Below are 72,089 nucleotides of genomic sequence, written 5' to 3'. Positions count from 1 at the left end.
ATGTGTTACTGTTATTTACTTTACAATTTTCAACTACAACACACCAGTAATAATGTGAATGCTATCGACAAATGACAATTGCAGTTTAATGTTTATGGTTAACAGTCTAAATATGTAGAAGATTTATTAGTTGATTCCCTCCCTGTCTCAATACCTAACCTTTCCAATCAATAGTATAGGAAATTATAGGGATTAATTGGTTTAGTATGGAAGTGATGTGGATGAGAAATATTAATTTCTACAGGAGACCTCTTTTGTTAGTTTCATACAATGTCTAGGAAGTATTTTGAATATAATTGTAAATGAAATGGGATTAGGAAAATTATCAAATGGATTCATATTGGTTTTGTAAATGGACATAGGGATACTTTATAGCTAGGAAAATCACATAGAACAATTTGTTTGAAAGGGGACACATTAGGTACTGAATTACTAAATTTCTTAGGGAAAACCAATTGACTACAATAAATATTTATCTTAGAGGTGTATAAATTGGCACATATGCTTATTTATGATATATAAATATTTCTACCAAGCCACACCTTATAATGATTGCCCAATTTTGGAAGAGATTCCTCTGAAATTGGTCTCCAATTATAGTTAATGTGTGCTTTATAGCTACTTTTTCCTCTTCAATGGTACTTCAGATCTCGTAAAATATTGAAGTCAACTTGGAGGTGATATTTCCATATTAAAAGAGAACATAATCGCTTAACCAAAAATATGTATGTAAGCAATTAAAGAAAATAAATAAACACCTTACAATAATGCACTTTAGATGCTCATTTTAATACATAAAGTCAATGCATTTCACAATTAATTAGTTTTTGAATGAATGTATTTAAATAGAAGCATACACCATCAAATTGTGTAAATGTGGGGTTTGTTAGCTCACAAAACCTAGTGAAATAAGGTAAAGGTCAACCAAATTTAATTTATTTTTTCAAAAAGATCAAGTTTATGGGGATGGCTCTAGGGTTGATTTGGTGTTTACATAAATATCTCAAGTTACATCATCTTATTTTATTCAAGTAATTATTATTCAAATAAAATATCTTAAGAAAAGTAAATAATATGAAATGTATTTATGTAAGTGTATAATTAAACATAATAAATATATAACTTAAAGTAAATGTATTGAGATGTGTGTAATTAAAATAAGATGTAAAAAAATTCCTGACAGTTCTTGTAAATTAAAATAATGAAAACTTAGATTGACAAGTCAAACTTCACATAAATCTAGACATATGAAAAAATATTCTCCTATGACAACCATCAACAAAATAATTTAAAAATCTTATAAATATACTATTCTCACTATTGCCCAAGAGAATGAAATAATCACAATCTTTTAAAAGCATTATAGAGCTTTGAAGTAATCTCCCATGTTGTAGGAGGGTCCTCACCCAAGAAAACTTGGAGGTAACAAATAGTCTAAGAATAGGAAAATGATTTATGGAAAGATTGAGATTAAGGAACCTTAAGATCAAAGGTCAAGATTAAAAGCATCAATAAGGATCAAGGATAAATGGGGTAGTAACAAATGAACAGAGAGAGTGATTGAACTACAAGGACTAATCAAGTAGATAAGAGGACTAAGAAACAAAGAAGGATTGAAGATATAGATCAAGAGCATAAAGGATCTTATAAGCTTTGGAAGGAAGCACATACAAGTCAATTACTATCTTGTAAAGAATCCTAACATTTTCTATAAGGTATTGTGAAATCCCTTAACAAAGTAGTCTCTAACTAGATTGTTAAGTACATTATATGATCATTAATGTAAATCCTTTAACAGGGTGAATTCCATAAATGCATGATTAAGTCTCTTAGCATAACAGTGCTAACAAGACTATAGATACATCTCGCCATATATAGCTCACTCATAACCGAATGAGTCACTCAAGCGTTGACATATTGTAAGCCTTAATCAACAATCTCTTTTTATTGCAAAATAGAGTTGTGGGTACCATCCTTGCCATAGTTTTCCCTCTAACCAAGGGTTTTCTATGAGACCAAAAATCTCTGTGTTATGGGTGTTTGAATCTTGTTATATGTTACTATTATTTACTTTACAATTTTCAACTACAACACACTAGTAATAATGTGAACCCTATCAACAAATGACAATTGAAGTTTAATGTTTATGGTTAACAGTTTAAATATGCAAAAAATATATTAGTTGATTCCCTCCCTTGTCTCCATACCTAACCTTTCCAATCAATAGTATAGGAAATTATAGGGACTAATTGGTTTAGTATGGAAGTGATGTGGATGGGAAATATTAATTTCTATATGAGGACTCTTTTGTTGGTTTTGTATAATGTGTAGGAAGTATTTTGAATATAATTGTAAATGAAATGGGATTAGGAAAAATATCAAATGGATTCATATGAGTTTCGCAGATGGACATAGGGGTACTTTATAGCTAGGACAATCACATTGAACAATTAGTTTGAAAGGGGATGCATTAGGTATTGAATTACTAATCTTCAATGGGAGCCACTTACAAACATTAGTCAGTGTGCAAGATTTCTTAGGGAAAAACATTTGACTACATTAAATATTTATCATAGAGGTCTAGAAATTGGCACATATGCTTATTTATGATATATAAATGTTTCTACCAAGCCACACCTTATGAAAATTTACCAATTTTGGAAGAGAGTCCTTTGAAATTGGTCTCCAATTATAGTTGATGTGTGCTGCAAAGCTACTTTTCTTCTTCAATGGTACTTAAAATCTCACAAAAGATTGAAGTCAACTTGGAGGTGATATCTCCATATTAAAAGATGACATAATCACTTAGCAAAAAATATGTATGTAAGAAATTAAAGGAAATAAATAAACACCTTACAATAATGCACTTTAGATACTCTTTTTAATACATAAAGTCAATGCATTTCACAATTAGTTTTTGACTGAATGTCTTTAAATACAAGCATACAATATCAAATTGTGTAAATGTAGATTTAGTTAGCTCACAAAAACTAGTGAAATAATGTAAAGGTCAACCAAATTTAATTTATTTTTTCAAAAAGATCAAGTTTAAGGTGATGGCTCTAGGGTTGATTTGGTCCTTACATAAATATCTCAAGATACACCATCTTATTTTATTCAAGTAATTATTATTCAAATAAAATATCTTAAGAAAAGAAAATAATATGAAATGTATTTAAGTAAGTGTATAATTGAATATAATAAATATATAACTTAAAGTAAATGTATTGAGATGTGTGTAATTAAAATAAGATGTAAAAAAGGGTAAAAGTACAAAGTTTTTTATTAAGAAAAATAGGTTTACAAGGATCCTAAAACCCAAGAGTTTTTACATAATATCTAACATAATAATTTTAACTAAAGTCCAGACCCTATGCATCTGCCTATAAAAAGCCATAACAAAAGAAAAGCTCGTGGCTAGGAAACAAAAGCCAACTACCCTAAACTAAGAAAAGGACGAAGCAAAAAATAAGACCTCTTACTATTAGTTCTCCCTATCTAGATCTTGCAAATTTTTTGCTACTTCGTTGGCACTCTAGATTTCCATGCCCTCACATTCCTGGTTCATGTCATTAGATCATTCCACCGGGCCCCTGGTCTCTTTCATTTCTCCCTCGGTCTGCCTAAAGTCCATGCTAGCCTTTTCTTCATTTTTCTTGTGTCACCTTTTAGAATGACTTACTAGAACAATTGAATTTGAGTATTTCTATATAAAAATCAATTTTGTTCAAATATATGATCTAGATAGATTCATTCTAGCTAAGTTATATATGGTATCACATTTTTCCAATTCGAAATGTCTATTAAATGCATGTTTTATACTAGTTTGCATCCAATTACTAAAGAAATACAATTATTTTAGAAAATTGATGTTTCAATAACTCTCACTAGTTTTTATGATATATTTTTAATAAATTATAAACACCATTTTATAGAGCTCAAAGTCAAGAATATTCTCATATAGAGTTTATAGTGTTTTAATTAGATATAGTATATTATAATTAAAAAATTCTACAAGCACCTATTTTAACACTAAAAAAGATGTCAATTTTGAGAAAGAACAAAATATTAAATCATATAAAAAAATTAAAACTTATATGGTGTTCTAGAGGAGAGAGTCCTCTTCTAGAATGTATACTTTTTTTTTTGGTTAGAATAGATTTATTTTCAAAAATGTGGTGGGAGATGAAAATTGTCGATTTTAGGTGAGTTGAACTTTGAATGATTATAAAAGTGAAATATAAGTCTAAAGCCAAATTTTAATTTTGAAAGTTCTAGATATATATGTTATATATAAAATAGTCTGAGATCAGAGGGAAATAAGTTTATTTCCATATAGTTTTGTGGTGGGAACTAGACACTTAATTTTTAACATTTTTCAGCAACTAAAAATTTATCTATAAAATTTATGAAAATATATCAAATTCTTATTCCAAATAATTGTTAAAAATTATAATCTTAAACTTGATCAATTTCTACACATTTCATTAGTTTACTTCATTTTCAAATTCTAAATAACAATACCAGTTTTATATCATTGAAGGTAAACAATTATACTTTTTTTAGCCTTTTCGTTTGCAAAAGGGTGACATAGGTTTGTGCTTTAACCCAAAAAATCTTGACAATTCTTGTATATTAAAATAATGAAAACTTAGATTGATAAGTCAAACTTTACATAAATCTAGACATATGAAAAAATATTCTCCTACAACAACCATCAACAAAATAATTTAAAAATCCTATAAATATACTATTCTCACTATCACCTAAGAGAATGAAATAACCACAATATTTTAAAAGCATTATAGAGCTTTTAAGTAACCTCCCATGTTGTAGGAGGGCCCTCACCCAAGAAAACTTGGAGTTAAAAAATAGTCTAAGAATAGGAAAATGATTTATGGAAAGATTGAGATTAAGGAACCCTAAGATCAAAGGCTCAAGATTAGAAGCATCAATAAGGATCAAGGATAAAGGGGGTAGTAACAAATGAATAGAGAGAGTGATTGAACTACACGGACTAATCAAGCAGACAAGAGGACTAAGATATAGAGAAGGATTGAAGATATAGATCAAGAGCATAAGGGATCTCATAAGCTTTGGAAGGAAGCACATACAAGTCAATTACTATCTTGTAAAGAATCCTAACATTTTCTGTAAGGTATTGTGAAATACCTTAACAAAGTAGTCTCTAACTAGATTGTTAAGTTCATTATAAGATCATTAATGTAAATCCTCTAACAGGGTGAATGCCATACATGCATGATTAAGTCTCTTAGCAAAATAGTGCTAACAATACTATAGATACATCTCACAATATATAGCTCATTCGTAACCGAATGAGTCACTCAAGAGTTGACATATTGTAAGCCTTAATCGACAATCTCTTTTTATTGCAAAAAAGAGTTGTGGGTTGTTGGAAATATTCAAGACTAGGCTAAGTTACTAAGAGGGGAGGGGTGAATCAGTAACTTCTAGAACTTCAACAATTTCAACTCTTAATTCAACAATCCAATTAGCATTTAATTCATCATATATAATATGATCTAATTTGCATGCATAAGAAACTGAAAACATGAAAGCATTCATAACACTATGACATAAAGATTTGGTGACCCAGTAACCTTCCAAGTAGAAAGTAAAACTAGGGTGGGAATGATACCCATTACTTTAGTACTGCAGCATAAAGATAGCCTGTTAAAGCTTACATTGATCACTTCTGATGATCTGCCTTATTAGGAGCAATGAATACTGCTAGGTTCACCTTGTGAAAGAATTTACAAACATACAATTAAGTATGCACTTGGTAAAGAGATTTACAAAAGATTATTAGGTCTACCTTGTCAAAGGATTTGATTGATCCACCTATTAGGATGAAATAGTAGATGATCTCTAATCTGCAACTTGGTTTGTTGAATGAGATTCCTTTAAGTACTGATCACCTTGCTGTGACAAATATGACTTTTTTGCTCCTTATACTGCTATAGCCATTTCAATTCGCTCCTTCTGTTCTTCTCTGATGATTACATTGATTTCATGCTCATACATTTCACACTACTTATGCACTTTGGATATGATACAATACATTACGTATATATCAATACAATTATACAAATTACAAAGTCAACCACAATACAAGTTACCACAAATATTACAAAGTTGGTCCACATGAAGACATTTGGGTTCTAGAGATTGACTTAGTGAGGTTCTGATACTCGACATCCACAGTCAATGCTCCGCATTGTCATGCACTTGGTAGACGTAGAAGCTTGATCCATATTGATCACTTCCAAGTAGTCTTGAACTCCAGATTTGCATTGGTGACTCGGTAGATACTATGAAAACTCGTCATATAAATCGAGTCTCTTGATTTACATTGTATGACTCGATAAACATTATCACTTTGAGCTCGGTATAAACTGAGTAACATTAGATTCGCATCACATACACTATGAACTCGGTGAACACTATACAACTCAGATTGCACTAGTAAAATCAACATACACTGAGATGCATGTTACACTGCTGATCTTCACTATAATTGTGACTGCTCGGTAACCACTGAGATTTGTCCAAAGGACTCGGTAGCAATTGTAGAACTCGGTGATAACTAAAATACTTGGCAAACACAGATAGATGTGCAATAAGCTCGGTAGCTATATACAATCTAAATAAGTGTGTCATTGATAAAAAAACTTGACTGATATGTCAACATGGGTACCATCCTTGCCATAGTTTTTCCCTCTAACCAAGGGTTTTCTATGAGACCAAAAATCTTTGTGTTATGGGTGTTTGAATCTTGTTATGTGTTACTATTATTTACTTTACAATTTTCAACTAAAACACACTAGTAATAATGTGAACACTATCAACAAATGACAATTGAAGTTTAATGTTTATGGTTAATAGTTTAAATATGCGAAAGTTTTATTAGTTGATTCCCTCCCTCGTCTCAGTACCTAACCTTTCCAATCAATAATATAGGAAATTATAGGGATTAATTGGTTTAGTATGGAAGTGATGTGGATGAGAAATATTAATTTCTATATGAGGCCTTTGTTGGTTTGATACAATGTGTAGGAAGTATTTTGAATATAAGTGTAAATGAAATGGGATTAGGAAAGATATCAAATGGATTCATATGAGTTTTGCAAATGGACATAGGGGTACTTTATAGCTAGGACAATCACATAGAACAATTAGTTTGAAAGGGGACACATTAGCTACTGAATTCCTAATCTTCAAAGGGAGCCACTTACGAACATTAGTTAGTGTGCGAGATTTCTTAGGGTAATACAATTGACTACATTAATTATTTGTAATAGAGGTCTAGAAATTGGCACATATGCTTATTTATGATATATATATTTCTACCAAGCCACACTTTATGATGATTGCCCAAATTTGGAAGAGAGTCCTCCAAAATTGGTCTCCAATTATAGTTGATGTGTGCTTTATAGCTACTTTTTCCTCTTCAATGGTACTTCAAATCTCACAAAAGATTGAGTTGACTTGTAGGTGATATTTCCATATTAAAAGAGGACATAATCACTTAACAAAAAATATGTATGTAAGCAATTAAAGAAAATATATAAACACCTTACAATAATGCACTTTAGATACTCTTTTTAATACATGAAGTCAATGCATTTCACAATTAGTTAGTTTTCAAACGAATGTCTTTAAATGCAAGCCTGCAACATCAAATTGTGTAAATATGGATTTAGCATGGATTTAGTTAGCTCACAAAACCTAGTGAAATAAGGTAAAGGTCAACCAAATCTAATTTATTTTTTCAAAAAGATCAAGTTTAAGGCGATGACTCTAAGATTGATTTGGTGTACACATAAATATCTCAAGATACATCATCTTATTTTATTCAAGTAATTATTATTCAAATAAAATATCTTAAAAAAAGGAAGTAGTATGAAATGTATTTAAGTAAGTGTATAATTGAACAAAATAAATATATAACTTAAAGTGAATGTATTAAGATGTATGTAATTAAAATAAGATGTAAACAAACTCCTGACAATTCCTGTATATTAAAATAATGAGAACTTAGATAGATGAGTCAAACTTTACATAAATCTAGACATATGAAAAACATATTCTCTTACAACAACCATCAACAAAATAATTGAAAAATCCTATAAATATACTATTCTCACCATCACCGAAGAGAATGAAATAACCACAATCTTTTAAAAGCATTATAGAGCTTTGAAGTAACCTCCCATGTTGTAGGAGGGCCCTCACCCAAGAAAACTTGGAGTTAAAAAGTAGTCTACAATAATAATAACAACTACATGCGAGAAATGGGGTTCCCATTAGAACATTTTAAAGGATAGACCCAATGAATACCTCACAACACCAATAAAACAAAAAAAGTTCTAGACAATAATACTACGACAAAAAGAAGCAAAATAGAATTGTAGATAACTTGGTAAAGTTAAAAATCATTATTTATATTCTGCAACTTGAGACAAGCCCTAGGAACACCATGATTTTGTTATGGTGATTGGTAACACCGTTGGAGAACATGATGCCAAAAACTTAGGATTCCTTCACCGTTTTGAATGTCTAAAATACATTGATTTTAATGTTGAATTTGAACGCAAGTGTACAGCCCTAGACTTTGAGTATTATGGCGAAGTACGTCCACGTGTCAGAGAATGATTGGTGAGGTATTTGGTCACACATGCCTTGGCGACTGGTACTTTCCATCTCTTACTTGTAAAACAAGTGAAGAATTACCACCAAAGGGATTTGAAACCCTACTTAGCTACAAAGTTTTGTGTTCTATTTAATATTACCTAATTTCTTTGACATGGACTAACTGGTACAAGATACAACCAATCCAATGGCTGCCACTTGCTTAAAACAAGGACCTCTTCATCCACCCTGTATATTCCACGGCTACTTATTGTTGGATGGATGCAATTTTTTTAAGTTAGAACAATGGGATCAGTTATACCTGTTTGAATCAGTGTTTACACACCACATAAGTTTTGGTTGGACTTTGGATATTCTTTTAAGCCTTTTAAATTAAGTCATGGCATTTGACTGCTCCTCATTTGTATTTATAATTTGCAAGTCCATGTCGTACTGAATAGATTAAAGTATTTGTGTTTTTTTTTTAAAAAATTGTTTTTGGATAGAAATTGTGTATTGTTTTGGGATATGGACTTTTGGGGCTGTTTGGTTTATTATTTGGAGGATGTGGACATTTGAAATAGTAGTGTTTTGGCTTATCATGGTAATAAACTAGTGTTATATAATGGCTTGGTACTTGCCGTTAGTTTTAGTATAAATTTATCATATTATATATAGAATATTTAAATTAATAAAAAATATTATATCATTTTTTATAATAATAATATATAATAGTATTTTTTAAAAGATTGTATAATATTTTTAATTGAACGAAAAAAATTAATTTGTAAAATATAATATTAATATACAATATCAAAAATCATAAAAAGTATGAAAGTATCATGTTTTACAATCCTAGTTAAAATGATATAAATCACATTATAAAAAATTTAAGAAAAACTTTTAATCACTAGTTAACACATTAAATGTAAAAAGTATCAAGAAGTATAATAATGTTTTGGAATTTAAAAAATATATATAATTAGTAGTTGTTAAATTATTTAAGTAAACCAATGTTTAAATAGGTAAATGTGTAAATGAGCATTTGATTTGTTTGCTTATTATTACTCTATAAATAGATATTTGTCATTGGACGATGTGTTTATTTAAATAATATTTTAATTGGTATTTGAGATGTTTGTTTTATTTGTGTATAAATGGGCATTCGTGGTATTTGTTTGATTATTGTGTAAGTCGGTAGTGAGGTGTTTGCTTTATTATTGCATAAATGAGTATTTGAGGTGTCTGCTTTAGATGATAAAGACATTTTACATTTTAATATTTTGATTGTGCTTGATAATGGTTCATTAATTTTGCCATTATGAATGAAATTTTTTAAAAACACCCACTATTTAAGAACACCTAAATAAGAGAGTGTGAACAAGTATTTGAGGTGTTTGATTTAATGTCAGAATGATAAAGACATTTGAGATTTTAACAAATTGGATCACACATATCTTTCATTTTTCTTTGTGATGATAGATCAAAAAAGTATGGTACACAAATCTAAATATTACAAAATTATATTTGTATGATTTTTGTCAAAAAGCTTAAAGCACAATTATAATTGATTAGGAAGACTTAATATTATTAATTAACGAATTACTATTAAAAAGCACTTACATAAGATATCATAAAAGATAAATGTGCTTTTGAGCTGTTTGAATTATTATCAAGATGATGAAGACATTTGAATATTGACATTTTGGATTCATTCTTGAAATTTTTTCATTTATCTTTGTGGTGATGAATCAAACAATATGATCTAAAATTAAATGTTAAAAAATAATATCTATATATAACTTTATATTACAAACTTAAAACAAGCATAATTATAATGCATTTTGAAGACTTGTGTTTTTACTTAATAAATTACTATAAAAAACATTAGCTGTGAAAGTTGGAATGAGATTCATTTATAATGCACAAAACATGAAAATGTTTAATAAAATAACAATTCTGATAGACTTTGAAGACTTGGTGTATTAAATTAATAATTCATATTGAAAAACACTCATATAAAAGAGCATAAATGATAAATAGGTCTTCAAGGTGTTTGAATTATAATAAATATGATAATGACATTTGAAATATTGGCATTTTAGATTCACACTTACCTTTGTTTATCATTGCCATTATTAATAAAAAATAATGATTCAAAACTAGATATTGAAAAATCAATATTTTATATAATTTTATATTTAAAACTCAAAGAATAATTGTAATAGACTTTGAAATCCTAATGATTTTTAACTAATAAATTAATGGAAAAAAATTTTAAATGGAAAAGTTAGAACAAGTTTCACTTATGCTATATATAAGATTGAGATATTTACTAAAATGAATATATACATATGTATGTGTATGTATATATACATATACATATACATATACATAGACATAGACATATACATAGACCTGTGTGTGTGTGTGTGTGCATATATGTATATTTATATACATACATACATATATAGATATACATATATATAGATATATGTGTGTGTGTGTGTGCATATATATGTATGTAATACACACACACACACACACACACACACACTCTTCAATTTGTGCTCACTTCAAATAAAATTTAAATCCATCCACTAAGTAATAATATTTTATTTAGTAGACTCAATTTAAAATGAATTTCTAATCTATAGATAATAGTACATAAAATGTTAAAATAGAAAATAAAAATTGTGTACAGGAAAAAAATAATGTTATATAGAAAAATAGACTTTGAAGACTTAATATTTTTATTAGATTAGTGTTATAAACACTAGAATGACAAAATTGAAATGGGCTTAAGTTTTGATAAACAAAAGGATGAAATGTTTCGTAATGTGACAAAAGGTAATCATATTTTCTAGTGTGTACTCAATTTGAATGGAGTTTGAATTCATCAATACATTACTAATGTTATCTTCTGTAAACTCAATTCAAAACAAATTTGAATCCATCAACAATAGTAGATAAAATAGTAAAAATGTTACATTTTGTAGATTCAACTAAAATGAATTACAATCCATTAATAATAGCAGACCAAACATTATAAATAAATAAGAGATTATGTATTTATTATTGTTAAGAAAAAAAAAGATTGTAGGTATTAAATTTCTTGTGTCCATGAGATTATTGTCCACAACTTCTATTAATCATTATGTGAATTTATTTCTTCTAACATTTCAAAATTTATTGAGAAAAATGCATGAATAGTGGCTTAGGGTCTAATAACAGTTCATTTTTTTGTCATTGGAGATTTGTGAATCACTATTGAGGCATTTGTGTGCTATTACTAAGAAATCTGTCCACAAGTATTGGTGATGATGAGTAAATAGTTATTGGTGCAACGAAGGCCATGTATTGATCGCCAATTGGAAATGACCACTTTTTAACCCTTGTGCACGTGACTATTCCTACAATATGCACCATTGATAGCTACAAAATGAAACCTTGACATCTAATAGTTAAGTCACATAAAAAGACAACTAAAAATTTTCTCACAATCCTATATTTCCATCTAGCTTAATTGAGCAGAGCCACCTAGCTTAATTGAGTAGAGCCACCTAGCTTTTGCTACATGATCTAACAAGACAAAATAAGTCATTTAGAAAGTTATTGTCATCCAGAAAATTCAACTTGCCAATATGTTTATAGAAGGAATGAGTTGAACGAGTCATATGGGTTGCCTTTGTAATTCATTCATGATTATCAAGCCCCATGTAAAAAAAATGGGAGATACAAAAGTTATGATTGGAGGTTTGGGTAAAGTAAAAAGAAGCTTGTAAGACACTCCGGGGCGTGCATTGAAATTATATTTGGAAGTCACTCAACAATCGTGTCACACCTCTCCTTACATTGACTCATGCAACCGTCCTGCCATTCATCCACGTCAGCCAGGCCGCCAGATTGGCCAATCTCTGCAAGAAACTCGAAGGTCCTTTTAAATAATTAAATGTAGTTGTTGCCCCCGATCAGCACACTTTTAAAATCTAATATACTTTGTTTGTCAATGCTTATCTCGAAAGATTGTGGGGTGAACGAGACTGGCATTCATGGCAAAAATAACGTTGCAAGCGCAAATGCTTTCCTTGCAAGGGAGGGAGGGAGGGAGGGAGGGAAACCGGAGTTACAGCGGGGTTAAAAGTGCGGTACAATTAGGTGGAACAGGGGACTACTGGGGGTAACCGTGGTTAAAGGGGGAAAAATACAAAAATACAAAAGGGGGCTAGGGGCAAAGTAGGGTTCACGTGGCGGAGGAATGAGAGGGTTACACGTGTCAGAGGCATGGGATGAGATGGAGAAAGGATCGTACAGCAGCGTAGGTGGTACACTGGTGGACAATCGCCGCACGCATGTGATGAAGTAGCTCTTTATTTGTTTTGGCCGGGTTTTTAAAATTCAGTCGGGTTTGACCGGGTCAATGGCGTAAAGGAGAGTAAACCGTAACAGTGGGGGAGTGGAGTGTAGTGATTTTCCGACAGGGCGAGCGTGTAACGGTTCCCGGCAAAAGTGAAGGAAAGCACCCAATATTGGTGACATAAGTAGACGATACGTTTCTCTTACATGCTTGGCCATTTCCGGCATTAGGAGGCGTGTCTGGCGGTGCGAAGATGTTTTTAGTCGCTTATGCCTTCCACGTTGTTGTTGAGCTTGGAGTTGGGCCAATTTGCAGAGGCAGAGCTTCAGTGAATTCATTATATATAAGTGTGTGCCCACGCCTCTTCCGCTTTGGTTGACTCGGTACAAGGGGTGAAACGTGAGTTTGTTTTTGTTTGGGATTGTTTTCGTCTTCTTTTTTGTTTGTGCTCTTCATCAGCCTTATCGCTTGTTTTTGGGCTTGCTTTTTTGTGTTTATCGGCTGGATGTATCCGGTGGGCGCCATTTAGGTCGGTTTGTAGTGATTTGTTTCATACCTGCTCCTCCGGGGATCTGCTTGTGCTTGTACTTTGAAGCGCCTATAAGATGGTTTTTTGTTGATTGATCATGTCTGTTTTGAGAGGAGGGACTGTGAAGATGAAAATGAAATGAGGTGATGATGTGAAAGGGAGGCCTGGGACTCGGATTGAATGAGAATTTGCGGGGTTTTGAGGTGCGGATTTGGAAGTGAGGAGTTTGATCCGATGCGAACGAGGAAGGGGACTTGTTATTCTTCGCCTCATGGCGGGTGCCGGCGGGATTCGAAACGGGGACGTGAGGGTGGTTTGGAATGCAGCGGGAGTAAGAGGCAAGTGCGTATGAATCACCTGGATGCACTGCCGGATGACTTGCTGTTGTCCATTCTGGTTAAGCTCAGCTCCTCTGCGGGGCGGCCGGCGGACTTGATCAGCGCCCTTGTTACGTGAGTGTTTCTAGGGTTTGTAAATTTGGATTTCGCTTTTTTTTATTTCCTGGTCTTTAGGAGTTTAAAGATGGAAATGTTTTTTTGTTTTTTTGGATTTAAGGGGGAAATGATTTTGTTTGTGCAGATGCAAGAGGTTCAATGAGGTCGGAATGCAGTCGATGGTGCTGCAAAATGCTTCAACGCCTGTGTTCGCCATGGAAGCGTGTCGCTGGTCGGAAGGCTCGCATCGATTTTTGAAGAAATGCGCGGATGCAGGGAACGTTGAGGCCTGTTATACCCTTGGCATGGTATGAGTTGGCTGGACTTTCAAAAAAATTGAGTTATTTTAAGGTTCAGGTCCAAAAGATGATTTTGTATGCGCCGGATGTTTAATTGCGCTGTAAATAATTGCTATGGGGCAAGCTTTTCGAGGAAATGAGTGTGGAATTTTTCCCTCTTCTTTTCCGAGTTTTGATTTTTCCCTGTTTGTTTTGCCAGATTCGGTTCTACTGCCTGCAGAATAGGGGCGGGGGAGCTTCGATGATGGCAAAGGCTGCCATATCCTCTCATGCTGCGGCATTATATTCCCTGGCCATAATACAATTCAACGGCAGCGGCGGGAGCAAGAAGGACAAGGATCTAAAGGCAGGAGTCGCGCTTTGTGCAAGGGCGGCCTTTTTAGGGCACATCGACGCTCTGAGAGAGCTAGGGCATTGTCTGCAGGACGGCTATGGAGTCGCTAAGAACGTCGCAGAAGGCAGGCGTTTTCTGGTCCAGGCAAACGCTCGGGAACTTGCTTCCGTTTGCCCCAAATCTCAGCAGAAAAGCTTCCGTTTCCAACCCTCATCGTTGGAACCCTGGCTAAGGAATCTCCGCAGAACCACAACTTCAGATCCGGTGGATACATTTTCTTCGCTGCAGGGCTGCCCGCTCTTGAGCGATTTCGGATGCAACGTTCCTCCGCCGGAATCGCACCCCGCGGTGAAATTCATGGTGGAGTGGTTCAATCTTCACCCGCCGGGTCCTGGCCTGAGATTGTGCTCGTATGGCGGATGCGGTAGGCCGGAGACGAGAAAACACGAGTTCCGGCGGTGCTCCGTGTGCGGCACTGTGAACTACTGTTCAAGGGCTTGTCAGGCTCTAGACTGGAAAATCCGGCATAAAAATGCCTGCATGCCCGTGGATGACTGGCTCGAGGCCGACGATGACGATGATGACGAAGACTATATTGATGAAGAATTTGTGTAGAACAATCATTTGCATCAGCCAGCGTCAATTTCTTCAGAAATTGTCAGCGATTTTGAAATGTGTGTGAGTTTTTCCACCATTGTACAGCTTTGGAACGAGATTGCTTTCTGTACAGTTTGAAGTAAAAAAACACAATTCAAGCAAGTATTTTCACTGTTTGCTGCAAGTATTTTTACTGTTTTGCTACCTTGTTAGCGTGAGATGCATTTCACACTGCAGTGAAAGCAAAGAAACGAGAGTCGTTTCATTATTCCGTACAGTCAAACCCTTTCGTGACTGTGGAAACTAACCAAAGACTTGATTCAATTCATGCTTGAAAGCAAAAAGTAAATATAGATGCTTCTTTGACTGAGGAATTAACTAGATGGCTGAATTTTCTGGTGGCGGAATAAATATGCGAAACATTAAATTTCTATGAGCAGATGACAGCTTGATCGACATTTACAATGGGGCCTCTGTACCTTCTCTGTTTTCATTTGCAGTCAAGAATTAGTTAGAGATGCAATCAATGTCGACGTCATGTGGGGCAACCAAAGAAATTTCCAAATTAAATGCGCGTATCAACACCCGAACAGAATTTATGGGAAAATGAAATTTTTTCTCAGTTTTCGACAATCGTTTAATCCTTAGTGCCTAAACTTTGTTAATCCATCTAATTCTCAGGGAAAATGAACAGATTTAGAGAGATGATTTAATTTTTCGGTTTAATCCTACTGCTTAGAATTCTTAATCCGTTTAATCCGGAGTGAACATGAATCGAATTTGCGGAAATAGAAAATTCTTAATGCATACTGCTTAAACTTGCTAATCCGTTTATAATCCTTATTGAATATGAATAGAATTTGGGGGAAATGAATAAAATTTTGCAATTGTCGAAAATCGTTTGATGCTTACTTATGAATTGATCGTTTAATCCCTAGGGTAAGAGAATACAATTTAGGGATTGTTTTCTTGCAGTTTTCGCGAATCGTTTAATCCTTACTGACTGAATTTGTTAATGGATCTTTAAGTTATTTGGGCGAAATGAACAATTCTTGCAACTTTAAGAGAATCTGATCTTGTTAATCCGTTTTAGGTTTCCGACAAATTTACGGATAGTGAGCGGGATAAATCTCTGAATATCGCTTTCGAATGCAGATGAAAATCTCTGGACATCTGATTTTTAGGTTTAATCAAGAAGTATTTGATTTGATATAGGATTCGTTCTACATGTTTTTGTGTGTTCTTCGTTCCAGCTGACCGGGTCTCTGTTGAATTTTCCATCTGTCATGGATGTCGCTTGTTTTAAGTGTTTCATTTGGTTTATTCACGAAATGTTCTAATTTCAGATTGAATCTTGATTTCCTGTTATAGTATTTTTGTGTTTTTGTCCGAGGAGTGGTTTTATTATTAATAGTAATGAGAGCACTGGTTTTGAAATCTTTATTGTACTTTGTTTGGTCTAAAGCCTTCTTTAGAGGAATGGGCATCCTTTTTATGTTCTGTTATTTTAGAGCAACCAAATTACAAGGGCCGTCATGAAATACTTTTGTTTTTAAAAGGTTGGTATATTATAATATTTTAGTTGTTAGACATTAAATTTAAGATTTAATGTTTGAGTTTTTTAACATGTCTGAGCGACTCTCAAACGAAAATTTGTGACACACACACCTGAACTTTAATAAAAAGCTGACGCGTCATTTGAGGAGATATAATCGGTGTTGCTTCTTTGTGTTGATCAGAGTATCTTCCACATCTCCACATTTCTTGTCGAGAAAAAAAATTCATGTCGTGTTACACGAAGGTGCATGCCTTGCCCTTCTGCTGCATTCGAAAAAGAAATTATATGATTTAAATATTGTTGAATAATTTGACTATAATTTGTTGGTCTGCACATTATAGACATTGTGGAAAGCCCTCAAAGATATCCTAGAATCATGCTAGACTTAAATAAAACTAAATAGAAATTCACAAGTTCTTGAAGCTTTTTAAGTAGGAGTGAAAAATAAAGCTGGAGAGAAAAATAAAGCTGCCCAAGATAGAATTGTGTGTGATAGCATCCAAACACAATGGAAAATTTAGATACACGTCTTAAGTTTGATTGTTGAACGCAACAACATTGACACATTTACCATGAGTGATAAACATCTCATTTACTAATATCAATTATCAATCATTAAATGAATGCTATTTATTTTTAATATTGTGTGGCTTTAGAAGACCCCACATGTAGAAAAACTCTAATATAAAAATAAAGTTGATTTAAATCAATAAAAAGTTTGAAAGTATTCAAACATAGCTTGATTCAAGCACAAACCAAGAAGGTAAAAAGTTAGAAAGTATTCAAACATAGCTCGACTCTGACAAACCAAGAAGAAAGGAGACTTTTTTTAATATTAAAAGCAACCAAATTAAGGGGGCTAGCTCTTTGTACATCACTATGGACAAACCATTCAATCACAACACATTAACAACAAAACATTACCAGTATATCAACTACCCAACCCTTAATATCAAAAACATGATACACAACTCAACAAATTCAAACTAGATTCTAGCTCACATGTTATCCCATCTACTAGTAACAAACACAAAATGAAATGTCCCTTTACTGATTTTTATTGATATTTCCAGCCTCAAATCAGAACTTTAAAATCAAACAACCAATATTACAAAGATCTGCCAATTTCCCAATAAAACCCCAATCGGGTATGTCCAAATTAGTGCCAAAAACTTCACAACTTCACAAATTATTAATAAATCTGAAAATGGACATTTTTACAGAAATTTCAGCAGCATAACAGCCTACAAAATGACATTTCCAGATTTGTATAGCCTTTACACAACAGCTCACAAATGTAGGGCAAAACTATGCTCAATCGGGCTTCCGAAATTAACACAAAAATGCCCGGAAACACCACAAAACACTCATAAACTATTTCAGAAGTTTAATCACGACCCAATACATATATTCAGCTCTATTTTAACATCATAAAGTCTGAAATACAGTAGCAAACCAAACTGATATGAAACACTCAACTGAAAACCCAAACTCAAACAAAAAACAACCCCGAAAACACCCAAATCGGCACTATTCAGCACAAAGGCAAACTCTGTATGAGCATGCACATGGAATGGCTTCAAACTCCCGTCCTTAGCCTTCCTGGAAACCTGCAAACTCCCGTTCTTGGGTCTCCTTCTCCACACGTTTGGCAGCCTCTGAAGAACAACAAGAAAATTAGCAAGAATCAAGATGTAGAATGAGCCCAAAATGCCTCCAAACCCCTTTTAAAGAGGGCATAACCCTAACTCACGTCCAAGAGGGGTTAATAAAATATAATTTATAATAATTTTTATTTATTAGTCCATTGGTTTCCAAAGATTAACCCCCTTTTCCGAAATTTCACCTTTTTGGAGCCTGCCTGCCTTAACAAAGTTTATATATTTTTTAATTATTTGAATAGGGGACATGACAAGTCCTCCCCTCCCAAATATTGCTTGTCCTCAAGCAATGAAGGTTGGAATTCTCAAGAATATGTTCTCCTTCCCAAGTTGCATCCTCTAGTGGTAATCCTTTCCATTTGACCAAATGCTCTATGATGCTCCTATTTCTCAACCTTTTCTCTCTTGTATCCAAAATCTCTTCTGGTATCAAAACTAATTTCCCTTCATCATCAAGAGGTGGTAATTTTGTAGATACTATGGTTTGCTGGCCTAGAACCTTCTTTAAGCAAGATACATGAAAAATATTATCTATTTTGCTGTCTGGTGGGAGCTCCAATTCATAAGCTACCTCTCCTACCTTCTTGATGATTTTATAAGGCCCATAGAACCTTGGCTTGAGTTTCTCTGCCCCACTTCTCTTCAAGGTGCTTTGCTTATATGGCTGCAACCTAACAAATACCAAATCTCCCACCTCAAAAGATCTTTCAATCCTTTTCCTGTCAGCATATATCTTTTGTTGGTTTTGTGCATGTTGTAGATTATCCTTGAGGGACCTTATTATGTCTTGGCTTTGCTTGATGAAATCACTTGCTGCGGGTACTCTACTATCGGAAAGTATTAGATCAACAAAGGAAAGGGCATCATAACCATAAAGAGCACGAAAAGGAGGCATACCAATAGACATGTGATGAGATGTATTGTAACAATACTCCCCTAGGTGTAACCATTTCACCCAAGCATGTTGTTGATTTGAAACATAGTTCCTCAAATATCCTTCTATCCATTTATTAACTATCTCTGTTTGTCCATCTGTTTGAGGGTGATAGCTAGTACTGAGAGTGAGTTCAGTTCCTGCCAAATGAAAGAGCTCCTTCCAAAAAGAGCTGAGGAATCTACTGTCTCGGTCACTAACAATGTTTTTAGGCAAACCATGTAATCTAAAAATTTCCTTGAAGAACAATTCGGCCACTTGTGATGCCTTGAAATCAGATGTGATAGGAAAGAAATGTGCATACTTAGTTAGTCTATCTACCACCACATATATGCAATCCTTACCTTGAACCTTGGGCAACCCAGTGATGAAATCCATGGAAATACTTTCCCATTTTTGTTCGGGAATAGGAAGTGGCTGCAACAACCCTGCAGGAAAATTTTGCTCACTCTTGCTTTGTTGGCATACCATACATTCCTTAATGTGTTTAAGGACATCCTCCTTCATACCCTTCCATGAAAACCGCTCTCGAATTTGCCTGTATGTCTTGAAGTATCCCTGGTGACCAGCCAAAGGTGTGTCATGAAAGACCCTCAATATCCTCTCCTTAGTTTTTGACCCTGGCACTAAGAAGATCCTGTTCTTGTAATAAATCAATTCATCAACAACCTTGTACCTGTTATCATCCACTAACTTATCCAAAATCTTGGTGGCAAATGAATCTTTAGCATACTCTAAAATTATGGAGACTTTCCAATCAGCAGAGATAGATGATAAGGAACACAAAGTGGGTTTTCTTGAGAGAGCATCAGCAACCACATTATTCTTTCCTTTCATGTATTCAATATCAAAATCATAAGCTTGCAATTTGCTTACCCATTTTTATTGACGATCATTCAAATCCCTTTGGTTCAAGAAGAACCTAAGGCTATTATGGTCTGTCTTTACAATGAATCTCCCACATACCAAATATTGTCTAAACTTATGAAGTGCATGCATGATTGCCAACATTTTCTTATCATAGATGGAGTACCCTTTCTCTGATTGATTTAATTTTCGACTCTCAAATGCTATTGGATGTCCCCTTTGAGTTAGGACAGCCCCTATACCTTCTCCCGAAGCATCACATTCAACAACAAAAGGTAAAGAGAAATTTGGAATTGCAAGCACAGGGCATGAACTCATTACCTCCTTAAGCTTATCAAATGTTTTTTGTGCCTCTTCTGTCCAAACAAAAGCTCCTTTCTTTGTCAAATCAGTCAAGGGGGCATCAAGCTAAGAAAAACCCTTGGCAAATCTTCTATAGTAGCTACACAACCCGAAGAAACCTCTCAACTATGTAAGATTAGTGGGTGGAGGCCAATCCAAAATTGCCTGGATTTTTTGTTGATCAACCTGTACTCCTTTAGAGCTTATAATATGTCCCAAATATAGGATCTCTGTCAAACCAAACTCACATTTAGATAGCTTAGCATAGAAGGATTGCTGCTCCAAGATTCCCAAAACAGTGTCTATGTGCTTTAGATGCTCTTCCCATGTTTTACTGTATATCAAGATATCATCAAAAAATACCAAAACAAATTTTCGAAGATGCTAACTGAATACCTTATTCATACAAGATTGGAATGTTGCAGGTGCATTAGTGAGTCCAAATGGCATAACAAGAAATTCAAAGTGCCCATAGTGACATCTGAAAGCAGTCTTTTCCACATCTTCACTCCTCATTCGGATTTGATGGTAGCCTGATCTTAAGTCAATTTTTGAGAAGTATACAGAACCATGTAACTCATCAATGAGTTCATCTATGCGTGGTATGGGATACCTATTTTTTATGGTCTTCTTGTTTAGAGCCCTGTAGTCTATACACATTCTCATTGTACCATCCTTTTTCTTGACAAGTATCACAGATGATGCAAATGGACTAGAGCTAGGCCTTATGAATCCCATGTCCAGGAGTTCTTTAATAGTTTTTTCAATTTCTTCCTTATAACCTCTTGGATGGTGGTATGGGGTTGTTATAACTGGTTTGGCACCCTGTTCTAACTCTATAACATGCTCAAAACCTCTATCTGGTGGTAATCCTGGAGGCAAATCATTGAAAACTATACTATGCTTATCAATAATATTTTGAATTTCAAAATGGAAATTACCTTGATTCTTTGGAGAGCTTGTTGGTTGGATTATGACTCCTGCTGCCCATGTTACTTGTCCTCTTCGAAAAGTCCTCTCCATCCTCTTTGCAGAGACCGCCCTAGGTGCTCCATTCGATAACCCTCTCAATATGACTTCTTTCCCATTAGAATGAAATTTAAACTCCATAGTTTGATGGTTCATGTAATAGCCTCCGATAGAGTGCAACCATTGAACACCCAATACAAGATCTGTCTCCCCAATACCGACCACATAGAAGTCATCACATAACTCATAATCTCCTAAGGTCATCTTGAGTTGTTTCACCACCCGTGTGCAAGGCATAGTGAATCCATCAGCTACAGTAACATTGAATCCCTCAAAATCTTCTGCTTTAAGCCCTCTTTTCATGACAAATCCCTCATCAATAAAATTGTGAGTTGCCTCACTATCAAGAAGAACAGTCAACCTTTGCCCTGCTAGTACCCCTCGAATTCGGAAGGGATGGTATCTTGGGACTCCTGATAATGCTGCTAAAGTGCCATCCTTGCTGATTTCTTTTACTTTCTCTTCTTCTACCTCCTCCTTAGTATCATGAAATTCCTCATGCTCATCTGAATCAGATTCTGAAGCAACTTCAATATAGTGCACTTGACCTTTCCCCAAACATCTGTGTCCTGGAACCCATGGTTCTCTACAAGTAAAACAAAGCTTTTTCCTTCGTAATTCACTCCTAGTCTCTTCATCTACCTTCTTTTTTGCCACATTTGTCACATCTTTTGGTGGTAGTGTTGGGAAAGTCTTTTTCTAAAAATTTCCCTTATGTTGCCAAAGATTTGGGGGTTTTTGATTAGTGATTGATTTCATAGGCACGCAAGTTTCAAGTTGCAAGCTTCTTTTGATAGCTTCCTGTAAGGTTGAGGGTGAGAAAGCCTTAACCAAACCCTTAACAGAATCTTCTAAACCATCAAGAAAAAGATAAACGATCTTCTTTTCACTCATATCAGGTACCATAATAGCCACTTTTTGAAATTCTTCTATATACTCATTAACTGATTTGGTTTGCTTCAACTTTGACAATTCTTTAAAGTACTCTTCATCATCCTTGAGGTCAAATCTATCTATCACCCTTTGACTGAAATCTTCAAATGTAGTTACCTGATCGTGACCTTGAGTAGTCATTCCATGATACCACCAATCATAGGCTGCATCTTCCAAGTGTAGACTTGCAAATTGAATAGCATCACTCTCTTTCATGGGGTTAAGTGTGAAGAAAGTTTGTAATTTTTGTAGCCATGCTCTAGCTGAAATTTTAATTGTTCCATCAAAAGTAGGTGCTGTAAACTTGCTTATTTTATTTTTGAGCTCTCTTCCACTTGTGTCATGCTCCCTCCTGTTCTCTTTCTTGGGCATCAAAGCGTTCATCATATCCACATATTCTCTAAAAAGAACTGAACTACGAAAGTCATCATCTAAGCCATTGTAAGAAGCTCTTAATGTAATCAAATTACCTGTAACCTCTTCCACTGGATTAATGGCTGGATTTGGTACTGGTGGCTCATCTGCAGGCAAGAAAATAGATTTGGTTGATTTAGATGGTGTGGATCTCCCATTTCTCGGCTCCTCTGAAGTGCTCCCTTTCTCATTAATAGATGCAATTCCTTGTAATTTTTCTATCAATATTCGCAAAGCCTCTCTAGTTTCTGCCAAACCGTCCACTGTTTGCTTCTGAGTATTTTGGATGTCTTGGAAGAATTTCTTTGCCATCTCATCTGGATCAGCCATACTTTTTTCTTCCTTGGATTTTGTACTTTTGCTTTCAACTGGGGGTTTGATCAAAATTTCTTTATTTTTTTCTCGCTGCAAATATCTTTTTTCTCTTTCACTTAGTTGCATGCAATCATAAAATATGACATGCAAGATCTGGGTAGTTATCAAAACTTGACATGCAAGATCTGGGTAGTTGTTAAAACTGACATGCAACTTCTACAAACCCTCAGGCTGGCAAGATCATGGCTCTGATACCACTGAAATGTCCCTTTACTGATTTTTATTGATATTTCTAGCCTCAAATCAGAACTTTAAAATCAAACAACCAATATTACAAAGATCTGCCAATTTTCCAATAAAACCCAAATCGGGTATGTCCAAATTAGTGCCAAAAACTTCACAACTTCACAAATTATTAATAAATCTGAAAATGGACATTTTTACAGAAATTTCAGCAGCATAACAGCCTACAAAATGACATTTCCAGATTTGTATAGCCTTTACACAACAGCTCACAAATGTAGGACAAAACTATGCTCAATCGGGCTCCCGAAATTAACACAAAAATGCCCGGAAATACCACAAAACACTCATAAACTATCTCAGAAGTTTAATCATGACCCAATACATATATTCAGCTCTATTTTAACATCATAAAGTCTGAAATACAACAGCAAACCAAACTGATATGAAACACTCAACTGAAAACCCAAACTCAAACCAAAAACAACCCCGAAAACACCCAAATCAGCACTATTCAGCACAAAGGAAAACTCTGTATGAGCATGCACATGGAATGGCTTCAAAATACCATCCTTAGCCTTCCTAGAAACCTGCAAACTCCCGTTCTTGGGTCTCCTTCTCCACAGGTTTGGCAGCCTCTGAAGAACAATAAGAAAATTAGCAAGAATCAAGATGTAGAATGAGCCCAAAATGCCTCCAAACCCCTTTTAAAGAGGTCATAACCCTAACTCACGTCCAAGAGGGGTTAATAAAATATAATTTAATAATAATTTTATTTATTAGTCCATTGGTTTCCAAAGATTAACCCCCTTTTCCGAAATTTCACCTTTTTGGAGCCTGCCTGCCTTAACAAAGTTTATATTTTTTTTAATTATTTGAATAGGGGACATGGCACAAAACTACTTGTAGATGACATGAGATCTCATCTATAAGCAGTAGAGACATAATTTGTACCACACGACATAATGTTCTTGTTCAAAAACACATTGGCTATACTACTAAAACTACTACCAGTATATTGACTAAAATGTTTCAACCAAAATAATAACAAGTCTTTAAGGCCCAACAACCATATCAAAAAAGTAAATGTTGGATAATTCCAACAACAAAGGTCCATAAGTAAACACAAAATAAAAATAAAAGGCCTAAACTTTGGCCTTTTCTTTTCCCTGCTTGGCCAACAAGATTTTGGCCCAATCGTTAGGCATAACTTTATAAAGTTTCCTAGAGTACTCTGCACCAAGACCATCCTCGTCATTCCCTTGTTGTAGTAACCAAAGAGTGGTGGTAGAAACATGAGTAACTTTGAGGGATAACTTGGAGAGAGTCATGAATCTCTCATCCAATGCATTCAAATGAGCATCAAGCGCCTCCATCTCCCGCTTCATGTCCTTAACCAACCCAGACAACTCTTGACACCCAACATAATTCCCTTTTGTAGTTTCCATTGTCTACACCTACATCACCATAGGGTTAATGAAAACCATATTCTTTTCTTTCTTCTCCACTTGCACATGGGAAGTAGCCATCATCAACCAATTATCTTTTTTGGTTCCCCCGAGAGGGGATAACTTTAGAGGTTTAATTCAATGTAATCATGGTAAAGCTTGTAGACACATGTGTTATCTCACTGTTGACCACCTTGTTTATTTTCCTTTTTTTTAAAGATCTCCTGCAACACCAAGCTATCATCCTTGTTCCCCATCCCCTCATTATCTTCCTCCTTCACCATTCTTTTCTTCTCCTTACTTCCATTTTTTTTACTTGCTTCCAATTTTGTATCCTCATTAAGCTCCCAATTCCTACAACCTTTTTGCTTCATTATGGGCCTACTTTTGGCCAACCTCCCATATCTTCTTCTACCCCCATCATTATCATTCCTAGAATCGATAAGATCCATTTCTTCCATTTTCAACTTTTGCATTTTCTAGGTACCATTCTTCTTAGGGTTTCTCGAAGGTGTGGAAGAGGGGGAAGGCCAAGGAGAGTGGAGCATAACGCAACCCCCACCATTACTAGCGAGATTAGGTATGGCCTGGTTATTAACTAAGACAACATAATGAGGTGGAGCAAGGGCCTGGGGAAAATTATAAAGCTAAAGGATAAGACTTGGTGTTAAGTAGTATAACTCTTCCATTTTTTCCTTCTATCCCTAACATCTACAACAATGGCTTCCAGATCATCTAAAAGAAAAAAATGAAATGGAAATTTCATCATGGTGCCTAAAATGATTCAATAGTGGGAAATGGTAGTATTAGCAAACACTAAATCTACCCTCAAGGGTCAAATATTTTGTAAACACAAAACACACCTCATTCCAAGGGAACGAGAGGTTTTTACAACTAAACCCACCTCTGAATCTCACTATCTCTTCATATTTCTTAAAGAACATATTCATCCTCGTTTCATCAGTGATGTTCGTGAACTTTTTCCATTTCTAATCTTCCATTGAGAGTCTAGTCACCATGGTGATAATTTCCTCATTCACATGCAAGGAAACACCATTCATGCTGACTCTTCTATTAGTCCAACAACTTGTGATGAAATATTATCATTGTACCCAACCATGACTTCCATAAAAGGAGCCAGACCACCTTCATACAGTACCACCCAAGTTCATGACTTTCTAGCATAATCCTTGATCCACGAGGGCCCAATGCAAACCTGTTAGCATGAATGTTGATGGTATTCCCTTGGGGGAGTATCCCAAGCATTGGGGAGATTTTTAGCATGATTGGCATGTTGCATTCATGACTGTGTTTGTCATTGATGACAACATAGTATGGTTTCTATGAAGACTAGCAAAGTAACAGACATAGATTGTGGTTGTATAGTCAATGTACAGATGGTCAAGTGAAGTGCGATTGAGGACGTGCTCTAAATTGTATCCAAATGACGAGGTTAAGTGTGCATGAAGTAAGTCAAAGACATACATAAGATACACTTGATTTATAGAGAGTAGTATATAGACAGAGTATCTAAGAAGCAGTATCTCATGGTTGGATTATATCTCCTAACATAGATAGAATCTTGATGTGTGAAGTTGTACAGTGACAGTAGATAGTATGATGGTGATATTAGTGACTGCGCAAAGTCTAGGGTCATATGTGTGATAACTTGTAAAGATTGTGAGCTAATAGTATTATGTAATTGTGAAATAATTAATTATCTAAATATGGTCCTATTATAATTAATTGGACTCAAGGAATTATTTTGAGGACATGATATAAAGGAAAGTATTTTCTTTGATTGTAAGAATGTATTGTGATCAAGAAAGTGCAAACAAGAGCAGAGTATTTGTAAATGTGAGTAAGCAATGCAAGGGATTATTGGATGCAGAGTTTGTGATCAGGTATCGAGATAAGAAGAAGAAGAAGAGAAGTCTAGTTGACAGGATAGAGGAAGAGGAAGTACAAGTAAAGTTCATTTCTATTACTCTGCAAGGAATAACACACAGATCATTTGGACAGTGGGTCCATTTGTCTTCTACAACTCCTAACAGGGATTCAAAGTCTCCTAATAGGGATTGATATGTATTGAATATTTTTATTGATAGCTAATAGGGTCCATCCTCTAACCATGAATTTATTTATTAGTACATCATCTTGTGGGTACCATCCCCACCGGGCTTTACCTCTAATCTAGGGTTTCCTTAGCATATCTGGTGTTATTGTGTATGAGTATCTTGTTGTGGTTGTTGATTATATTGCTCATATGGTTAAGGATTAATAAGGTTGATAATTTTTATAATAGTTAGACAACTGATTGACCCTCCCCCCCTCAGTTCTATGGTGGACTTTACTTTCTAACAAAACCTCATCACCCCCCATATCTAAGTCCTGCTTAGAATTCTTAGAAAGGAGATTGTTAAACCTTATTTTTTCTATAAGTTGTTAGAGCCATTTAAGATGAGGTCTTCTTTCTTGATATAAAATTATGTTTGGAAGCTATGGTTGGTCTATACCCCCATGAAGAAAACTCTCTATGTATTGAAGACAACAACAAATTTTATTGTCCTTGCAATTTTCAAGAATGATGAAGGTCATAAATATAATTTTTAAAGGTATAACCAAAGAATCATAACAAATAACTATAGCACTACTGTAGTTCATAAACATTAGGTAGTACAAATTTCATTTGAATAGAACTCCCAAAGTCAATCTCCCACCATATATCCTAGGAACCAATCTACTTAATTGAACTTTTAAACCTCAAGACACAACTAGAGAAAAAATAAGCATTATATTATTCATTAATCACTCAAATATAAGGTTGCTCCCTTATTAAAAGTCAAAATTTAGAATGATTTAAAAAAAAATTATATTCTATAAATTGTATTAGGAATTTGGGGCTTTGTAAAAATGAATTAAAAGGATCCTTGAAAGAAAAGAAGACAAATTAAAATTAATCAAATAGAGAACATCAAAATTTATTAATCCTTCATAAATAGGTATCTAGTCTAGTTCAATTGATAAAAGTTTTATGTGGTAGAGACCAGGTAATGGAGTCTAGTATTCTCTTAGCCATATGGCACTAGAGGGTATATATCACACAAATCTTATTGGTCATATTAGAAAGTTTACCTAACGCATTGTCATTTCAAAAAGGACTACTTGATTTCTATAGTCCAAAAGCCAAATCCCTAATAAATAGACATTTTAGAATATAATAAAATTTCAATTGATGAATGTATAAATTATGAAGAATAGTTTACATGATAAATAATTGTATCAAATACAAAATTATAGAATTTGATGCAGTGCAAGCACCATCTTAAATTGAAATCACTCCAACTTAATGAAGGTTTAGCACCTATTTAATGCAATTTCATCAATTCCCTCCTCTTTCATCTCCTCTTCCCTTTTTTGTCCTTTGCCCTATATGGAAGTGGAGTAAAAACTAATGGATCCTCTTTAAAGCTCTTATTTTTGTAGTGTGAAGCTCAAGGTAAGATCTATTTCCCTTAGGTGCCTCATTTTCATGCATTCATCCTCATGGAATTTTCACCTTGCACCAAAATAAGATTTCTTTATAATCTGGGCCTAAATTTAGGATTTCGGGACCTATATATTAGAGCCACGAGATACACTACAAGATTTGGACCCATTTTCTGACAGAAGACCATCATAATTGTGATGTCCAACCATCTCCCTAGCGAAAAAAGCTCCTGTCAACTCCCATCAGACTTTTTTTGTCACAAATTACAACAACCAAGACATTCGTTGTAATGGTGACAGGAGAGACAGTCACAACTTGGAGGGAGAGAGGGGCAAGATTTGATGTTGTGGACATCACAATTGAGATAGTAGTGCTAAAAAACCACAAATATCTATCAGACTATTCCAATAGACACTGGTTGTAATTGAGATGGTTAACCATCTAAAGAGCTGTTAGGCTGTTGTCGCAATTGTGACGCCCTTATGATAGTAGTGCTGTATAACTGATAGATATCTATCATAATGTTTTGATTGTAATCTGTCAGTAGCTGTCGAAAATAGTCATTGCTTACATTGCATTACCATCGAAATTGTGACGGGTTTCCGAATTATAATTAAAAAAATCTTAGCTACCTAACAAGTCTCATTTAGATTATATGGTTCATCTCATATTGTTACAATTTCATTTACTCACCAGGTTCCTAACATTTCTTATTTGTTATTGTAGTTTTTGCACCAAGCCCATGATGTCTAATGGTTTGTCAAGAAATCTATCTCACTAATTCCCTATTTTTGAATCTCTTACTTATCATTTTCTTGAGTTGAATGACATTCTTGATATACAAATCTCTTATATTAGTCTATTCTATATTGGGGCTAAGAAACACTATAAAAGTATTGTCTTAAACTAGAACACGATGTTGAATAACATTTTCTTATTTGAGAGAAAGGAGGTGAATGAATGGGTAACATTACTTGTTGCGAAAAGAAGGCTCGCATTGAAGAAGTTGACAAGGTTTTATGGATTAAAGAGGTTAAGAGTTTGAATCCTATAGTGGCCCCCATTGGTGTTGAAGATGAGATCCTAGATGGAACCTTGTGCTACTTTGATGCACTAGAGGACATTCTTCAGCAAGAGGGAGTGTCTCTTCACTCTCTTGATGCACGCAAAAAGGTTCTTCTTTTGAGTGTTCTTGGTGCTTTCACTCCTACCAGGGTACATTTCCTAACTGTTATTTCTTTGTTTTGTTCTTTTCATTTTGAGTTTAGAGCCAATGGTTTTTATAAGTAGAAATTACCAAATCTGTCTTATTTGGATGATGTCAACATATTTATGTCTGACACTTTCTTGAAAAGAAGCTTGTTGTACTTTTCTATGCATTTCATTTCTTCACAGATATGATATTGCTTTATTATTCTTATTCTAAAATATAGTGATTAGTAAAAAAAATTTACTCTCATTATTAATATCACTATTTATCACTTAGAAGTTTGGTTGTTGCAGTTTGGAGATTGTACAAGGGTTTATGGAAAGGACTAAAGATTTGAAGGTGAAAGGTGTTAATGATATTTTTCTAATTAGTGGTATGCATTATTATTTGCTAGAATTATATGATAGTCTTTTTTATGCATCTCATTAGAACTTTCATCTGATCTACATTGCTACACCCTTTGCATGTTATGCAATTTCATGTCCTTTAATGTAATATGTTATTTTTTTGTTTCTCTTAGTTAACAATCCATTTGTTATGAATGAATGGGGAAAAATATATCTAAACAAAAAGAACGTCAAGTTTGTTGTAGATGGTTCTATAGAGTATACCAGTGCATTGAATTTGCAGATAGATTTGACAAAAGAAAACATGGGAATGAGACCCATAAGGTTTGCTCTTGTTTATGATGATCTTGAAGTCAAAATTGTCAAAATTGGTGAAGGTGATCTAACACTAATGAAATTCTCCAACTACGTTGATAGTGCTCGTAGGCCAAATGATTTGCATTATTTTGAGATTTCTTTGATAATTAAGTGCTTTCTAAATAATATTTAGCATCTTAATGCTGCTTATTATGTAAAATTTCTTGGGATAAACAATGGGAATCCAACTATTTTTGATTAATCTCTCATAGTGAATGTCTTAGCATTTAATTTAAATTGTAAAATGTGCATAGTATGTACCACCTCATAGTATGTGTAGAAGTTGATGAAAGCCAACTTCATAGCTCGCCAAGATCACCTGCATGCAAATAACTTGCTGAAGGGAAACCAAAGAAGCAAGAGGTGGAGCTTGGAGAAACACTAAATGGACAGAGAGAGAAGATATTGCAAACTAAGAAAAAAATATTGCTATTGAAAACGAGATATGAGTTGAGAAAATACAATGAGAGAGCCTGAATATAAAGGCCTCAAGGAAGCTTGTAGAACAAGCTGAAAAGTGCTAAAAGATAAGGTTGACAACTAAGCATACATCTACAAAAGGTGGAATATCCTTGATCAAGGTGAGAGGATAAGAATGACTTAGATAGGAACAAACTCCCGTGTTGTCAACAACTCATCCACTACAACTATTAACTAAATGCATTAACCTAAGTAAACTTAAGTAATAGAATAAATAATTAATAAATAATTATTTACTCTAACAGTATGTACCACCTTGCCCATGATAGTGGCTTTTTTTGTATCTATGCTATTCAAATTGTAATCAATAAGAAGCTCTTGGCCTTCATGTATTAATTTTATCACACATACAGATACACGTCCCTTGCGCACCTCAAATATGCAATTGGGTTGCTTCTTAGTTGACATAGTTCATGTACTATTTATAAAACTTGCAATATTCCTCGATGATTTTGGCCTTCCATTAATGTATATAGCTACTTTTTTACTTTTTTCACTAACTTTTTGTTGTATATAACTTGCCATGAATGCATACATACACATACTTTTTAAATATCTAACAATCTATATCTAACTACTGTAATCATACCAATGTTCAACATACTCCATCAATTCAATAGATTTTTTGTAAAAGACCTTTATGCCATCCATGGAAAATAGGTCCAAACCATGTAATGAGGACGGTGTTATGCGATATATCATCTTTGTAACAAAAAAATTAGTGTTTATTGGAGGAAGCTCATCGGGGACCCATTGTTTCTGTAGATGTTTATACCTAAAGGGTACATCAAGGTTGCCTTTTCTCTCATCATCATAAGAACATGACCCCCCTTGAGCAAGGAAAAATTTCATGCACTTATTGAATTTCTTTATGATATTTTGACCTTGAGTCAATCTCCTTGATTTAGACATATTAAATGTCTCACTTTCTTCTTCCATTCCTACATTTTCCTTGCTCGAGGAAGACAAAACTGACAAATACCTAGTCATTGGTACCTACAATCCAAAAAATGAGAGAGATAGGTGGCAATGAGAGATATTTTAAATTTATTAAAAGACATTAATCTCTATGTGGTGTATTGACTTATACTTGACGATCCATGAGACTGTGTGGGATGCTCATTAAAGGGCTTTAGGTTTCTACATATGTAAATCAATTGTCGTATGTTAGCTAAAAAAATCATGATATTGTTAATTTAATGACAATACATATTGTCAATTAGTGCCAAAACACTTAGTCATTATGGGAAATCAGTAGTGACCGAGCTACCAGACAACAATGTTAACCTACTATGAATGAAGTTGTATTGCAGTGTCAACCAAGTTGACAATTCCCACCATGCTATAGTGTTGACAGTATTGACCGAGCTCCAGTATGAACCCAGAAAATAGAGTATTCTTGTTCCAAGATGATAATCAAGTAGGCAGAGTAGTCTGAACCGAGTCTGCAAGTCCACCTATTGGAAAATTACAATTGAAACAATTGTTGTTTTGTCATTGATGTCAAATCTATGGATGAGACATATTGCTACCTAATCCAAATGTCACATATATTTGATTGATGAAGAGGATTTGAAAGTTACTCATAACTATAACACCTAGAGTATCTAATAAAATGTCCATTGTAACTCCTTTTCATAACTATAACATCTAGAGGAAAGGTTGAAGTTATGAAAAGGAGTTACAATGGACATTTAATTAGATAGAATTTGATAGAGAAAAGTAATTTTTTATGTCAAGGAAGCTAAGTTTGGCAGAGCAAGAGTAAAATACTAAGGAATGTTGAGTAATGCTAGTGTCAATCGAGCCACAGTTAGTGCTAATAAAATCTAGTGTTGATCGAGCATTAGCATCGATGAGAAAGTTAGTTGATGCCAAGCCAAAAAGCTTTTCAGTGATCAAGTATTTCAGTATTGACTAAGTGTCAGAATTCAGGGATTGCTGAGTGATAGTAAAAGATCAAATTTAAAGAAATCATAAGATCAAGCTGACTCAATTGATTTATTAGGAGATGGATAGTTAAATTCAAGGTGATGATTAGGTAAGGACCTAACAGAAGGATTGTAGAGAAGTTTCTAGAGGATGATCAAGAAGATGTACAAATATGTTGAATCGAGTTGAATATGATTGTAAACCCTAAGTTCTATGGTGGATGTATAAAATGGTAAAGCACAGATTCCCTATTTAAGGTGATATAGAACTGAACATTTAGTGCCCAGTCTTTGCCCCATCTAGTGTGTGTGCAATTTTTTATGTGAAGGAATTCATACAGAGAAATGTTGATTAGAAAAACACATGTGAGTGGATGAGAAGCTAAAATAGAAAGCTTGCAGATGTGATGCTATTGTTGATAAGTGAATTTGAGAAGAAGGCTTAAGTGTTGATGAGAAGAATGGACTAATTACTTGAACGGTGTCCAAGTAGATCAAGATCAGAGGTGACAATGAAAGACTTATCAATGAACCAACATAAGGAACAAACAAAGATCTGAACTAACAAAAGTGAGTTGTAATCACACAGATCAAAAACTATTGTTTTCTTTCTTATCATTGTAAATAGTTTGTATTGAAATCCTTTTAATAGAGGTTGATGTAACAATCATTTGAATACTTAATAGTCTGTGTAAATCCATTAACTAGGTGACATTCTAAATGGAATGATCAAAGTTCTCTTACAAGGCCACTCCTAATAGGGTGATTAAATCCTCTAACTATGTCACATTTAACAATGTGTATTGTATCCTTTAACAAGGTTGGCTCCTAATAGAGCTCACTTTGAAAGAGTGAAAAAGAGTGAGATGTTGCTACTGGCTTTTCCCAAATTAGGTTTCCATGTAAAATCCTAGTGTCAAATTGTGATGAATATCTTATGAATGTTTTACATGTGATGATGTTTTCATTATGCAATGCAAGTTAAAGTTTATGACATTTTTATAGTAGAGACTGAGCAACAATAGGATATGTAGGATAAGAAGAACAATGATGTGTTTAATGTTTAATTGTTCAAGTGGTACATATAGACCTTGAGCAACTAATTCACTCCCCTTCTCAGTTATTCTAAACATTTCTAGCAATTAGCATCAGAGCTCAGTACTTATTGAGAAAATTTTGAAGGTACTTAAAGATAAAGATCATGACAAATAAGAGAGATGTACCCAAGCCGAATAAGGAGATCTTTCTTGCATGGCAGACCTTGATGAAGCTACACATATCCAGTATTATTGATGGTGCTATCAATTTTTTGAGCAATAAATATGTAGAGTTAACAACTACTCCTTTTACTGTTGAAGAACTAAGAAAAAAGTCAGATCACAACCAAGCAGTGTTGGAGATTGCCTTAGCCCTAAGCTATGCTGAGCTTGATGACCTAAAAGATTGCAATACTGTAAAGAAGATGTTGGACATATTGAAGACCAAAAATGGAGGTGATGACAATGTACTAAGAGCTAAAGCTAAATTTAATGATATGAGAATGATGAAAGGTGAAAACATAGTACAATGCTGCACAAGAGTTAAAGAGGTTTTTAATGTCATTCAAGGAGAAAATGGAACAATTGAAGATGAAACAATGATAAGAAAAGTATTGAGGACTCTACTCCCTATCTATTTCCTTAGAGTCTCTACAATTCAGGAACTGAGATGCACACCAAGTAATAATTTGACCTTAGAAGGTGTAGTTGGTAGACTTATTGCTTTTGAGATGTCTAATTTTGATAACTACACACCTACTACCATTGAATCTACTTTCAAGTCACAACTGATTCTTGGTAAGAAAAAAGTTAAACATGTGAAGAGTGAAAGTGATAGTTTTGATGAAAAGAGTGATGAACTTGAAATCCTTATTGCAAAATAGTTTGGAAGAGGAAGAGGTAAATACAAAGGTAAATTACCTATCATTTTTTTTCATGCAACAAAGTTGGTCACATTGCTGCTAGATGTCCTGATAGAGAAGATAAGGATGGGAAGAAGGAAACCAAGTAAAAAGGAAGAAGAGATGAAAAAGACTACATAAGAAGGAAGGATGAAAAAGGTAAGAAATATTTTTATATTGCTAAAGAAAAGACTGACAATGAATCTGAGAGTAATGATGATGAAGTTGTCTATGTTTCTATGAAAGAAGAGTTTGATGAAGATGAGAAAAATGCATTAATTTCTTATGTCAACAAAAGTGATAGATGGATAATTGATAGTGGATGTTCCAATCATATGACTGATGACAAAGACAAATTGGAAGATATTGGTCCATACAATGGTGGATGTGTTAAATTTGATAATGATATCCCATGTGTTATAAAAGGTAAAGGCACTATTCAATTGACTAACAAGATAACATGTGAAAATGTTTACTAGACTGAAGGACTTAACTATAATTTTTTGAGTGTTTCACAATTGAACAAATCAGGTTATAGAGTTGAATTTCAAAACAAAAAGGCCCAGATACATGATGGTCATGGTAAGCTAATTGGAATTAGGTAACTTATTTTATCTAGACCTATTAGGAGAAACATTTATGTTTGAACAACAAGAAGATGTTTGGTTATGGCACAAAAGATTATGTCATGTGAATTTTGATAATTTGATGAATATTGGTAAGATGAAGACAATGAGAGGATTGCCTAAACTAAAGAAGCCTGACAATGCTATGTGTAAACAATGTCAATTAGGAAATATGACCAAGTCTAGTTTTAAGAGTAAAGCATATACTTCTAGTGATATTTTGGAATTGGTTCATACTGACCTATGTGGATCCATTGGTGTTAAAATTTACCGTGGATATCAATATTTCATTCTATTTGTGGATGACTACTCTAAAATGGTGACTATGATGTTTCTTAAAGTTAAATTTGATGCTTTAGTTATTCATGTAGTATTTAGCCAGAGTTGAAAAAGAAACAAGGAAGAGTCTGAAGTGTTTGAAATTTGACAAAGGCGGTGAATTCATTTCACATGAGTTCAATACATTCTGCAATGATAGAGGAATTAAAAGACAGACGTTAGCACCAAGGACCCCTCCTTAGAATTGGATAGCTAAAAGAAGAAACAGATTTGCAACAACACTAATGATGGAGAATGATGTATAACAAAAATATTTGAGAGAAGTGGTTAGTACTGCTTTCTATACCTTGAATAGAGTTCAAGTCAAGAAAGGTATAGATGCTACACCTTTTGAACTATGGTATGGTTATACTCCTAATGTTAAAATTTTTTAAAAAATTTGGAAGTAGATGCTATATACTGAAAGATAATAGGAATGGAAAACTTGATGTAAAGAGTAATGAAGGTATATTCCTAGGTTACTTCATAAAAAGAAAAGCGTATACGTGTTTAAATTTTAACACTAACAAAGTTTTGGAAAGTGCAAATGTGAGAGTTGATGAGTTTGTAGAAAAAGGTGATCCTTCATGTAATGAAGAACCTGAAGACTATAGTACATTCATCTATGTGGATGACGATGCTTCCAACACTCAAAATGAATTGACAAGTCAAGCTACAAGTTCCCATTAGATAGGAAATGATGGAGTACAAATGAAAATTGCCAAGCAATAGAGAGTAGGTGCCAAGCAATAGGCTAAAGATGCCAAGTTAGAGACATGAAATGTTGACCATCAGATAGTGAATTTTGAGCATTCATACCTGAACCAAAACTAGAACAAGAAAGAGGAAATGAGCCTAGGATTTTTTTTTTAGATGAACGTGAAGAAGAGCCAAGAAAAAGCTACTTGTATTGCCAAAATATGTGAGAAGACATCATAAACATGAACAAATCATTGGAGATGTTGAATCAAGTGTGATGACAAGGAGAAAACTCAAAGGTGACACATGCTTATTATGTGAGTTTGAGCCTAAAAAAAAATGATGCTTTAGACGATGAAGATTGGATACAAGCTATGAATAAAGAAATCAACCAAATTGTGAAGAATAATAATTGGACCTTAGTGCCAAGACCTAAAGACAAAAATGTCATTGGGACAAAATGGGTTTTTAGAAACAAGCTCAATGAAAATGGTAAAGTAAAAAGAAACAAAGAAAGATTGGTATGCAAGGGTTATGCACCAGAAGGAGTTGAGTACATAGAAACATTTTCTCCTATGACTAGACTTGAAGGAGTCAAAACTTTGCTTGCATAGTCAGCTTACAAGAATTTCAAGGTATATCAAATGGATGTCAAATTTGCATTTTTAAATGGTATACTAGAGGAAGAAGTATACATTAAATAGGTTGAAGGATTTGTAGATCTAGACAATAGGAACATGGTATGTAATTTGAACAAAGCTCTTTATGGATTGAAGAAGGCACCAAGAGCATGGTGTAAAAGGTCACATAACTATTTAGTGAAAATTGGATTTGAGAGGACAATTGATAACAACAATCTATATTTGAAGAATGGTAAGAACAGTGAAGTACTGTTATTTGAGATGTTTGTTGATGATATCATATTTGGAGGAAGAGAAGCATTATGCAGATCATTTTTTCATGGAATGAAAAAGGAATTTGAAATGTCTATGTTTGGTGAAATCAAATTCTTTGTTGGATTACAAGTATGTCAAATGAAGTGTGGTATTTTCATTTCACAAACCAAATACATCAAGGAAATATTAAAGACTTTTGGTATGGAAGATTCAAGGCTAGTGAGAAAACCTATGTCTACAGGACATAAGCTATCTAAGAATGATGATTCTATTGATGTGAATAAGAACCTATACATATCCATGATAGGAAAATTGCAATATGTTGTTCACAATAGACTAGATATTGCATTGGCATATGGGGTAGTTGCTAGATTTTCATAAAATCTTAAAGAGAATCACACGATGGTTGTAAAAAGGATAATGAGATATCTAAAAGGTGCTAAAGACTATGGATTACACTACAAGAGAAGTGATAGATTTGATCTAAAGGTTTTCACTGATTCAGATTGGGCAAGAAATATTAATGACATAAAAAGTGCTAGTGGAGGTGCATTCTTTCTAGGAAAGAGATTGGTGTCATGGACAAGATAGAAAAAAAATTGTATTTCCTAATCGATAGTTGATGTCGACTATGTGGCAAGTACAGTGAATTGTTCAAATATAATGTGGATTAAGTAATTGTTGAAAGACATGAAAGAGGAGATTATAGATCCAATAGTTACCTATTGTGATAACACAAGTGCTATTAACATTTCGAAGAATCTAGTGATGCACACTAAGACAAAGCACATTTAGTTCAAGACAAAGAAGTAAAGATAGAATATGTGAATACAAAGGAAGAGATTGCTAAAATATTCAAAAAGCCATTGCCCAAAGATTCTCATGAATATCTTAGGGGTAAATTAGGGGTTATTTTCCTAACTAAGGCTAATTAAGAAGCCAAAGTGCATTGCATCACATGTGCCAAACAAAGCATTCTAAATAGTGGTGTAGTACAACTCTACTTTGGGACATGCCTAAGGTAGAATACTGTAGTACAACATAAAAGATCAGTCATAGATAGATGACAAGTATTAGCCAGACATACAAAATATACACAATTCAAATGTATGAAGAATTTGAAGCTGAGACAGCTACACATCTTCAACATTGTTGTCAAAGAGGGAGAGATCATTGAGAATCTAAGATGAAAGATGGATAGATTACTAAAAAGTCACAAGATTACTGAGAAAAGAAAGATAAACCTTAGAGGGAGAGAATCATGAAAGAGAGAAAACAGACAGAGGGAGTTTACAAGTTTGAAAGGATGAGAATCAAAATGAAACTAAGGATAGTGATCACTCATGGAAGAAAAATCTTTTGGATCGTATGGTAACTAAGTTATTATTAGTATTTTAGATATTTTAAATGTTGCCATAAATGCCAAAGAGGGAGATTGTTGGAAACCTACAATTGGAACAATTGTTGTTTTGCCATTGATATCAAATCTATGGATGAGACATATTTCTACCAAATCTAAATGTCATATCTATTTGATTGATGAAGAGGATTTGAGAGTTACTTATAACTATAACACCTAGAGGAAAGGTTAAAGTTATTAAAATGAGTTACAATGGACATTTAATTAGATATATTTTGATAAAGAAAAGTAATTGTTTATGTCAAGGAAGCTAAGCCTAGTCGAGCAAAGGAGTAAAATACTAAGGAATGCTGAGTAATGCTAGTGTCAACTGAGCTAGAATTAGTGCCGAGAAAATTTAGTATTGATCAAGCATTAGCATCAATCGAGAAAGTTAGTTGATGCCGAGACAAAAATCATTTTAGCAATCAAGTATTCAATATTGACCAAGTGTTAGAATTAAGTGATGTTTGAGTGATAGTAAAAGACCAAATTCAAATAAATCATAAGATCAAGTGGACTTAGTTGATTTCTTGGGAGATGTAAAATGTGTTGAAGATAAGATTGACGAGTTGGATCATTAAATTCAAGGTGATGATTAGGTAAATACCTAAAAGAAGGATTCTAGAGAAGAGAAGTTTCTAGAGTATGATCAAGAAGATGCACAGATAAATTGAATCGAGTTGAATCTAATCATAAACCCTAAGATCTATGATGGATGTAGAAAATGGTAAAGCAAAAATTGCCTATTTAAGGTGATACAAAATTGAACATTTAGTGCCCAGTCTATCCCCATCTAGTGTGTGTGCAATTTTTTATGTGAAGGAAGTCATACAGAGAAAGGTTGATCAGAAACACACAAGTGAGTGAATGAGAAGCTAAAAGGGAAAGCTTGTAGATGTGATGCTATTATTGATAAGTGAATTTGAGAAGAAGGCTTAAGCGTTGATGAGAAGAGTGGACTGATTACTTGAAGGGTGTCCAAGTAGATCAAGATCAAAGGTGACAATGAAAGGCTTATTAGTGAACCAACATAAGGACCAAACAGAGATCTGGACCAACAAAAGTGAGTTGTAATCACACAGATCAAAACCTACTACTTTCTTTCTTATCATTGTAAATAGTTTGTATTGAAATCCTTTTAATGGAGATTGACCTAACAGTTATTTGAATATTTAATAGTCTATGTAAGTTTGTTAAGTAGGTGACATTCTAAATGGAATGATCAAAGTCCTCTTACAAGGCCACTCCTAATAGGGTGATTAAATCCTCTAACTATGTCACATTTAACAATGTGTATTGTATCCTTTAATAAGGTTGGCTCATAACAGAGCTCACTTTGAAAGAGTGAAAAAGAGTAACATGTTGTTGGTGGTTTTTTCGAAATTGGATTTCCACATAAAATTCTAGTGTCAAACTCTAATGAATGTCTTATGAATATTTTACATGTGATGATATTTTCATTATGCAATGCAAGTTAAAGTTTATGACAATTTTATAGTAGAGATCAAGTAACAACATGATATGAAGGATAAGCATAATAGTGATATGTTTAATTTTTAATTGTTCAAGTGGTACACATAGACCTTGAGTAACTGATTCACCCACCATCTTGGTTATTCTAAACATTTCTAACATTACCGATTGATCAGTATGAATGAAGCATCCAATATTAACTAAGTGCTAGTGCTAGCAAAGGTGATAGTGTTGCTCAAGTGTCTTTATTATCACCCAAGCAAGCCATTGAACCCATGTTACAATACTGAGCCGACTTGGTAATTATTTTTGGAAATATTTATATTGTAGCTGACCTATAATGGACTTATTTGGATGGATATAAGTATAAAGTATTTTTTTATCCAAAAAAGATGATAGAAGTAATACTATGAATTAAAGAACATTGTCTATAAGTAGATATGGAAGAGAAGAATATTTGAAAGGCCAAGGTGATAGTGTTGTCCGAGTGTCTTTAGTATCACCCGAGTAAGCCATTGGACCCATGTTACAACACTGAGCTGACTTGGTAATTATTTTTGGAAATATTTATGTTGTAGCTAACCTGTAATGGACTTATTTGGATGGATACAAGGTACTTTTTTTATCCAAACAAGATAATAGAAGTAATACTATGAGTTGAAGAATGTTGTCTATAAGAAAATATGGAAGAGAAGAATAAAAGGCTATAATCAACATAAGGAAAGACAAAGACTCATCTATCATAGTTAGGTAATTAGTTACTTCAAAGGATCTTCATCAACAATCAGAGTTGCATATCAAATATCAATCTAGATTCATCCTAATAGGTGCATCAGTCCTAAATCCTTTAACAAGGTGGGCCTAACAATTCTTTACAAAAACTCCTAACAAAGTACATACTTAATTGTATTGTATAAATACTTTTGCAAGGTGGACCTAGTAGTCCTTATTAATCTTAATAAGTAGATCACCAGAAGTGATCAATTGTAAGCCTTAATAGGCTAACTTTATTATTGCAGTAGTGAAGCATTGTGGGTGTCATCCCCACCCTAGTTTTACCTTCTATTTGGAGGGTTTTTGGGTTACCAATGTAGTGTTATGGTGTTTCTACTTAATTTATGTTTCTTGTAGATAAGTAGATTAGATAACATAACAAAGTTGATTAAGTGATTGAAGTTTAAATTGTTCTTGATTCACCCCCCCTTTTTGTCACGTAGCTTGCATTACATTTCCAACAATTGGTATTAGAGAAAGGTTTTCTCATCTAAATGTTAGCAGCTTGAGATAAAATATTAGAGACAATGGAGATATACACGCTAGAGAAAGCCATTAAAAATGAAAATTTGGATCTACATGTGGCCATGGAACAAATCAAGAAACTGAAGAATCAACTTTCTTAATCCCCGAAAAGAAGAAAATAATTGGAAACATAGATGAATGACAATATATGCATGAAAGAAAGAATTGAAGACATTTACAAAAAGATAATTTCAAATGAAGTAGATGCAACTATAGAAGATCTACTTGGAAGGAACCTTATTCTACAAGAAGAAACTGAAAAATTAAAAAGAGAATAGGAGATTCATTCATTCAGGATACATGAGGTCATGGAATAGAAGAACCAAATAGAAAATGATAAAAATATGACAAAAGAAGACAAAAGATTACTCAACACCAGGTTAGAAGAAAAAGACAATGAAATCCACTAGCTTTCACTACATTAGGTGGATATGGTAAATCAATTGAATAATACAAATATAAAGAAGTCATCAATTTGATAACAAAAAATGAAAGACTCATAAATGTGTTGGAAATTTGTGTAGCACTCCTCTTGAGATTTGTGACAAAGGCTTAACTACCTCCTATGTACTATAAGTTGAGTGGTTGTATTGGGCATTGGTAGATCGGTCTTTTGGTGCAATGGAAACCCCAATCTAACAAGTGGTATCAGAGCTTGGTTACAGGTTCGAATCTTCAGACCCTCGGGTAATGCTGAGGGGGAGATTTTGGAAATTTATTCAGTGCTCCCCTCGAGATTCTTGACAAGGGCTTAACTACATCCTATGTACTATAAGTTGAGTGGTTGTATCAGGCATTGCTAGATTGGTCTTTTGGTGCAATGAAAACCCCACTCTAACAAAGTAATCTTAGAGAAGAAAAAGAAACCAATGAAAGAATGAGGAGATCATAAGATAGCATGGATCAATTAGCATAGCTATCCCAAAATAGACACAAAGGTAAATCAGGATTCGACTACACTAAACAATGAGGTCAAAGCAATAAAAGGCCTACATGTATCAAAGCAATAAAAGGCCTACATGTAATAATTGTTGAAAGTTAGGAAATACATCAAAAAAGTGTTGGAGCACCAGAAAGTCAAAGTTTAATGGTAAATGTTATAGTTGTAACAAAAATGGACATCGAGCTAATGAATTCACAAAGAAAACTAAGTTTGAAGGAAAATGTTTCACATGCAACAAACAAGGTCACAAATCCTTGAAGTGTAAAACCAAGAATTGGAATCCTACTGAACAACTTGCTAAAGAAATCTTTGGTTGGGATTACAACACTTGGTGCAGATGTTATCTATGTGGAGAGTATGGACACATTGGAGCTAACTACATGAAGACTCACTTCAGAAAGAGGAATCCTACCAAAAGATGTTATGTATGCAAGGAACTTGGTCATATAGAAAAGAATTGCATGAATAGAGATAAAGATGAAGATGAAAAGAAAGAAAGGGATGATAAGATCGGGTCTCAAATGAAACAACAATGGGTGAGGAAATCTCTATAAAATTAAAATGAAAAAAGTGAAGTTATTGACACCCAAGGAAATGAATTGAGTAATGCAATCATCTCTTCATAAGCATGCAAGGAAACCACTAGAGATGCGAACAAATTCATATTCTACATCAATTCTAGTCATCTAAGCAAGATGGTCTAGATCAACATATTAGATGCCCTTGGACAAAGGAAAGTTTTAGACTTAATTGAGTTGTTAGTCCTAATTGAGTCACTCTTTAGGCCTAACTGAGTTGTTAGTCCTAACCGAGTTACTCCTTACACCTAATCAAGTGAGGATAGAATCAATTGAGCATGGTTAGTTATCCTTACTTGAGATTCAAGGTACATTCAAGGTTTGGAGACCAAATTGAGTCTCTTTCACCTACATAGGTACAAAGCATTAATGAGGACCTACAATTGAAAATCTGATAAAAGGGAGAGATCAAAGATTCATTTTTCACTGCGAATTTATAGTTTTCTCATAGCACAACATTCTATGAGCCCCCAAAATGATTTAAGGAATTTTTTTTGAAGGAAGGTCGGAGAAGTCACCCTCCTACAAATCCTTCATCAACCTAGCAGTATGGTAGCATCTTCAAGTACACAGGTCAAAAGGGGTTCTGAAATGTTGGTAAAGAGTTCAGACTGCATTCCTCCAAAATTCAAGCTATATCTAGCAATTGCCAGGGAGAAGGATCCACAAGGGGCACACTCATAAATTCCTCTCAAGATACTTCTCATTCACAATATCATATCATTTTATCATTATTCTATTTAGGAACTAGGTAATTTTGAGCTGGATCAAGCATATGGTGTTGTTAGAAAGGCCAGGGTTGCAGTTGCACCAAAAGGTTGAGTTGGCAATGCTTGATACAACTAATAGTCTTATAGAACTATAGGAGTTGGTTAACCCATGTCACAAATCCTGCAAGGGATGTTGGCCCATTTCCAATAATCCCCCTCCTAGTGTCACTCACCATGGCCTACAAGATTCAAACCTATGAACAAGCTTTGATACCAATTGTTAGAAAGGCCAGGGTTACTGTTGCACCAAAAGATTGACTTGGAAATGCCTGATACAACCAATAGTCTTATAGAACCATATGAGGTGGTTAAGCCATGTCACGAATCCTACAAGGGATGCTAGTCCAATGCCAATAGGTGAATTATGTGATAATGATGGGTTAAATCCAAAAAAAAAGTATCTAGAGGTCAAGGGCTTGACCCACATCATTCACATGCTAAGGAATTTTCAAATCAAGTGGATTAGGTTCATACTAAGCTAAGTCCATGACATGTCATTCTAGATTAAGTAGAATTATCCTATTAAAAAGAAGATGACTCATAGGATAAATGGGTATCCAATTTTGGAGAAGTTAAAGGTTGCCAAAATGGGTAGAACTGGCTAAGCTAACCCTATTTGAATGGATGGCGAAGGCATGAAATTGCATAATGTGACTGACATGGAAATCAAGTTTGTCATCCATGTCATAGCACACAAAATTTATAGTTCAAGCCATCCAAACAATGTGCTATATGAAGCAATGGACCTGGCATACAAGGTTGTGAAGAAGAACCTCTCCTTTGACCTTGCCGAGCACCAACACGTCTAGTTGAGCAAGAACATGGAGAGTATTCGAGCCTCCAAGAACAAATCATGTAAGTTTGGTTCACTTTTGGTCTTTTTATTATTTTATGTGAAAAATTTATTTCCATAAAAAGGAAATGTTGTTTGGAAGAAGGACAACCCAATATTGTATCGAATTAATGAATTCATAGATGAAATGGGTGAGAATTTTGAAAGCATCATGGATGCATACTTTGATAACTTCAAGGAAAGGATGTAGATTAGGCTTAGTATCCATAAGAAATTGGTAGATGGCTATGAGAAGGATATATGCTTTCTAGTTGAATGTAACAAATTTTATATTTAGGCAGTTAAACCTAGGATTGCATGGGTAAAGCCTCTAGCATATGAGGTAAATATTGATGAAACAAGAGACATTATTGAGGCTCTCATTAATGAACCTGTGGACCCCAAGGCTACATATTTTGGAATATATGAGGAGGCCAAGACCAGAATCTCACTTGAGATTTAGATTCCTCAAATCCTAAAGAGAGGAAAGAAAAGACTAGACAACCTTGAGAAGAAATTTTCCAAATCAGATTCACCTCTCATGCTCACTAAAGGAAAGGGTGATGATGTAGAAGAGGAAGATTAAGAGGAAGATGAAGAAGAAGGTGATGAAGAAGAAGGTGATGAAGAAGAAGAGGAAAAAGACCCTCCTAAGAATAGGTTTAAGACCCCATCAAATTCTACATCAAATAAATCAGCAAGGCCTACTCCTGTGATCATTGCTACAAAGCCTAGATGAAGAAAATGAAGCTTGAGGAAGAATATGATATTAAGATGAAGATAATACTCCTATCATTTCTCTCAAAAATCCACCACCTACCTTTGAAAAAATATTGAAAACATTAAGGGAAGGAAGTGGCATGATAGATTTTAGATACCTAAAATATGACTCCAGAAGAAAAGACGAGCATAAGAAAATTGAAGATGCAATGGTTAAGAAGATGGCTAAGTGGAAGTATTACCCTGATGAACTCATAGCTCAAACTTTTGAAACTCTTCTTAAGGTTGTTTCTCACCATTGGGATAGTGAAATAAAAATAGAGAAAGACATTAGAGAGAAGACTCTAAGAAAAATAATGCCAAACTTCTCTAACAAAGAAATCAAGCATGCAATTTCTAATCATGAAAGTAGAGAGACTCCTAGATTTAGAGCTTTTCAAGTTTTGTCACATAAGATAGAAGATGTTGTGTAGTCCACAACAAATATGTGGAGAACCATTTTTGATATCAAAGAAGAGGGATATCTACTAAAGGTTCAAACAATTAAAGAGTATGATCCTAAGAAGATTGTTGTAGAGGTCATGACATCTCTTCCTACCACTCCACCTAAGGCAACACCAGAGCAACAATCCATTGAGTTGAACATGTTTCAACCAAGCTACAACATGAGAAGGGCTCAAATGACAAAGGAAAAGAGATCACACCTTCTTCAACTATTAAGAGAAAATGAAAAGGGAAGATAGTTGATGACATAGATCTAGATGAAGATATTGTGATCCCAAATTGGGATCAATCTGATCTATTAGCTGAGAAAATGGATATTTTGGGAGAATTGTGGAAGAAAAGGGCCAAGCAATAGATGCTAAGGGAAAAAAGAGATAGAAGAAAAGTCTTATAGGACATCAAAGATATATTTATGAATTCTCTATCTATATAGGTAAATGAAAAATCTGCTATCATTGATTAATTGATTGATATTGTACATAAATTTAATGAGGATATAGATGAGCAAGACAAACTCCTTGAAAAAGATGAAAGGAAGTTTGAGAATAAAGTGCTAGAGAATGTAGCATAGAAAATAACCATAGATTAGGTAGAATTGTCTATTTTGATTTCTGCATTAGAAAATGTTGTGAATGATGTTGTATCTTTATTTGTAAAATTGTGTTACATCAAATCTTACCAAGGAAATAAAAGATAAATTTGTCAAGATTGATATGGACTTGAAGCCTAATACCAGTCAGTTGGTACTCAACCCAAGTTCCAATTCAAATCATTTTGCAAAAACCAAAATTTTTGATAGATTTTTAGGTAGAGCTACTAAGAGAAGAAGCTAGAATAAGGGCAGCCTTGGTAGATATATAAAGTATGATGCTTCCCCACATGGATATTATGTAGAAAATAATAAATCATGCAAAGACATTAGTTAAGGACACAAACCTTTTAGTGGGAGATCACGTGTTGGAGTTATCAACAAAGCTTCAAATTGATCTACACATACTAAATGTACTTCAAGATAACTAGGATAAGACTATGTCTTTGATTTTGAAGGTACATCATGATTTTCTTTCTCATTTTGGCACAACCTTGCAAAATTTTGGCATTTGTAACAAAAAAGGGGGAAAGTAGGTAAAAGGGAAAAACATATGCATATAAAGAGGGTAATTATGTATAGAATAAAGGAAATATGTACAAAAAAAAGATATGTAAAATACAATCATACAAAAATAATTTTGAAAAATAAAAAATAGAGTTTTTAGTTTAAACCGAGTTATAGAGTCTTTAGTGTAAACCGAGCTACAAAATAGAGCACACTCAAAGGGGAAGTTTGATTGAAGGAGCTTTAGTTTCAGATTTTGAGCATGATAAGTGTTTTTGTCACTAATTCCAAAGGGGGAGATTGGTAATCTAATGGAAAGACATGTTGTCAATTAGTACCAAAATACTTTGTCATTATGGGAAGTTAGTAGTGACTAAGCTACCAGACAAAAATGCTAACCTATTATGAATGAAGTTGTGTTGTAGTGTCAACCAAGTTGATAGTTCCCACCAAGTTATAGTGTCAACTGAGTTGACAATATCTACCAAACTCTAGTATGAACACAGTCAATAGTGTATTCTTGTTCCAAGATGATAACAAAGCTGGCATAGGAGTGTGAACTGAGTCAATAGTGTCTATCAAGTGATTAGTAAGAACTGAGCATCTAGTATCAAATGACTGCCAAAATTAGCTAAGGTGACAATGTTTCTCGAGTGTTTTTAGTATCACCTGAGTAAGCCATTGAACCTGTGTTACAACACTGAGACAACTTGGTAATTGTTTTTGGAAATACTTATGTTATAGCTGACCTATACTAGAATTATTCACATGGATATAGGTATAAGGTATTTTTTTTATCCAAACAAGATGATATAAGTAATACTATGAGTTGAATAAAATTTTCTATAAGAGAATATGGAAGAGTAGAATATTTAGAAGGCTACAAGCAACATAAGTGAAGGCAAAGACTCATCTATTATAGTCAGCTGCTCAGTTTACTTTAAAGGATCTTTATTAGCAATCAGAGTTGCATTTCAAAGATCAATCCACCGATTCATCCTAATAGGTGCATGAGCCCTCAATCCTTTAATAGGGTAGACCTAACAATCATTTGAAAAAACTCCTAATAGAGTACATACTTAATTGTATTGTATAAATCCTTTCACAAGGTGTATTTTTTAGTCCTTATTACTCTTAATTGAGTAGATCACCAAAAGTGATCAATTGTAAGCCTTAATAGGCCAACTTTATTACTACAGTAGTCAAGCATTGTGGGTGTCATCCCTACCCTAGTTTTCCCTTCTATTTGGAGGGCTTTTGGGTTACCAATGCAGTGTTATGGAGTTGCTACTTTCTTGCATGCAAGTAGTTTATATAACATAACAAAGTGGATAAAGTGATTGAAGTTTAAATTATTCTTGATTCAATCCCCTCTTAGTCACCTAGCTTGCATTACATTTCTAATAGATACACATACTCAAAACTACATCAAATATTAGCATCACATATGAATTATAATCATTAAAAGGTATGTGAAAAGATAATTAGATTAATCATTGATCTATCAAGAACTCAATATTGAATAGCATAGGAATTGATCACATAATTGTACATTTCATTCATGTCATCAATATTCAAACCACACATTAGTGTTAGCTAATGAAACCCCTTGTCATTGATATTCTTCTTCATCCATCTCATCATTAGGACCATCATCATCATTGACATCATCACCACCACTATCATGGTCATCGTTGTCATCGTCATCATCATCATCATCATCATCATCATCATCATCATCATCATCATCATCAATAGTAACATTATCATCTTCTTCTTCATTTTATTTTGCATCAAGAACATCATCAACTAACTCTCGATCATGATCATCATCTACATTATCTTCCACTTCTTCCTCTTCTTTATTATCTACTTCTTCCATTGCATTATACTTATCAACCTTCCTCTTGGATCATGTCTAACAAAAAAAGATCAGACTAGTCTATGTGGAACCTCAGAGTAAAATACATTCTCACATTGGCTTGGAAGAACACAGGGCTCAATTCCCACCTAGATCAAACAACCTTGTATTAATCATTGGAAATCCATTCTTTATCTCAATGATAGTTCTATTAGGATAATTTTGATGGGGTCATAGCTTGTACCTTTTGATGATGAAGAGAACTAATTTGAAGGAATTAAATTCATAGTCAAGTATATCAACCAAAATGTTGTAGTGTTGACTTTGAGTCTCTTGAGGATGTAAGTGGTTTCTAGATAAAATATTGGTCACTTGAAAGACTACACTTATCCCAGAATCACATGTTCTCTTTGTATCATCCAACCTTTTGATGAAAAATTTATAACCATTGCATAAAATAGCCTTGTGGTGTTTCACCTATAATAACATCAAACATGTATAAATTATTGCATCATGAGTTGGAAAATATATGGTTGATTAACAAATTTATAAGTACTTAGAGATCTGTCAAACCATATGCTAAATCTATTTCCTTTTGTGTAATATTGGGATCTCCATTACAATGAGCTTGTATAACCAATGAAGACATAGATTCACTCTTTAATCTATGACTAGACTATTGACATCGTCCAACCCATACCGTCATCCAATCTTTGATTGTTTGTAATAAAGAAATGTATTGGATCCCACTCTTTAGCAATTGTACAAAAGTAAATAGATGACTTATGACAGATTAATTTTGAAGGTTAAGAATTTATTAACTACAATAACATCTCATAATTTATTACCTTTCACTTTCCTCAATTTCCTATTCCCCACCATGTACTCCCCTTCAATTTTTTTAATGGAGTCAAGATCCCAAATGCAGTCTATATGGGTCTTTGTTGCAAGATTATGAAGATATTGAGTAGCCTAAAAAATAATTTGGTATGCCATATATCCCTCAACCATATTAACCCTCGAGACATTCTTTTTGTCAAAAAAACCCTTCAAAAATTTCAAGCACATCTCAACCCATCCACATTGACCTACTATGTACAAGTCTATGCAGTTCAATCTCCTCAACTTGGTGCATGAGGTAGTATTCTTGTGCATTGAAAAAAGTTGAAGGTAAACACTTTTTCATTTCACACATTAGTTGATGAATTCTTTTCTTCCAATATTTTATATCTTCTTTATGGATTTCTTTAGATGACAACCACCTACAAGGGATTCAAGACACAAAAAAATATAAATACAAAACTTTACAATACATTACTTGTTTGATATTATTGTTTTATATATTGAAAAAATATTAGTGCTTACCTCATGTACTTTCCAAGATCATATATCACTTGTTTGATATTATTATCAAATTTGTATGGGAGCAATAGGGCTAGCACATACTGCAACAATTATTAACTAATCATTTCATTCTTTTCTAACATAATACAATGAATATTAAATACAATTTCACAAAATATATTGTAAATAAAAAACACCATGACTTACCTTGATGAAGGTATGCCAATCATGCATTTTTAGCCCTAGCCTAAATTCACTTTCTTTGATATAATATTTCTTATATTTGCAACAAATCCTGTAGTAAATTGAATTTTTCATATGACATCTTTTATGACATTGATTTGTTGCTCCATTAATAAACAAGGAAGGGAACTTGCATTAATGCAGCCTCCATTGCTATTTGATTCAATGATATATTTTATTGCATGATTGGAATCATTAATGTCATTGAAAATTTTGGAAAGTTTTTCTTTGTCATGCCTTCCATCCAATATTTTGTACAACATTTTTGTTACATTCTTTCCAATATCCATAGTATCAAAAAAATGCATAATTTGTAGCTGCTTGTAGTAGGGTAGCCTACTAAACTCTCTAGGATAACATTTTAGTCCCGTTGGGAGGTGGTCAGTGATGCCTTGATGACCTTAATGATCATTAATTACATAATTAGCCAACAAGACACAATCAAAATATATAATTTCCAAACATAAACCATTAGGTGGAGCGATACTACCTCAAATCTATTATATTCCAATTGCCATAGATGAAGTGTCATTCTTCATGGCTTTGATGTAGTCTCTTCTTTCCCATTGAAAAAATATTTTTTGGCACTTCAATACTTATGATTTCTATGGAGGAAGTGCCTATACTCATCAAACACCTACTTTCTTAAACTTTTGGAATGACGAGATTTTATCTTTGGATCACACATTAGACATGCAAATTTTCCCTTTGTTTTAAGACCTATGAGATAATGATACAATTGGATTAAATATGTTAATTTTTAGAATTATAATTATCACATACAACTAGAATTCACCATAACATACCACAAAAATGTGTCAATCTTGGGGAATCGTGAATTGTCCACACAAGCACTGCACAAAATTGAAATTATTTTTGTCCAATTGGTCTAGAGATATCATACATAGTGAAACCATTCCATAACACCAACAACTCATTGATAAGAGGGACTATATATATATATATATATATATATATATATATATATATATATATATATATATATATATATATATATATATATATATATATATATATATATATATATATATATATATATATATATATTTTGCTTGGTACTTACCTAGTTAAATGAACAACAACATCAGATAATCATTGTGGCCATTTCACTCCAAGACTTATAATTACATGTAGATAACTATAAAATAATAAAAGTCCTAGAAAAATCATTTCTAACACAATGTGCTCCTGTTTTATTGAAATCCATGGAGGAAGGTTATTATTGATAACAAAAATAGGCCACATCGAGTAAACATATCTCATCTCTCCAAATGGATTGACACCGTCAGCTACCAGAGAAAGCCCAAGATTTTGAGGTTCTTCTTTAAAGTGTGGCCACTTTTCCTCTATGTCCATAAATGCTAAACCATCCATAGGAATTAAAATAATTTCATCTCTACTTCTATTATGTGCATGTTAATCCATAAATTGTGCCAAGCTACTGCACATGAATAATCATTTAAGACATGGAATAATAAGATATAACAAAGAACCTTGTGAGACACCTTTTTTGTCACTCGATCATCTTAATATTTGCTCATGTGGCATTCAGGGCATTTTGCTGTATATTTGTGTTCTTTATGATAAATAACACGATCTTCAGGACAAACATTTATTTCTTGATACTCCATTCCAACATGTTTCATAGTGGCACATAATTCTCAATATGAGTGAGGGAGAACATTTAATGGTGGTAACAAAAACTCACCTATCAATCTACAAAAAAAAGTATAAGTCATTAGTATAAATAATATTAATGGTACATTTTTCACATTTTATAGACTATACTGATGTATATATGGCAAACCTTAGCATACATGACATTGTTATGTTGGATAAACTATTCATTACCTTCAAATTCAACAACAACTATACAATAGAGAGAAGAGTTGATTGGGATCCTTTGTAAAGGGCTGTGTTTCCTTCTCAAGTAGAGGTATATCATGGATGACCTCAATGTCATCTTCATCATAATCAACATCATCATCGTCATCAATAATAATAACACTATCACCAAATGTGTCATGGATCAATGCATTCATACCATTATCTTGAAATGTTGTTTTTGGCACATGATCATCATCTTCCATGGGATCATGATCTTCAACTTCAATAGTCACACCTCCATCTTCCTCTATATTCCCACCTCCATGTTCCTCCATATTCACACCTCCATGTTCCTCTAAGATGTGGTGGTCTATATTATGTACTACCCTAAGGAGATTGACCTATATAAAAATGATGATAATCAAACCCCCTTCAATGTGATAATCAAATCCCCCCTACCATGGTTCATATGTATATTAATTGCAAAAAAAATATAACAAACAACTCACCAATGGATGATAATCAAACCCCCCTTCAATGTGACCATTCTCCCTACAATGTCTCTTAGCTATTTTAATTTTGATTCTTGTTGTCTTTAAGACATTACAACTCTTTCAAGGACAATAAAATTTGTCATTGGCTTCTCCTTGAAAGTTAGACAACAATCTAGTATCTATCTTCCTATTTTGATCAATTTCTCGAGAATAACTTATTCTAACATAATCCCTATTATCTGACATGATCCTTCTTCATGAGAATAACTTATTCTTGTATCCTTATTGAATTGGTTGTACTTGCTAGATCTATCATTGATAACTATTTCACCATACCTATTAACATTAGAGAGAAAACCTTGAAAAAAAATTGGACATGGTGTACTTAATGTTTATACCTAGACATATGGTTTTGAAAGTAAAAAATTGGTGTACTTAATATGTATATCTGCAAAAAAATTGGTCATATTGTATTCAATGTTTATATCTGCACACATGGTTTTGAAAGACAAAAATTGGTGTAATTAATATGTATATTTGCAAAAATATTGGACATGTTGTACTTAATGTCTATCTGCACATATGGTTTTGAAGATGGTAAAATTATTGAACAAGATAGTCTTTTAGAACCTACTTTGCATCTAGTAATTACCTTAGAACTGTCTAGATTTTGTGATCTATCGGTTGTGATTCAAATCCAAAAACCCATATGAAACTAATAGTTTTTGTAGGGTTAGAAAGGCTTAAATTTGGTGTTTTATTAAACTCATAGGTGGTTGGAAAACTCAAAACAATTTTGGGAAAATGCATTTCAGATAAGATTAAAAGTAAAGAAAGGGATCTAGTAATATTGGTTAAAGGTGGGCCAAAATTATATCTTTAGATGTAGTTAACCTTTTCAATGAAAATAGATATGCCAATGATAGATCTAAGTTTGATTTTTATTTTATTACATGGTCTATCTTTGGGTGAAGAGTGTGAGTGTGTGCGCTTGTCTTGACAAGTCACTCACAATTTGAATAGGAGAAGAAAAAGTGAAGGGAGTCATGTATTTTCTTCCTTGAATTTGCGGTCCGCACAAGGGTAGTGAAGAAGTTGGATATTTTTTCAATAGAAGATAAAACTAATCATTTTGTCCAAATGGGACTCTATTCATTAGAGGCCATTGATTGATACCAGCTAGACTATAGCCTAGTCATGGTGCAATAATGCTTCCGATCTAGCATAACATGAGATGGGGATGATATTGTAAGAGCCCTCCTTGTATGTACTTATTTAAATATGAATTTCTTGTTAAGCCCTTTATAGGAGATTTGAATGGATATATGAGCACGACAATGTGACTATGAAAAATTGTCATGGTTATTGCTTGAGATCATGTAGAGGACATTATGATAATTATGGATATCTTACATATAATGAGCTGATGATTTTTGCAATAGCACAACTTAATATTTACCCTCTTTTGAATCATTTGAAACTCAAAGAAAAATATTATCAATTCTCTAGAAATTCCCTTAAGTAGCTTAAATTTTAAATAGTATAAGTACATTGTGATGTGTTAAGGTTGTTAGAATGTCATGTATAGTAGGTTATGCTTCTATATTGGAAAGAGTTATTTGGTTAGTCAAAATTATGGTTTAAATCATAAACATTGTGCACATTCTCTAGGATACATCTGCATAACTAGGTGATAGAAAGTTATGGAATTATATGATTATGATGATGGACATTGGTGTAGGGGTACCTAGGTGGGCTAAGGAAGACCTAGGGTTAACTTTGTGTTTTTTTCTTGTAGTGGTGCTGGCCACACCACTAGGTGAATAATAGAGTGATCTCACCCTAAGATATGGTTGTATAGGAAAAGTTGCTCATAGTTGCTCAATATTGTTGAATAAGCCTAGTTAGAGCATTTTTGGGTTTTAGGGGCTAGAAAGGTCAAATAGTTTTTTGAAGGACCTTTTTACACATTTTTTGATAATTTAAAGCCTTTTTCATGGCTTGATATTAGTTGGAGCAAGCCTAAGAACCAGATGCTCAAAATTGCAAAAAATGCTCAAACTTGAAAAGTTGTCATTGACAACTTTTTGACAATTTTTCTTGCAATGGAGCAAATTTTTGGTTAGATCTTGGTTAGATCGTTTCAAATATTTGAAAAATTTGGGGGTTCTCATTGTAATCCTCTATAAGGCCATTCTCACCCTATCCTAGGGGTTAGAGAAAGTAGTTTTGACATTATACGAACTGAGCAAGAAGGGTAACAATAACAATTTTGTGTTTTGAGTGTTCCTAGCATGTATACGGATTAAATTCAATACTTTTTGTGTTGAGAGTGTTAGTAGTAATTGATTCAAGGTTCTATACATATTTGGTTTCTTATTTTATAGAGTTTGGTGTTCTTTGATTAATTGTTTTGATTTTCACCAGTCTGTCTGCACAAATGGGGTCATAGGGCCATTTACCACTATAGGTATAGTATGATCTATTGGGATTTGGAACATGAATCAATGTATATTTTGTATAGTGGAGATGGGGCCCTAGAATAGTGAAGAACTGCTATTGCAATGATGTCCTAGGAAAGTCCTAGCAACTTGGTTAGGCATCATAGGCTGTTGTAGAGAAGATATGTGTGGATACTTCAACCTAAGCATGGAATGTGTTGAAGGAAGGAGTGATGTAAGCCCAATACAAGTGGAAAGTTTTTGTGGATTATCTAATGTGTGGAAATCAAGTTTTTGCATCAGACAACATATAAACCATTGGAATCCTTAATTTTAGGCTAAAATTGTGCTCGTACAATACAAACAATTTGGAAACCCTAGACCTTCAAAATTATTAAGGTCTCTAAATAGGGTATTTGGAATGGTGGTTTGTTTAACCCTATGTTAAGGATTTTTATAAGATATTATTGTTTTAAAGTGCATTTGGAGGGCTAATTCTAGTAGCCTGTTTATAAGCATTTAAATGCATTTTCACTTGTGGATTGGAACTTGATTAGGGTTTTAGTCTAGTTTTTGGTTTGGAAGCTTGAAGGGAGTCCAAAAACATTCAAAGGTGACCACTCATCCATTTGGAGGTCAAAATGAGCATTTGGGGTTATTTTTGTTGATGGGAATTAGCAAGCAAGTTGTTCCACCTTACTGATGTGCACCAATTGAAGAGTTGGGATCTATTGTATAGAGTCCCAAGGAGCCTATGGTGGATAGAAGCCCTAGTTGGTCAAGTGTATGACCTAAGGAGATCCTGTGAGATCTTGGGAAAGAAGAAATATTTTTGGTCACATCAGAGTGGTATCAAAGCTAGTTAAAGATTTGGGAACAAGTGGTGTATATCTGCAGCTACTGGAGAGTTAGTAGGTGACTCTAACATGGTGACTAATGCAGAGTTAGCCAAAGAAGTAGCTTTGGAAGAGGTGGAGATAAACCTAGAGGAAGTTGTTGATGCAACTAAAAGGAAAGATAGAGAAGATAACGAGAAGGGTAAATAGGTAGAAGAAGAGGATGTTGTACTTGAACCTAACCATGTCTTGAATGAAGAGCCCTTCTTGAAGTCCATCAAAGCCCTAAGAAGGAAGGCTTTGGAAGGTGTGCCACTAATTAGTGGGAAGTTAGACATATATGTAAGGATGGATTGGATAGATGCAATGGAGAACCATTTTGAGTGTGAAGGGGTGTCAGAGGCATAGTAGGTCAAAGTGGCTAAGTCAAGGCTTAGAGGCTCAACCTTAACATGGTGGAAGTATGTAAAAGATGAGAGGATCAACATGGGAAAGAATCATACAACCAATTGGAGTGCCATGGTCACTAAGATAAGCAAGAATTTCTTACTAGAGGATTATGAAATTCAACTCTAGAAAAGGAGACAAGGACTAAAGTAAAAAGACCTAGATGTAGCCTCTTATATAGAGGAGTTTTAGAGGTTGTGTCTTAGATCCAAGAAACAAGAGGATGAGCCAATAAAGGTGGCTAGATAATTAGGAGGTTTGAAGTGGAATATCCAAGAGGAGCTTAGCTTGTAGGCACCTAACACTATCCAAAGGTGTCATCAACTAGCTCTAAAGGTGGAGGAAAAGAACAAGAAAAAAAGGGAATTCAAACTTCAAAGAGAGAGGCAAGGGACAAAAATAGAGAGGAAAAAGAAGAGGTTACCAAAGTAGAGGTAATGAGCAAAAAAATCAAGGTGAGAACAAGCTCACTGAGAAGACCAATGAAGGAACTTCTAGAGGAGGTTATGGCAAGGGTAGGGATAACCAAGGAGGCTCAAATAGAGGTAGAGGATTAGATAGAAGTAGTTCTTATTTTTCCACTATGAAATTCTATAATTGTGGTCAATTAGGATATCCTACCTATAAGTGTCCTGAAAAAACCTCTCCTTCTAACCAAGACAAGAGGATAACATATGTTCAAGAGGACAACTATAGTAAGGATTCTAAAGTCAATCATATTGAATCATAGAAGGGAGATAATCTTATGTTTAGGAGGGTATTGATTAAACAACCTACTCCTAATGAACCTAAACATAGAAGAGCTCTATTTAGGATCAAATGTAAGATCCTAGGAAAAGCGTGCAAAGTAGTAGTGGATTTTGGTTCTACTGTAAACATTATATCAGAGGAGGTAGTCAATAAGCTAAAGTTGACTAAGATACCTCATGTCAATCCTTATAAGGTTACTTGACTCAATAAGGGTCAGAGCATACTTGATGGAGACACAACCAAAGACCAGAATGGACACATAGGAAAAAGAGAAATATTATTATTAATGAAAAAAATGCCCTATGGGCTTACAATAGTATGATTATGGAGAAAGAAATCCTCCACACAATTCCTTCTCTCTAACTCCACTAAGAACTATCTTTACAATGCTAGAAATGTTCTTAAATAGATCCCAATTCATTTAGGGGTAGGAATACATTCTAGAATATTCCATTTGGCATCCACCACCAAAACAAAAGGTTTCAAGAGTCACGTTAGAAGTTGATGTAAAATTAGAAGAATCCAAAAATGGTAGTCCAACTTTCGGCAGGCATAACTTTTGAATTGGGACTCCGATTGACGAACTATTTACATTTTTGGAAAGCTCTCAAAGTTCTCTACAACCCTATGGACAAGATTTTATTGTTCCCCATTTTTTGGCCCCGTACAAGGCCATTTAGTGCCCCATATCTGACTTTGAAGCGCTCTTAGGAGGTCTCCAAGACAATTAAAATTGTAATAACTTTCTTATTGTAAAGCCTTTTGACCTGATTCTTTTTTTGGAGTGTTTTAAATTACAAGTATAATCATCCCTCAAAACTACACCCTCTAAATCATCATAATCTTGGTTCAATTACAAAATAACCTATTTTACACATTTACACGTATCCCAAGGTGCTTAAAAACTCTAACCCAGAAAACAAATAGAGGAATTGTGAGAGTTGGAACCTTTATTTGACCCAAATGGGTATCCAAAAATAAAAACACATTAAATAGAAACTATCTCTAAGGATATTTTTGGTGATACAAGATTGCCCTTGCTCCTACATTAGACACCCAGGGTAGATTGAAAAGTGACCTTGCCACTTTATGGTAGAGGAAAACCCAAATGGACAACCTCTGTTGTTGATATCCAAGTTGAGTCCTCTATTGGTCATCCTTTCCACTTCACCAGGTACTCTTCATACTACCTATTTCTAGTACTCCTGCCCACAGGACTATCTAGAATCTCTTCTATCTCCTCCTTCTTAAAAGTAGGAATTGGACATGGGTCTAGCATCAACCCCTCATCTGCACCATCATCATGATATTTTGTTAAGTCTGCAATGTTGAAGATAGGAGAAATGTGAGTCCCATTTGGCAACTTCACCTCATATGCATTTTCTGAGTCATGCTTTTTCAAAATTTTACAAGGGCCAAATTTCTTCATCTTTAGCTTTTTGTAAGTACCCACTAGAAACTGTTCCTTTTGTAAGTGTACCATAACTAGATCCCCTACTTGTAACTCCTTATGTCTCCTCTTTTGATTTACGTTGGCTTTATACTATTGATTCATCTTGGTGATGTGTGCATGTACCTCCTCATGTAGGCTCTTGATATATTCAAAAAATTCTTCTACCTCGACAATTGTCCTCTTCTCTTGCTCCATTTTCCTTAGTTCTGGTGTAGTCCTTGGGCTACTTCCATACACAATTTGGAATGGTGATCTACTAGTACTCCTATTTATAGAATTATTGTAAGCAAGTTTTTCTTGTGGCAGAATCAAATCCCCATCCCTTGAGCTTATCTCCCACTAAACACCTCAGCAAATTGCCAAGACTTTATTTACCACTTCGGTCTATCCGTTAGACTATGGATGATGTGTAGAACTGAACCTCAATTCTGTCCTCAACTTCTTCCATAAAGTCCTCTAGAAATACCCCACAAATTTAGTATCTTTGTCAGAAACAATACTCTTTGGGAGACCATGTAGTCTCACAACCTCTCTAAAAAATAAATCTACAATATGTATAGCTTGTGGCATGGGATGAAATGTGCAATCTTGGAGAATCGATCAACCACCACAAATATCAAGTCATTATGTGTTCTCAGCAATCCAAGAACAAAATCCATACTTATGTCCTCCCAAGGCTTTGATGGAACAGTCAATGGATGATAAAGTCTAGTATTGTAACTAAATCCTTTGGCTGCTTGACATACTTGACAACTTTGTACAAATTTCTTCACATCTTGTGACATTTGAAGCCAAAAATAATGTTCTCTAAGAATTGCAATGGTCTTATCTCAACCAAAGTGTCCTGTCATTCCCCCACTATGTTTCTCTTTGATCAAGTTTTCCCTCATGGAACTCCTTAGAATGCAGAATTGATTACCCTTAAACAATATACCATCCTAAATCAAATAATCTAGCCACCTGGTTTTGTCTAAAATAATAGGTTCTTTACAAGCCTTCTACGATTCAACAAAATTAGGATCCTCTGGGTACAGATTCTTGAGTTCATCAAACCCAACCACTTCAACCTACATTACTGTAAGCAACAATTGTCTCCTACTCAATGCATTTGCAACCCTATTAGACCTTCCACTTCTATATTTCAACACAAATGTATAGCTTTGCATGAACTCTACCCACTTCATATGTCTTTGGTTCAATTTACCTTGGCTATTTAGGTACTACAATGCCTGGTGATCAGTATACAAGACACATTCTTTTGGCAATAAATAATGCCTCTATTTCTTTAAGGCCTAAATGATTGCATATAACTCCTAATCATAAACAGAATACTTCTTCTTTGGATCATTCAATTTTTTACTAAAATATGCAATAGGCTTACCTTCTTAGCTTAATACAACCCCAATAGCACTACCACTAGCATCAAAATCTACTTGGAACACTTTACTAAAATCAAGAAGTGCCAACATAGGTTGTTCTGTCACCTTCTTCTTCAACAATTCAAAACTCCTTGTAGTTGTTGTAGTCCACTTGAACTCTTTCCTATCCCCCCTTATTGTTTTAGTTAGGGGTGCACATATACCACTAAAATTCTTAATGAACTTCTTGTAAAAACTAACCAAACCATGAAATGATCTCACCTCAGTAGCAGACCTTGGAGTAGGCCATTCCAAGATGGCCTTTACGTTCTCTGGATCCATTTTGAGACCTTTAGATGATATAATGAACCCCAAGTAGACTAAATCTTTTTTTACGAAGCTACATTTCTTCAAATTAATCAACATTGTCTCTTCCCTCAACCTTTCAAGGACACTATGAATGTGCAATAAATGTTATCCAGAGTCTTACTGAAAATTAAAATATCATCCAAATAGACAATAACAAAATTTCCCAAGAATTTCTTTAGTAGCTCATTCATAAGCCACATGAAGGTGCTTGGCGTGTTGGTCAGTCCAAAGGGCATGACTAACCACTCATATAGACCCTCCTTGGTCTTGAATGTAGTCTTCCACTCATCTCCCTCTCATATCCATATCTGGTGGTAGCCACTTTTGAGATCTATCTTTGTGAAGTATTGAGCTCCACTCAAGCAGTCCATAAGATCATCCATTCTTGGCAAAGGAAACCGATACTTGATGGTTATTCTATTTATAGCTTGAGAGTTTGTGCACATTCTCCACTGTCCATCCTTCTTTGGTGCTAGTACTATAGGTACTACACATGTACTTAGGCTCTCTCAAATCAAACCCTTCCTCAATAGCTCCTAAACTTGTCTGTTTAGTTCTTTAGTTTATGTAGGAGTCATCCTATGAGCAGCCTTGTTAGGAAAACTAGCTCTAGGGATTAAATCTATCTGATGATTGATCTGCCTTATTGGTGGCAACCCTTTTGGAACATTATTAGAGATGACATCTTCATACTCACTTAATAGGCCTGAAACTTTAGGTAGAATTTCACTACTACTTTCCTTATCTCTTCTAGGAATGAAAGCATAACACATAAGCTAATGTTTCATACCATCCAAGAATTTTCTTCCATCAACAAGACATATCCTAGCACTACTGCATACCTTTTCAACTTCTTTTATCAAGGGCTTCAATTTGTGGTGAAATCCATCCTTTGTCAGAGAGTATGTATTTGCATGACCATCATGTACAGCATGTCTATCAAATTGCCATGGTCTTCCCAATAATAAATGGAAGACATCTAATGTAATAATGTTATAGAGAACTTCATCATGGTAACTCCCAATCTTGAACTTCACCAAACACTATTCACTGACCAGGACCTTATGATCATCCTTCACCCAAGAAATTTGATACAGTTGGGGATGTTTCTCCCTCTTGAGCTTTAGCTTAGAGACCATCTCCTCAGACACCAAGTTGTTAGTGCTGCCACCATCAACAATCACATTGCAACACTTATCCTTGCACTTGCACTTGGTACAAAAAAAACTCCTCCTTTTTCTAGGTTCAGTCTCACCACTTAGTAAGACCCTTTCATTTATGAGAACCACTCCTCTTTTTGCATCCTCAGAATGCGATGATTATGCATCCTCATTCACATGAGCAACCCTTGCTTGAATATTAGCTCTCCTATCTATCCTTCCTTGTCATTGAGGGCATTCAAATGCACAATGACCTTTTTCATTGCAATGAAAACAAGTACCATGGAAGCCTCCTCTTCCTGAACCTTGTCGATGTCCTCTGCCTCTTCCTCTCTAATCTCCAAAGTTTTGATCATGAGAGCAGTTGAAACCCTCGTTCCTCTGGTTCTTGCTAGTACCCACATAATTTTTCTTCTAGGACTCATTTCAGCCCCTAAATGACCTACCACCACCCCTTCCTCCTTGACTGTGCCCTCTTTTCCTTCCGTGAAACTTTTTGTTTAGCTTCTCTTCAACTTGCAAGGAAAACTGGTATGCCTCTTCAATGCTAGTCATTCTAACCAAACTTAACTCCTCCTAAATGCTAGGTCGTAACCCATTGAGGTAAAGGGAAACCTTCTCCTTATTAGCTTCTTCATGCCCTACCCTAATAAGAAGTCAATAAAATTCCTCTGTATATTCCTAGATAGATTTTCCTCCTTACTTTAACCCTTGCATTTTCTTGAACAAATCAAGCTCATAATCAATAGGAATGAACTACTTCTTTAGTTTGTCCACCATGTGATCCCGCCTTGTGATTTTCTCCTTTCCTCTTCTATTTCTTTCTAGTTGAATCTCTTGCCACCTTATTTTGGCATGGCCTTTCATTTTGGCCTTTACAAACGTAACCCTCTCTAGGTCCTTGATATCCTCATACTCAAAATACTCCTCTAATTCATTGATCCAATCGATCAACTCATCTGGGTTTAGAGTTCTCGAAAAAATACCCACATCAATTTTAGGTCTTTTTCCAAGCTTATAAATGGCCCTAAAAAGCCTCTCCTCTACCTGATTTAGGAATTCCTCTTCACCTTCCCCTTCATGTCCAATATTTCCTTCTTCTTCATTTTCTTCCTCACTTTCATTGCTTGTGGCAACATTTAGTCCCCCGTGGATTTGCTCTTGCAATGATTGAACTTGTGTCTGGAGGGCTCTAACCTTAGGAGTAACAACTTTGACCCTTCCACCACGTTCTCTTTGTGGAGGCATCTTCTTGTCTCAAACCCATAACCACATAGTCCTAATGCAAATAGCCTCACAATCGGCGCTCTGTCTACACACTTAAGAGAACCTGCTCTGATACCACTTGATGGAGACACAACCAAAGACCAGCATGGACACACAGGAAGAAGGGAAATATTATTATCAATAAAAAAAGTACCCTATGGGCTTATAATAGTATGATTCTAGAGAAATAATTCCTCCACACAGTACCTTCTCTCTAACTCCATTAAGAACTACCTTTACAATGCTAGAAATGTTCTTAAATTGACCTCAATTCTTTTAGGGTTAGGAATACATTCTAGAATATTCTAGTTGGCATGCACCACCAAAATAGAAAATTCTAAAAGTTCGTTAGAAGTCAATGTAAAATTAGAAGAATCCATAAATGGTAGTCCAACTTTCGAGAGGCATAACTTTTGAATCGGGACTTTGATTAACGAACTATTTACATTTTTGAAAAGCTCTCAAAGAACTCTATAAGGCAATGGACAAGCTTTTCTTGTCCCCCATTTTTTTGCCTCATACGAGACCATTTAATGCCCCATATCTAACTTTGAAGTGCTCTTAGGAGGTCTCCAGGAAAATTAAAACTGCACTAACTTTCTAACCGTAAAGCCTTTTGAACTGATTCTTTTTTTGGAGTGTTTTAAATTACAAGTATAATTATCCCTCCAAATTACACCCTCTAACTCATTATAATTTTGGCTCAATTAAAAAATAACCCATTTTCTACATTTACATGTATTCCAAGGTGCCTTAAAAATCTAATCTAGAAAACTAATACTGGAACTGTGAGAGTTGGAACCTTTATTTGACCCAAATGGGTATCCAAAAATAAAATACACATTAAACAAAAACTATCTCTAAGAATATTTTTGGGTGATACAGGATTGCCCTTGCTCTTGCATCAATACTAGTGAATGAGAAAACTCGGGTGGACTTCTCCATAGAAGGGTATAAGGATAGGTTGTTGTGTGACATTGCACCCATGGATTCTTGCCATCTACTATTGGGTAGACCTTGGAAATTTGATAGGGAAGCAATGCATGATGGGAAGGAAAAATCCATCTCATTTAAGAAGGGAGGCAAAACACTAACATTCCAATCTTTATTAGAGGGAGAAGAGCCATAGACCAAGGTACCTAGTGTATTATTTTGTAGTGGTAAAGAATTTTTTAAAGACTTCAAGGATGAGGAAAGCTAGAGTTATGTCATAGTGATAAAGTCTAAAGGAGAAGAAAATGTAGTCAAAGAACCATTACCCAAGGACATGTAGGATTTTCTTGAGAAATACAAAGACATAGTGAGTGATGAGGCTCCTACTACACTACCTCCTAGAAGGGTTATAAGTCACCAAATTGACTTTGTTCCAGGTGCATCCCTACCTAACAAAGTATCATGAAAGCTCACTCCCCATTAGAACTTGGAAGTGGCAAGGCAAGTACAAGAATTAATTGACCAATGTTTGATACAAAAGAGCATAAACCCATGTATAATCCCTATTGTGTTGGCATCAAAGAAAGGGGGAAAATGTAGATTGTGTACAAACTCAAGAGCCATAAATATGATCACAATAAGGTATAGGTTTCCCATACCTATGACTGAGGGTCTCATGGATTTTCTTAGAGAAGCTAAGTACTTTTCTAAGTTGGATTTGAAGAGTGGATACCACCAAATCAAGATTAAAGAGGGAGATGAGTGGAAGACAACATTTAAGAGTAAATATGGGCTATATGAGTGGCAAGTGGTTCCATCTAGTCTCTCAAATTCTCTTATCATATTCATGAGGTTCATGAATGAAGTGCTTAAAGACTTTAGAGAAAGATTTTTGGTTTTGTACTTAGTTGATATACTCATCTTTAGCAAGACTAAGGAGGATCACATCAAGCATGTGGAAGAAATATTGCAAAGGTTGCATGAAGAGAAGCTTGCCATCAGACTTGATAAGGTTATGTTAAGAGATAACTAGTCTCTCAGCTACATTAACACACAAGAGAAATTGACCAATAGGAACTTGAAGTGGATAGAATACTTGCAAGCATTCACTTTCACAATCAAGCATAAGAAAGGACTAATGAATACATTGGTAGATGCATTAAGTAGGAGAGTGTTGAAAATTAAACAAACAAAGTTACATAGCATTGGTATAAAAATCTTTAAGAGTCTTTACAAGGAGGATGAGGACTTCAGAGAAGTATACAAGGTATGTTCATATTTTGAGAATCACTTTCATAGTAGATTTGTAGAGTTTACCTTGGAGAATGGATTGCTCTTTAAAGGTAACCAATTGTGTGTACCAAGAGGATCCATAAGAGAGAACCTTATACATGAGAAGCAAAATGGTAGTCTTAGTGGACATTTTTAAGTCAACAAGATATTAGAATTACTCCAAAGGTTTTATTATTGACCCAAGCTAGTCAAAGATGTGACTAAGTATGTGGAATATTGCATGGTGTGTATGAAAGCTAAAGGAAGGATGAGCAATGAAGGTATCTACCAGCCCTTACCAGTGCCTAATAGGTCATGGGAATGTGTGATCATGGATTTCATAGTAGGATTGCCCAAAAGAAAAAAAGATAATGATAGTATCTATGTGGTTGTTAATAGGTTCAATAGAATGGAGCATTTCATCCCATGCAAGACAACCAATGATGCAAGCCACATTGCCCATTTTTTCTTCAAAGAAGTGGTAAGGATTCATGGCCTTCCACTAAGCATAGTTTTAGATAGGGATGTGAAGTTTATGAGCCACTTTTGGAAGACTTTGTAGGGAATACTTGGCACAAATTTTTCATTTGGATCAGCATAACATCCTCAAATTGATGGTCAAACTAAGGTGGTCAATCGAGTGCAAGATCAAGATGTCTTACAAAAGGGAAATCCCTAAGCTTAATAGAGAAAACTTTTCAGCATGGAAAGAGTTGATGAAGCTTCATATATCAAGCACCAATGATGATGGTGTATTCTATCTAGAGAACAAATATGTGGCACCACCCAAGCCTATGTTTGTGGAGAAAATAAAATAGACAAAGAAACACAACATTATGATGATCGATATTGCATCCTCTTTGAACTATTCTAAATTTGATGAAGTCATTGATTGTCTTGCTGCATTTGACATGTGGGAAAAATTGAAGAAAATATTTAGAGGTGACAAAAGTGTACAAAAAGATAAGGTAGAAAGATTAAGAGGAAAGTTTGATTGACTGAAAATGAAAGAAGGTGAGAACATCATCTAGTATAGTGAAAGGGTCAAAGAAAATGTTAGTGTAATCAGAGCTTTAGCTGGAACAATTGATGATGAAATAATAATCAACATGGTACTAAGAGCTCTTTTTCTTATATATGCAATTAGACTTTCAGCTATTCAAAAATGAGATGCAATCCTGCACATGATGTAACTCTAGATATTCTTGTGGGAAGATTGACTACTTTTGAGTTGGACAATTTTGATAATTATGCTCCTTCTTTTAACAATCTTGAATATGCATTCAAAGCTAAACTAACCTTGGTAGAAAAGGAGGGAACTCAAAAGGAATCAAGTTGAAAATGAAGATGAAGAGGATTTAGATGAGGACCTTAAAGTTATTGAGGCTCTCCTAAAAAAAGGGCAACAAAGGGAAAAGGAAAATTTAGAGGAAAAATTTCATCGATTTTTTTTTCATCATGTGAGGAAGTTGGCCATATTGTAGCTAAATGTCCAAATAAGGAATATAAAGAAGAAAAATGTTAGTTTTTTGTGACTAATCAGGAAACTACTATACATCATAAATTATTTGGGTCATGGCTAACATGTTTTAACCCTAAAGTAGCATAAAATTACTTGTACAAAAGGGATTAGGGTTAGGTGTTATCATAAGGTGTGATGCAAAAGTTGTTACTTTTGAGAATATTGAGTTGTAAGGGATTATGTATTGTAATTAGGTTGTAATCAATAGATAATAATAATATTAGACTTGTTGTTTGGTGGACATAGCCTAGGATTTGGGTGAACCATATTAAATATTGTTGTCTTGTGTTCTTTTCTATGTGATCTATTATTTTTAGATATTGTTTATATTTTCATATAATTATTTTTTCTATTTGAGGTTTCATCCTAACAAGTGGTATCAGAGCAAGGTTGTTTTTTAGTTATCCTCTGCAGGAAAGTCACACGATTAAGTGGGAATGATAGCAGATGAGGGTAAGCTGAGGGTTGACAAGTTTAATGAGAAAAACTTCTAGTTATGGAAGATGCAAATGGAAGACTATCTTTATCAGAAAAATTTATGGAAGTTTTTGTAAGGAAAAACCAAGAATTAGGGATCTATGTCAAATGATGACTGGGATCTTTTAGAAAGAAAGGAACTTGGAAGTATTTGATTATGCCTGGCACCAATAGTGGCATTTAATATTATAAAAGTGAAGACAACATAAGAGTTGATGGAAACCTTAGAGAGATTGTATGAAATGCCCTTTGCTTCAAATAAGTTATTTCTCATGAAGCATTCATTTAATATGAAAATGATAGAAGGTGGATCTATTATAGATCATTTAAATGAGTTTAATACTATTACTAGTTAGTTATCTTCTATGGATATCAATTTTGATAAAGAAATTAGGGCTCTCTTGATTTTTTGTTCTTTACTTGAAAGATGGAATGGCTTGGTGATGGCTATGAGTAATTTTGTCTCTAGATCTAGTAACCTAGAATATGATTATGTGATTGGTGTTATTTTGAGTAAGGAAAATTATTAAAAATCCTAAGGTGGATCTACATTAGGAAGTGCTTTAAACACACTAAGTAGAGGGAAAACAACTGAAAGAGAAAATTCTAGAAATTATGGGAAATCAAGAGGAAAGTCAAAGGAGAGGAGGTCTCAATTGAGAGGATCGAATGACTGCTAGTACTATGAGAGACTAGGGCATAAAAAGAAAGATTGTTGGACTCAAAATAAAAAATGAGATAAACTAGCTGGAGACAAGGAGGAAAATGTGGTAAGTAACAAATCTAAAGAGGATGATTTGCTTCTATCTTTAGAAAGTGTTGATGATTCATGGGTTTTAGATTCTGGTGCTTCATTTCATGCTACACCTCATAGAGGTTATTTAATTGATTATGTCTAAGGAGATTTTGGGCTTGTTTAGTTGGGGGATAATGAACCCTATCAGATTGTTGAAAGGGAAAAGTTAAGGTTAAGTTTTTGAATGGGAATCATTGGCTACTAAATGAGGCAAGACATGTTCCAAGGCTGAGTAAGAATTTAATTTCAGCAGGGCAACTCAGTAATGAGGGTTGTGTAGTTACTTTTAATGATAAAAATTTGAAGGTTTCAAAAGGTTCCCTTGTAGTAGCAAAAGGTGTGAAAGTAGGCACCTTATATCTTTTTACAAGTCATATTGTTCCTTCTACTTTAATTGTTTTAGAGATAAATGAATGTTAAGGAATAGTAGCTGCAGTTGAGTAGGGAGAACAAATACCTGATGTAGATTTTGATAAAACATCGTGGCACTATAGATTTGGGCACATGAGTGAGAAAGGTATGAAAGTACTTCATTCAAAGAAAGTTTTACCAAGTCTAAAATGTGTTAATATGAATTTATGTGAAAGTTGTGTGTATGGAAAACAAAAGAGGGTGAGTTTTGTGAAGACTGGGAAGGAAAATAAAAGGGAGACATTAGAGCTTGTGCATATAGATGTATGGGGACTAGCTCAGGTATCTTCCCTTGGTGGCTCTCATTATTATGTTACCTTTATTGATGATGCAACTAGAAACATATGGGTTTATTTCCTTAGATAGAAATCTGATGTATTTCAAACTTTGAAGAAATAGAAATGCTTGGTTGAAAATGAGATTGGTAAGAAATTAAAATGTCTGAGATCTGATAATGGTGGTGAGTATTGTAGTCATGAATTTGAAGGTTATTTCTCCACTAATGGTATTCATAGATAGAAAAATATTCCAAGGACTCCATAGGAAAATGGAGTGGTTGAATGCATGAAGAAGACTATAATAGAAAATATAAGGAACACGAAGTTGCATGTTGGGTTGCCCTTACACATGTGGGCAGAGGCTATCAATAGTGTTGTATATTTGATTAATAGATGTCCCTCTACTCCATTGGGTTGTGGTATTCTAGAGGAAGCATGGACTAGTAAGAAGGTCAGTATTTCTTTCCTCAAAACCTTCGGTTGTGAAGCATTTGATCATATAGATTCTGAAAATAGAACCAAGGTAGAAGCTAATTTAAAGAAATGTGTATTTTTTGGAAATGTGATGGGGACACAACCCAAGCACAAAATGGAAACAACAGGAAAGGGAAAATTTTATTAACTGTGAGAAAATGGTGATACATTCAGTACAGAGAAAATAGACTTCAAAACATGCCCTAAGGGTTTACAATAGTATAAATCTAGAGATAATTTCTCCTTTTAGTACCTCCTCTCAAACTCCACTTCGAATTGCCTTTTACAATGCTAGAAATGTTCTTAAATAGACCTCAGAGGGTTAAGGATTAGGAATACATTCTAGAAAGTGCTAGTAGGCATCCACTGACCAAATAGAAGGCTCTAGAAGTCACATTAAAAGACGGTGCAAAATTAGAAGAATCCAGAAATGGTAACCGAACTTTCGGGAGGCATAACTTTTGAACCGTAGCTCCGTTTGACGAACCGTTTACATTTTCGAAAAGCTCTCAAAGCATCTATAACCCTATGGACTAGCTTTTTTCATCCCCCATTTTTGGCCCTGTTCGAGGTCATTTAATGCCCCTAACCTGACTTTGAAGCATTCTTAGGATGTCTCCAAGAATTGAAAAACTGCGATAACTTTCAAATCGTGGGGCCTTTTGACCTGATTCTTTTTTTGGAATGCCCTAAATTACAATGAAAATCTTCTAACCAACTTACACCTTCTAGTTCACCAAAATGATGGCTCAATTACATACTCCTATTTTTTTGGCATTTACACGTATCCCAAGGTGATTAAAAAATCTATCTTAGAACACTGATAGTGGAACTGTGAGAGTTGAAACATTTATTTGACCCAAATGGGTATCCAGAAATGAAAACACCTAAAACAAAAACTAAGTCTAAGTACATTTTTTTGAGTGACACAGGATTGCCCTTATACCTCTGGATGCTCCTACATCAAAATGACATTAATGAATTTTTTCATAGGCTTTGACATTTTGAAAATAAAAAAATTTTAAGAAGCAAGGATGTCATATTCAATGAGAAAGTGTTTTACAAAGATCTATTGCAACAACATGAGAAGAAAGAAGATGATTATGTAGTGTTGGATGATACTCCAAAATATGATGTTCTACAAATTCCTCATGATGTGCTACAATCACAACAACAAATATCACATACACCTATGAATGTTAGATGGTCAACAAGGATAAGTATACCTCTAGAAAGATTTTCTCTCTCTTTGTATTCTATTTTACTAATAGATGCTGGTGAACCCGAATATTATGATGAAGCTGTGTAGGTGAATACTAAAATTTAGTGGGAGTCTACAATAAAAGATGACATGGATTCTTTGTTGAAAAAAAGACATGATTTTTATGCAAGTTGCCTACAGGTAAAAGGGCTTTACATAATAAATGTGTTTACAGGTTAAAAGAAGAGGATGAAAGTAAGAAAAGATTTAAAGCTAGGTTAGTGGTAAAAGGATTTTCTCATAAAAAAGGAATTGATTTTGGTGAGATATTCACTCATTTTGTTAAAATGACTTCAATCTATACTATTTTAAGTATTGTGGTTACTGCAGATTTGCATTTGGAGTATCTTGATGTTAAAATAGCCTTTTTTCATGGTGATTTGGATGAAGAGATATATATGGCTCATCCATAGGGTATTGTGGTCAAAGGTAAGGAGAAAATTGTGTGCAAATTGAAGAAAAGATTATATGGCTTGAAGCAAGCACCTCGACAATGGTATCTGAAATTTGATCTAGTTTTATGCATGAACATGAATATAGTAGGTTTCATTTAGATCATTGTGTTTATTTTATGATGTTGGATGATGATAGCTACATTATTTTATGTTTAAATGTTGATGATATGCTTGTAGTTGGGTCTAACATGGATCATATTAAGAGGCTAAAATGCCATTTAGCACATGTATTTGCTATGAAGGATTTGGGAGTAGAAAAAAAATCCTTGGTATGAATATTTGTTGAGATAGGAAGAATAGGAAATTGATTCTATCTTAGGTTGATTATGTTGAGAAGGTGTTGCAATGTTTCTCTATGGAGAATGCTAAAGTTGTCAGCACACCTTTACTTAGTCATTTGAAGTTGATTAAGGATATGTATCTCAAGACACCAAAAGAGGAGGATAAGATGTCCAAGGTGCCCTATGCTTTAGTTGTAGGAAGGTTAATGTATGTTATGGTATGTACAAGGCCAAATATTTCACATGCAATGGGAGTCGTTAGTAGGTATATGAGTCATCCAAGAATTGAGCATTGCAATGCAGCCAAATGGATTCTCAGATATTTGAGAGGAACATCCAATAAGTGTTTACACTTTGGGGGCTCTACTACTGACTTACAAGGCTATGTTGACTCAGATTTGTTAGGAGATATTAATACTAGGTGGAGTACTATAGGTTATGTATTTATTGTTGGTAAGGCAACAGTGAGCTAGGTTTCTAGGTTATAGAAGGTTAATGCTTTATCCACTATAGAGGTAGAGTATGTTGCTACTACAAAGGTAGCCAAGGAGATGATATGATTTTAGTTCTTCTTGGGAGAATTGGGACATGCTCAGAGGGATGATTATTTGTTTACAAATAGTCAGAGTGCCATTCATCTTGCAAAGAATTCAACTCTGCATTCAAAGACAAAATACATTTAGTTGTGGTACCATTTCATTCAATTAGTTTTGGATGATGGATAGTTAAAGCTAGATAAGATACATACAGATGACAATCTAGCATATATGTTCACAAAGGTAGTTTACAAAGGTAGTGACAAGGGAGAAGTTGAATCCCTCTTCAACTTTGGTTGATTTTCTAGACTAAACAAGAATAAAAGAACAACAAAGTCTAGGGTGGTTTGATCAGATGGGAGCCCCATGTGGTAGTAGTATTGCTATAGGATTAGTCACTAAGTGGGAGATTGTTGTCTAGTGTATATTCTAATTAGTCCCCAAGTGAGAGATTATTATTTTGTGGTGACCGATCAGGCAAGTACTATACATACTTCATAAATAGGTTAAATTGTGGTCGACATTGTGTTTGACGTATGGCTGACATTTGGATGACATGTTGTAATCCTAAAGTGGGATAAAATTACTTGTATAAAGGGGCTTAGGGTTAGGTATTTTCATAAGGTGTGATGCAAAAATTGCTTCTTGTGGTGATATTGAGCTATAA

General features: G+C 34.2%; 2 protein-coding genes across 3 annotated transcripts; both read left to right on the top strand.

Moving 5' to 3' along the window:
- The first annotated feature begins 13,221 nt into the window (after window positions 1-13,221).
- Window positions 13,222-15,583, top strand: LOC149553351 (F-box protein At1g67340-like). Of its 2 annotated transcripts, XM_089788813.1 has the most exons (4): window positions 13,222-13,408; window positions 13,539-13,990; window positions 14,118-14,280; window positions 14,471-15,583. In XM_089788813.1, the coding sequence occupies exons 2-4, from the start codon at window positions 13,719-13,721 to the stop codon at window positions 15,218-15,220; spliced, it is 1,185 nt and encodes a 394-aa protein (XP_089644939.1). In that variant the 5' UTR covers window positions 13,222-13,408; window positions 13,539-13,718; the 3' UTR covers window positions 15,221-15,583. The 2 variants fall into 2 exon arrangements, with proteins under 2 accessions (XP_089644939.1, XP_089644937.1); XM_089788811.1 differs by having other exon boundaries at window positions 13,222-13,990.
- A 13,813-nt stretch (window positions 15,584-29,396) lies between these two features.
- Window positions 29,397-56,133, top strand: LOC149553350 (peroxiredoxin-2B-like). The gene is made up of 4 exons (XM_089790323.1): window positions 29,397-29,651; window positions 29,926-30,019; window positions 30,167-30,370; window positions 55,985-56,133. The coding sequence occupies exons 1-4, from the start codon at window positions 29,397-29,399 to the stop codon at window positions 56,131-56,133; spliced, it is 702 nt and encodes a 233-aa protein (XP_089646449.1).
- The last annotated feature ends 15,956 nt before the right edge of the window (window positions 56,134-72,089 follow it).

This window comes from Cupressus sempervirens, chromosome 6 (assembly GCF_028749045.1).
Source record: "Cupressus sempervirens isolate cs-2001-9-10 chromosome 6, ASM2874904v1, whole genome shotgun sequence".
NCBI lineage: Eukaryota > Viridiplantae > Streptophyta > Pinopsida > Cupressales > Cupressaceae > Cupressus > Cupressus sempervirens.
The sequence above is the reverse complement of the archived record's forward strand: the minus strand, read 5'-3'. Positions and strand labels throughout refer to the sequence as shown.

Excerpts from the sequence above, each read along its gene's own strand:
- LOC149553351 (XM_089788813.1), top strand. The coding sequence starts at position 13,719 with ATGAGAATTTGCGGGGTTTTGAGGTGCGGATTTGGAAGTGAGGAGTTT. Across the intron at positions 13,991-14,117 it reads TTGATCAGCGCCCTTGTTAC|ATGCAAGAGGTTCAATGAGG; the intron begins GTGAGTGTTTCT and ends TTGTTTGTGCAG. Across the intron at positions 14,281-14,470 it reads CCTGTTATACCCTTGGCATG|ATTCGGTTCTACTGCCTGCA; the intron begins GTATGAGTTGGC and ends TTGTTTTGCCAG.
- LOC149553350 (XM_089790323.1), top strand. The coding sequence starts at position 29,397 with ATGGGTAACATTACTTGTTGCGAAAAGAAGGCTCGCATTGAAGAAGTT. Across the intron at positions 29,652-29,925 it reads GTGCTTTCACTCCTACCAGG|TTTGGTTGTTGCAGTTTGGA; the intron begins GTACATTTCCTA and ends ATCACTTAGAAG. Across the intron at positions 30,020-30,166 it reads TGATATTTTTCTAATTAGTG|TTAACAATCCATTTGTTATG; the intron begins GTATGCATTATT and ends TGTTTCTCTTAG.